The following is a 72089-nucleotide window of genomic DNA, read 5'->3' as shown; positions in this document are numbered from 1 at the left end:
TTTCTGAAATCCACCAGAGTGATTTTTCTAAAGCATAGGTTTGACTATGTCACTCCCCTGCTCAATAAACTTCAGTGGCACCTTATCACCTTCAGGACCAAATACAAAATTCTATAGCATTCAAAGCCCTTCATAACTGCCCCCTCTCCCACCTTTCCAGTCTTTTTACATGTTATATCCTCCCAGGCACTCTTTAGTCAAGTGACACTTCACTTGAGTCAAGTGGCATCACTGCTGAACAAGGCACTCCATTCCTCTGCTCTGGGCATTTTCTCTGGCTGTCCCCAATGTCTGCAGTGCTTTCATTACTCATCTCTGCCTCCTGGCTTCCCTGGCTTACTTCAAGTCTTAGCTAAAATCCTACCTTCTACAGGAAGACTTTCCCAGTCCCTCTCAATCCTAATGCCTTCCCTCTCTTAATTATTTCCTGTTTATCCTGTATATAGCTTGTTTGTACATATTTGTTTATATGTTGTCTCCTCCATTAGATTGAGTGTTCCTTGAGGACAAAGACTGTCTTGCCTTTCTTTGTATCCCCACTATTTAGCACAGTGCCTGGCAAATAATAGGCATTAATAAATGCTTGTTTACTGACTGACTGACATAGCAGTATCTAGAGAAAGCCAGGTTTCCATTAACAATAAGGACCATCTGTGCTATGATCCCAGCTCTGCCAAAAGCTCACTATGCCACCTTAAGCAAGTACTTGCCTCTCTCTGGGCCTCAGTTTCCCCAACTGTGAAATGAGGTTGGCCTAAATCAAGAGTTCTTAGCCTTTTTTTTTTGTTTCAAAGACCCTTTTAGCAATCTAATGAAGTCTATAGACCCCTTCTCATTTAAATGCCTAGAATAAAACATGCGTAGAGAACTCTAGAAAATCAACTAAAAAACCCACTGAAATAATAACTTCCAAATGAATTTTGTTATTGTTTTTTTCTAGCTCTATAAAATAATTCTTCAGTGGTTTGATAGTATGGCACTAAATAAGTAAATTAACTTCAATAGAATTGTCATTTTTATTATATTGAATCAGTCTATTCATGAGCAATTAGTATTTCTCCAAATGTTTAGACCTGCCTTTATTTGTGTGAAAAGTGTTTTGCAATTGTGTTCATATAATCCTTGGGTTTGTCTTGACAGATAGACTCCCAAGTATTTTATATTGTCTGCAATTATTTTAAATGGAATTATTCCTTAAATGTTTGGGAGAATTTAGTTGTAAACTTATCTGGTTCTGGGGATTTTTTCTTAGGGAGCTCATTGATGGCTTGCTCTCTTTTTTTCCGACATAGTTAATTTTTCTATTTCCTCTTCTGTTAATCTGAACGGTTTATAGTTTTGTAAATATTCATCCATTTCCTTTTAGATTTCCAGTTTTACTGGCATATAATTAAGCAAAATAACTCCTAATAATTGCTTTAATTTCATCTTCATTGGTGGTGTATTCATCCTTTTCATTTTTGATACAAGTAATTTTGTTTTCTTCTTTCCTTTCTTTAATCAAATTAACCAATGGTTTATCTATTTTATTGGGTTTTTTTTTTTCATAAAAACCAGCTCCTAGTTTTATTTATTAGTTCAATGGTTTATTTATTTTTTTATTCTCAATTAGCAATTTTCCTTTCTAATACTATAGTTTGGGAGGTGAGGAGACAAGAGGGCAAACAGTTGGAGGATTGGATTGAATTTGAGGTTGCGAATAGGTGGAATATAAGCTCCTTGAAAGCAGAGAATGGGGTCCTTTTTTTAGCTTTGTATCCAATGCAAGTATGGAAAAGCACCATGGCTACCTTTTAGAATGCTGCAGAAAGGAAGAATGAATGCCAGTATAGTGCCTTGCACTGAGGAATGAGTGTTAAGGGAGGTGCTATCTCAAAAACAGAGTGAGATTTTGAGGGTCTGGAAGTGCAAAGGAAGAAGAGAATTATATGGAGCGGAACCAAGAACTGGCAGCCCCTGGAGAACTAGTTAAAGAAGGGGGGTGGAATGTAAAAATAAGCTTTGGAAGAGAAGGGAGCTATTGAAGAGGGCCATCAGCTCTACAGGCATAAAGCAGAAGACCCAGGTTGGTGCCCCTAAAGTACTCACATACTCCGTGAGTATGACTTTGAGGAAAGTGCTGAGAAAAGGTTTGCTCTTTCTCCAACTCTCCCTCCAAGTGCCTATGTGTCCACAGACACACAGTATAATCTGCTGTTTTGTTTCCAGTAACCTGAATTTTGCCTCAAACAAAAAGAGGCCAGGGGTTAACTAGAGAAAGATATAAATGTAAATCTAGTCAGAGCGACCAACTTCTGCCTAAATCAGGAAATTCTTGACCTTTTTTGTGTGATGGACCCCTTTGGAAGTCAGGTGAAACCTATGGACTTCTTCTCAGAATGTTAAAAAAAAACCCACAGCTTAAGAAAATGCTAAATTTCAGTTAAAGGTTAGTGAAAATAAAAATGTAATTTTTCTTCCATCCAAGTTCATAGACACCCCCCATCCCCAAAAGTTTATCCATTCTAGATCCCGGGATAAGGACTCTTTGCCTAAATATTAGAATTTTTTTTTTTTGCTAACTGGGAGCTCTGAGTGATTACAACTGAACTCATAACTTTTTGTCTAAAAGTTCCCTAAAGCAGCAGAGGAGGGAATAATATGTACCTTAGGGGCTGTTTTATTGCACCTAGGCTTAAATAACTAGGTAGTATATTAATGGTAGCTAGGTGGCTTAGTGGATAGAGTGCCAGGCTTGGAATCAGGAAGACCTGAGTTCAAATGTGGCCTCAGATACTTACTAGTTGTGTGACCCTCACCAAGTCACCTAACCCTGTTTGCCTCAGTTTCCTCATCTGTAAAATAACCTGAAGAAGGAGATGGTAAACCACTCGAGTATTTTTGCCAAGAAAACCCCAAATGGAATCACAAAGAGTTGGATACAACTGAACAACAACAAATTATATTAACACATTTAAAAATAATTGAGTCCTTAAAAAAGTTAATTAATTATTTAGGAAAGCTTAGAACTTTAGTAGAGGTCCTGCACTTAGGAACTAGGCCTTGATAAATGGTTGTTGAATTGAAAACTGAATTGAATTGAGGTTGAATGTGATAGTGGAAAGAACAATGGACTCAGCCTGCAGATCTGAATGCTTTTCCTGGCCCTGCCGTTAACTGGTTGTATAACTGCAAAATTCACTTCACCTTGCTGGGCCTTAGTTTCCCTATCTGTAACGTGAGGGAGTTAGATTAGATAATCACTAAAGTTCCTTCATTCTCTAAAAACTCTATGACAGACCATCATCCACATGTGTACTGCTTTAGGTAAAATAAATGTTAAGGATCTGAACTCTCAAATCAAATAAATTAGAGGGTGATTCTTCCATTTTCAGAAAGATTTGCCAAAGAGTTTCTTTAAATGATGTGCAATATTAAAACTATAATGTGGTGAGATAAGGTGGTATAAAACTCAAATAGAAACAAAGGTCTCTACACTATTCATAAGGAAAACTTTGAAAACTCCATATTAACATTATCTATGTTTTATTATATTTTTATTTATTTTGTTAAATGTTTCCCAATTCCATTTTATTCTGGTTCTAGCCACACTCAGGGAGTATAGGCTACATGTTGGATGTCTCTGATGTGGTGGAAAGACTTGTGTGGAACTCAGGAGGTCTAGGCTCCAGTCCAGGCTCTGCAATTTACTATCCCCTTCCCCTTTCTTGGCCTTAATCTTCTCATATTAAGGGATTGGTCCTTGAAAGGCCAAGATCTAATCGCTGAAAAGGAGCCAACAAAGAGCTGTTAAGCTAACTGTAAAAGATGCTAGTGGTTTCTTTATGAGGTGCAAATTATTCTCTTGAATGAATCAGAAAGAAAACAACAGGATGAGTACAAGGATAACAGGCCTCCAGACTATCTTTGAAAGTCAGTTCAGATGGGAGGGCAGATTAAAGGGAGTGGTAATCAGAAGCAAAACTCTGGTGAGGAGGAACAGAGTGAAAGGAGAAAGGAAAGTATAAATGGGAAAAACAGAATGGAGAGAAATATACAGTTAGTAATCATAACTGTGAATGTGAATGGGATGAACTCTCCCATAAAATGGAAGCAGATAGCAGAGTGGATTAAAAACTAGAATCCTACAATATGTCATTTACAAGAAACATATTCTAAGCAGAGAGATATTGTATTGCCAAGGCAATATTCACAGTGGTTGCTGTTACTATGAATATGCTGGTATGGTTCTGAATTGCAAAAATGAGAGACTCTCCATATAGAAGACAGAAGCAAAACATTTATTCAGACACCAGAAAGCCAAATCCCAACACCAGTAAACTGAATTCATCATAGCAACAAAGAACTTAATACATGTTATCACTACAGAGAGCAACTCCATTCCAAAGCCATCCCACCGCCCTGCTGAGGTCTTCCCACAAACAAACACTCACAGCACTGCTAGCTTGCCTCCTCTTTCCCTTTCAACTCTAACTGCTCTGACTGCTCTGACCAACTTCCTTCCTGCTCCACCCTTTCCTGTTCCACCCGTTCAGAAAGCTCCTCCTACCACATGTGACTTAGGCTTCCTGTGACATAAGCAGATCACATGAGCCTATAAATGGATGGGGAAGATCTCCAAATTAAGCAAAAATATATTATCAATACAGATACACACAGAGTAAAGGTAAAAGGCTCGAGCAGAATATATTGTATTTCAGCTGAAGTAAAAAAAAAAAAAAAGCAGGGGTAGCAATCCTGATCTCAGACAAAGAAAAAGCAAAAATAGATCCAATGAAAAGAGATAAGGAAGGAAATTACATATTGCTAAAAGATATCATAGACAATGAAGTAATATGAATACTAAACCTATAGGCACCAAGTAGTATAGCATCCAAATTCTTAGAAGAGAAATTAAATGAGTTACAGGAAGAAATAGACAGCAAAACTATACTTATGGGGTACCTCAAACTCTCCTTCTCAGAACCAGATAAATCTAACCACAAAATAAGCAAGAAAGAAGTGAAGAAGGTGAATAGAATTTTAGAAAAATTACATATGATAGACCTCTAGAGAAAACGTAATGGGGATAGAAAAGAATATACCTTTTTCTCAGAGGTATATGGCACCTACACAAAAATTGACCATGTATTAGGGCATAAAAACCTTACAAACAAATGAAGAAAGGCAGAAATATTAAATACATCCTTTTCAGTTCATGATGTAATAAAAATTATGTGCAACAATAGGCCATGGAGGGATAAGCTAAAAACAAATTGGAGACTAAATAATCTAATCCTAAAGAATGGGTGGTTCAAACAACAAATCATAGAAACAATAATTTCATCAAAAAGAATGACAATAATGAGACAATGCACCAAAATTTATGGGATGCAGCCAAAGCAGTCCTTAGATGAAATTTCATATCTCTCAATACTTACATGAATAAAATAGAGAAAGAAGAGATTGATGAATTGGGCATGCATTAAAAAAGCTAGAAAAAGAACAAATTAAAATCCCCAGTTAAATACCAAATTAGAAATTCTGAAACTCAAAGGAGAGCTTGATAAAATTGAAATTAATAAAGCTACTGAACTAATAAATAAAAAATAAGAGGTGGTTTTATGAAAAAACAATAAAATAGATAAACCTTTGGTTAATTTGATTTTAAAAATAAGAAAGAAGAAAACCAAATTACCAGGATCAAAAATGAAAATGGCAAATTCACCACCAATGAAGAGGAAATTAAAGCAATAATTAGGAGCTATTTTGCCCAACTGTATGCCAATAAATCTGACAATCTAAAGGAAATAGATAAATATTTACAAAAATATAAATTGCCCAGATTAACAGAAGAGGAAATAAAATAATTAAACAACCCCATTTTAGAAAAAGAAATTGAACAAATCATCAATGAATTCCCTAAGAAAAAGTCTCCAGGGCCAGATGGATTTACAAGTGAATTCTACCAAACATTTAAAGAACAAATTTCAGTACTATATAAACTATTTGGAAAAACAGGTGAAGGAGTTCTGCCAAATTCCTTTTATGACACAAATATGGTCCTGATACCTAAACCAGGAAGAGCCAAAACAGACCAAGAAAATTATAGACCAATTTCCCTAATGAATATTGATGCAAAAATTTCAAATAAAATATTGGCAAAGAGATTACAGCAATTTATCACTAGGATAATACACTGAGACCAGGTGGCATTTATACCAGGGATGCAGGGCTGGTTCAATACCAGGAAAAGTATCAGCATAATTGACCATATCAATAACAAAACTAACAGAAATCATATGATTATCTCAATAGATGCAGAAAAAGCTTTTGACAAAATATAGCACCCATTGCTATTAAAAACACTACAGTGGGGGCGGAGCCAAGATGGCAGCAGGTAAGCAGGGACTAGAGTGAGCTCCGTACCCGAGTCCCTCCAAAAACCTATAAAAAATGGCTCTGAACCAATTCTAGAACGGCAGAACCCACAGAACAGCAGAGGGAAGCAGGGCTCCAGCCCAGGACAGGCTGGATGGTCTCTGGGTGAGGTCTATTCCGCATGGAGCTGGGAGCTGGGAGCTGGGAGCTGGGAACAGAGTGGAGCAGAGCCCAGCCTGAGCAGCGTGGACCATCCAGACCAGAAGCTGGGCGGAGGGGGCCCTAGCGCCCTGAATACGTGAGCTGCGGCAGTTACCAGACCCCTCGACCCACAAACACCAAAGACTGCGGAGAAAGTTAGTGGGAAAAGCTGCGGGAGTAGAAGGAGTTCGAGGTTCGGCTTCCAGCCCTGGGGGCAGCGGAGGTGGGGCAGCTACAGCTGTTGTTACTTCCGGCTCCAGGCCCACCTGGTGGGAGGAATTAAGTGGCGGATCAGAGCAGGAGTGCAACAGCTTGCTGAAGATCTAAGCCCAGTCTGGACTGGGGGTTCTTGGGGAAGGAGTAGTGCGGGTCTGACAGAGCTGGCACCTCCCCCCCCAAATGTGGAACATAGAACTCGTTAGTCTACAAGCAGTCATACCCCACTGAAAAACTCAAGGGTCAAGTTAGTTGGTAGGGAATATGGCCAGGCAGCAAAAACACGCCCAGATTCAGTCTCAGACTTTGGATTCTTTCTTTGGTGACAAAGAAGACCAAAACATACAGCCTAAAGAAGACAACAAAGTCATAGAGCCTACAACAAAAGCCTCCAAGAAAAACATGAACTGGCCCCAGGCCATAGAAGAACTCAAAAAGGATTTGGAAAAGCAAGTTAGAGAAGTAGAGGAAAAATTGGGAAGAGAAATGAGAAGGATGCTGAGAAAACCATGAAAAACAAGTCAATGACTTGCTAAAGGAGACCCAAAAAAATACTGAAAAATACACTGAAGAAAACAACACCTTAAAAAACAGACTAACTCAAATGGCAAAAGAGCTCCAAAAAGCCAATGAGGAGAAGAATGCCTTGAAAGGCAGAATTAGCCAAATGGAAAAGGAGGTCCAAAAGACCACTGAAGAAAATACTACTTTAAAAATTAGATGGGAGCAAGTGGAAGCTAGTGACTTTATGAGAAATCAGGATATTATAAAACAGAACCAAAGGAATGAAAAAATGGAAGACAATGTGAAATATCTCCTTGGAAAAACCACTGACCTGGAAAATAGATCCAGGAGAGAGAATTTAAAAATTATTGGACTACCTGAAAGCCATGATCAAAAAAAGAGCCTAGATACCATCTTTCAAGAAATTATCAAGGAAAACTGCCCTGATATTCTAGAGCCACAGGGCAAAATAGAAATTGAAAGAATCCATCGATCGCCTCCTCAAATAGATCCCAAAAAGAAATCTCCCAGGAATATTGTCGCCAAATTCCAGAGCTCCCAGATCAAGGAGAAAATACTGCAGGCAGCCAGAAAGAAACAATTTGAGTATTGTCGAAACCCAATCAGAATAACCCAAGATCTGGCAGCCTCTACATTAAGAGATCGAAGGGCTTGGAATATGATATTCCGGAGGTCAATGGAGCTAGGATTAAAACCTAGAATCACCTACCCAGCAAAATTGAGTATCATGTTCCAAGGTAAAATATGGATTTTCAGTAAAATAGAGGACTTTCAAGCTTTCTCAGTGAAAAGACCAGAGCTGAATAGAAAATTTGACTTTCAAACACAAGAATCAAGAGAAGCATGAAAAGGTAATCAAGAAACAGAAATTGCAAGGGACTTAATAAAGTTGAACTGTTTTGTTTACATTCCTACATGGAAAGATGATATGTATGATTCATGAGACCTCAGTATTAGGGTAGTTGAAGGGAATATGCATATATGTTTATGTATATATATAAGTGAATGTGTATGTATGTATATATCTATGTGTATATGTATGTATGTGTATATATATATGTGTGTTTTTATATATATATGTGTATATATATATACGTAAAAGAGAGAGAGCAGACACAGGGTGAGTTGAAGATGAAGGGAAGATATCTAAAAGAAATAAAATGAAATTAAGGGATGAGAGAGCAACACAGTGAGAGAGGGAGATAGGGAGAGATAGAATGGGGTGGATTATCTCGCATAAAGGTGGCAAGAGGAAGCAGTTTTGTGGGAGGAGGGGAGAGGGCTGGTGAGGGGGGAATGAGCGAACCTTGCTCTCATCAGATTTGGCCTGAGGGGGAATACTATACATACTCAGTTGGGTATCTTACCCCACAGGAAAGAAGAGGGAGGAAGATTAAAAAAAAAATAAAAGGGGGGGATGATGGAGGAGAGGGCAGATGGGGGTAGAGGTAATCAAAACAAACACTTTGGAAAGGGGACAGGGTCAAGGGAGAAAATTCAATAAAGCGGGATGGGTTGGGAAGGAGCAAAATGTAGTTAGCCTTTCACAACATGAGTATTGTGGAAGGGTTATACATAATGATACATGTGTGGCCTAGGTTGAATTGCTCGACTTCTTAGGGAGGGTGGGTGGGAAGGGAAGAGGGGAGAGAATTTGGTACTCAAAGTTTTAAAATCAGATGTTCAAAAACAAAAAAAGTTTTTGCATGCAACTAAAAAATAAGATACACCGGCAATGGGGCCTTGAAATTTATCTTGCCCTACAAGAAAGGAAGGGAAAAGGGGATGAGAGGGGAGGGGGGTGATAGAGGGGAGGGCTGACCAGGGAACAGGGCAACCAGAATATCAGCCATCTTGAAGTGGGGGGGAGGGTAGAAATGGGGAGAAAATTTGTAATTCAAACTGTTGTGAAAATCAATGCTGAAAACCAAATATGTTAAATAAATAAATTTAAATTAAAAAAAAAAACACTACAGTGCATAGGAATAAATGGCGTCTTCCTAGAATGATAAGTAGTATCTATCTAAAACCATCAGCAAGCATTATAAGTAATGAGAATAAGCTAGAAACATTCTCAGTAAGATCAGCAATGAAACAAGGATGCCCATTATCACCACTAGTATTCAATATTGTACTAGAAATGTTAGCATTAGCAATAAGAGAAGAAAAAGAAATTGAAGGAATTAGAATAGGCAGTGAGGAAACAAAACTATCACTCTTTGCAGATGGTATGATGATATACTTAGAGAATCCTAGAGAATCAACTAAAAAAATTATTTGAAACAATTAACCACTTCATCAAAATTGCAGGATACAAAATAAACCCACATAAATTATCAGCATTTCTATATATTACCAACAAAGCCCATCAGCAAGAGATAGAAAGAGAAATTCCATTTAAAACAACAATAGACAATACGAAATATTTGAGAGTCTACCTGCCAAGACAAATCCAGGAACTATATGAACACAATTACAAAACACTTTTCACACAAATAAAGTCAGATGCAAACAATTCTTCATGGGTAGGCCAAGCTAATATAATAAAAATGACAATTCTGCCTAAATTAATTTACTTACTCAATGCCATACCAATCAAAAATATCAAGGAAATTAATGAAAAAATGCAAAGGAAGGTGGCCTAGCCATACCAGATCTAAAACTATATTATAAAGTGGCAATCATCTAAACTATTGGATATTGGCTAAGAAATAGAGTGGTGGATCAGTGGAGGAGGTTAGGTACACAAGACACAGTAATAAATGACTATAGTAATCTACTATTTGATAAACCCAAAGACTCCAGCTTCTAGGATAAGAACTCACTATTTGACAAAATCTACTGGGCAAACTAGAAAACAGTATGACAGAAACTAGGCATAGACCAACATTTCACACCCTATACCAAGATCAAAATGGGTACATGATGTAGACATAAGGGATGATACCATAAGCAAATTAGGAGAGCAAAGAATAGTTTACCTGTCAGCTCTATGGAGAAAGGAAGAATTTATGACCAAATGAGATAAAGAACATTATAAAATGCAGAATGGATAATTTTGATTACATCAAATTTAAAAGGTTTTGCACAAATAAAACCAATACAACCAATATTAGAAAGAAAGCAGAAAGCTGGGAAACTATTTTTACAGCCAGTATTTCTGATAAAGGCTTCATTTCTCAAATATATAGAGAACTGAGTCAAATTTATAAGAGTGCAAGTCATTTGCCAATTGATAAATGGTCAAAGGATATGAACAGGCAGTTTTCAGAGGAAGAAATTAAAGCTATCTATAATCAGATGAAAAATGTTCTAAATCACTATTAATGAGAGAAATTACAATTAAAACAAACTCTGAAGTACCACCTCACGTCTATCAGATTGACTAATATGACGGAAAAGAAAAATAATAAATGTTGTAGAAGATGTGGGAAAATTGGAACACTAATGTGTTGGTGGAGTTGTGAACTGATCTAACCATTCTGGAGAGCAATTTGGAACTATGCTCAAAGGGCAACCAAACTGTGCATAACCCTTTGATCCAGCAATACCAGTACTAGTCTGTATCCCAAAGAGATCATAAAAAGGGAAAAGGACCCACATGTACAAAAATATTTAGCAGCTTTTTTTGTGGTGGCAAAGAATTGGAAATTGAGGGGATGCCCATCAGTTGTGGTATATGAATGTAATGGAATACTATTGTTTTATAAGAAATTATGAGCAGATAAAAATGTGCATACCTTTTGACCCTGCAATACCACTTCTAGGGCTGTATGCCAAATAGATCGTACAAATGGGAAAAGAACCCACATGTACAAAAATATTTATAGCAACTCTTTTTGTGGTGGCAAAGAACTAGAAACTGAGGGGATGCCCATTAATTGGGTAATGGATGAACAAGTTGTGGTATATGAACGTAATGGAATACTATTGTGCTATAAGAAATGATGAGCAGACAGACTTCATAATAACCTGGAGAGACTTACATGAACTGATGCTGAGTGAGGGGAAGAACATTATGCACAGTTATAGCCACATTCTGCAATGACTAACTTTGATAGACTTGGCTCTTCTCAGCAAAGCAAGGTTCTAAGACAACTCCAAAAGGCTCATGATGGAAAATGCTATCCACATCCAGAGAAAGAACTGTGGAATCTGAATGCAGATCGAAGCATACCATTTGCTCTCTCTTTTGTTTTGTTTCATTTTGTTTCTTCTTTCTCATGGTTCATTCCATTGGTTATAATTCTTCTTTGCAACACGACTAATGCAAAAATATGTTTAATGTGAATGTTTATGTAGAACCTATATCAGATTGCATGTCATCTTGGGGAGGGGAGGGGGAAATTTGGAACTCAAAAGCTTGTGGAACTGAATGTTGTAAACTAAAAATAAATAAATAAACTTTAAAAAAAAATAAAAGAAATTATGAGTAGGCAGATTTCAGAAGACCCTGGGAAGACTTACATGAACTGATGCTGAGTGAAGTGAGCAGAACCAGGAGAACATTATACTCAGCAACAGCAATATTGTATAATAATGATTAACTATGATAGACTTAGCTCTTCTCAGCAATACAGTCATCCAAGACAATTCCAAGACTCATGATGGAAATTTCTAACCACATCCAGAGAAAGAACCATAGAGTCTGAATGCAGATCAAAGCATACATTTTCACTTTTTTGTTGTTGTTTTTTGTTTTTTCTTTCTCATGGTTTTTCTCTTTTGTTCTGATTCTTCTTTCACAACATGACTAATGTGGAAATATGTTTAACATGATTGTACATGTATAACATATCATATTGCTTGCTGTCTTGGGGAGGAGTAAGGAGAGGGAAGGAGGGAGAAAAATTTGGAATTCAAAATTTTACAAAAATGAATGCTGGAAATTAGCTTTGCATGTAACTGGAAAAAATAAAATAATACTAAGGAAAAAATAAATACAAGTCTTATTTTTTAAAAAAGAAAAGAAAAAAGTCAGAGGAGCCCAAATGCTGACTGGAGGAGAAGCCACATGGGACAGCAGAAGTGCAGGAAGGGGCACCATAAAGAAAAGGACATGGGGAGAGGCTGCTTGGGCCACTGGGGTTAAAGTATGTATGTTGGGAAAGAAACTTTATTATTGAAATCCCTACTACAGACCCCACCCCCATGACTATAATAGTGTACCTTTTATTTCTCCTTAAGTTCTATCTGGGGAGCCTGAATCCTTTTCCTCCAGGTATGGTCTTGGGAGGGATTTTTTTCTTGCTGCCTTTTAAATGTCTATTTTGTCTTTATAAACAGTGGCAACCAACAGAAATTACTCATTAGAAATTGCTGGTACTTACTATTATTAGAGTTGGGAAGAAGCAACCAAGAAACAACCCCAAGGAAGAGACAAACTTAGATTTAATACAGATGTTTTTTCAGAAGCACTTTCTCTGCTGGGGGCTCAAAGCTAACAAAAAAGACAGAGACTTGTACATCTTTTAATATAACATGGAGAAGGTGGATTTATATCCAAAATAAGGAGCAAAAAGGTGGCTTAACTACTCTGATCACCATAAAAGGACTTATATAAACTCTAAGTCCCTTCCAATTCCAAACGTATGATGCTAGTTTTCTATCACTCATTCAAACTTTAGAAGTCACTTCATCTTTATGACTCTGGCTCCCCATATACAAAGCTTGGTTGAACTACATGACCTTGTAAGGCTATTCCTGTTCAAACATCTAGAGTTTGATACTATTAACAAAAGTCCCGTTTTTGTTCTTTATAGGAATATATTTGTTGTGTAAAGCAAGGCATACCTGTAGAGAAAGTGTTCTTGGTTGTCTTTATTTGAAAACAGAAGAAAAGCAGTGAGGTCCACAACACCTTTGGGTCCCTCTGTGTTCTTTCGGTCTCAGACTTCAACCCATTTCATGTTTCTATCTTCATCTGCACCTCCAGCCTCTCCCCACATAGCCCTCTCCATTTCACAGAACTCTGAAGGAAAAAGGTATTTTTTCATACCTGCTACTTCAACCATATCTTACCTCCTAGGACCACATTACCCCTGAATTTCATTTAGATTGTCACTGTCACTCTCAACTTCTCTACTCTGCTTCAGTTTACTCTTGTCTGGCCCTATCTCTTCCCCTCCTCAGGCCTTCTACTTCCTCTAGGTTTTTACCCAAACTGTCCCATATTCTGTATAGTGAAGCAGATTTGGAGGCAGAGAACATAGGTTCACATCCTATCTTTACTACTTAGGAGCTGTGTGACCTTGGTCAAATCATTTCTCTGACCATCCATTTCCTTATCTCCAAACTAGGAATTAGTGGAATAGTATCCACACCTACAATTATCTTCAACCATGTACACAATATGGTCACACCTCTGATCTCACCATCACTCACAAAATGTTTTGCTTTCATGATCAAAGAAGTGATTCCTTAATCTGATCATAACCACCTGTCTTTAATCTGTCCATGTGCCTCATTTCTCATATCTTTTCTTTCTTTTTTTTACATTTGCAAAAAATGTGTGATTTTATTTAATCAGGTTTCATATTCTAGATCAGGGGTGGGAAACCTGTGGCCTTGAGGCCACATATGGCCCTCTAGGTCAAGTGTGACCCTTTGACTGAATCCAAACTTCACAGAACAAATCCCCTTAATAAAAGGATTTGTTCAGTAAAACTTGGACTTAGCCAAAAGTCCATACCCAAGGACCTGGAAGGCCACATGTGGCCTTGAGGCTGCAGACTCCCCACCACATTCTAGATCGTTGAGGGATAGAGCATCACTTGGATCCTGTGTCCAATGGCCTTGGCAGGAAAATTGCTTCTGAACTTGGCTCCAACCATTCCAATATTTCCATGAGCCTCAGTAACTTTTCCCAGATCACTCTTGTCCTTTGTATCCATAAACACATGTCTTGCCTAAATAGAATTCAGTTTCATTCTACACATAGACTCCTTCAGTTTTCAGAAGAGTTGTGTGTTCCCTCTGGTTTTGTAGGCCTTGCTTGTAGCCAGCAAAAATGGCCTTGGACCCCAGCCTTCCAGACTTTTGCTGCTCTAGAACTCCTGTTTCCAGCAGGCCTCCCAGGCTCCAAGATGGAGGAAAGAGCTACACCTCTTTTCATGACCTCCAACTCTGCTACCCTTCAGACAATCCAGACTATCACCCCTGCTACACCTAGCACATAGTAGGCACTACCTAAATGCTTGTTCCCTTCCTCTTCCCCCTTCTAGGAGCTTGACTGAGAAAGGCAGGAGTGAGATGTAGAATGAGAGCTTCAGTGGATTATATGGTCCAGTGATTGTAGTAGCTATACGCTAGAGGAGATGGACAAGGATGGTTATAGGTTACAAGTAGAGGAACTGACCTTGGTGAAAAGTGCTACCTCTTCATCAGAGACTGGAGTAAAGCAGAAGAGAATAGAGGATGATATCAAGGGGTTTTGAGAAACAGAATAGGAGAGAGCGGACACAATTCTCCCTTCTCAATCAACCCTAATGTCAGCAATTCAGCTTTACCCTATCTTCTGCTCTTGGCTCCCTCAGTCTCATCAATACTGTTGCCTTGCCAGACCTCAACAGTGAGTGACAGTGAGGATGCTCACTGTCTTTTTCTGTATCTACTTGCATTCAGCTGAATTGTGCTGGAAGAAGTCACACAACTGTGCTCACTAGGTCCGTTAGAAATTTGTATTATAAAATGGCAACCAGGAAAGGCAGTGCTAGGTAATGAGTGCAGAACCGGTCTTGGTGTTAAGAAGACCTGGGTTCAGTTCCATTGTCTGATACATACTCATCATGTGATCCTGGGCAAGTCACCTCTTAGCTCCCCCAGGAAACTGCCCAAGACTACAAGTGCAGAGCAAGTGCTGATCTTAATGGGTAGAGGGAATCTCCCCACCTGGAGTCCCCTATTAATGAAATCAGACACCCAGTACGAAATCTCAACTGGATCTTTTCACAAGTAAATCCTTTCACTCTTCCCTAACTGACTTCTTATTGCGTTCTTGACAGCAATTGTCCTGAACTTTCTTTTTTCTCTTCCTGTCGTCCAGTCTTGTCAGTTGTGTACAACTCTTCATGACCCCATTTAGGGTTTTCTTGGTAAAGATACTGGAGTGGTTTACCATTCCTTCTCCAGCTCACTTTACAGATGAGGAAAGTGAGGCAAGCAAGATTAAGTGACTTGCCCAAGGTTACACAGCTAAGAAGTGCCTGAGTCTGGATTTAAACTCATGAAAATGAAGATTTCTCTCTTCAGGATTTCCTAGCTACTCTCCATTCTCCTCCTTCTCAGCAGACGAGCCTCCTATTTACCTGAGAAAACAGAGACTATTGCCTGGTAGTTTCCACTGTCCCCTGTTCTTATGTCTCAGAACCTTTTGATATCATCCTGCATTACTCCAGTCTCTGATGAAGAAGTGGCACTTTTCACCAAGGTCAATTCCTCTGCTTGTGTCCTCTAAACCATCCCCTCCCATCTCCTCTGGTTTATAGCTCCTGTTACAATCACTGGACCATACAATTCCCTGAAGCAATCATTCTGCACCTCTCTCCTGCCTTTCTCAGTCAAACTCCTAGGAGGGGAGGAGGGAAGAGAAAAAAGCATTTGTATAGTGCCTACTATGTGCCAGGCATTATGCTAATCACTTTACAAATATCTCATTTGATCTTCACAACTCTGAAAGGTAGGTACTGTTATTATCCCCATTGAGGAAATTAAAACAAACAGAGGTTAAGTGACTTGTTCAAGGTCACACAGCTACTAATGATAATCGTTAGCATTTATACAGCACTTACTGTGTGTCAAGCACTTATAAATATTTTCTCATTTGATCCTACTCTATTATTCTCATTTTACAGATGAGAAACTGAGGCAAACAAGGTTAAGAGATCTGCCCAGGGTCACATAGCTAGCAAAAATCTGAACTCAGGTCTTACTGACCTGAGGCCTGGTCCTCTATCCACTAGTACCACCTAGTTGCTTCTAGAAAAAGCTGTCTATACTCTTGGCTCCACTTCTTCTTTTCTCTTTCCTTATTCCTCTGCCATTTGGCTTCTGACTTCATCACGCAACAAAAACTGCTCTCTGTGAAGTTACCTAGTTCTGATGATCTTTCCTCAGTTGTCATCCTTCTTACCTCTTTGCTGTATTTAATATGGTTGACCTCACACCCTATTCCTACACATTCTCTCCTCTGAGTTTTTGAGACTTGATATACTCTCCTATATACTCTGATATCCAACCACTCCTTCTCACTCTCCTTTGCTAGTCCATCATTCATATAAGGCACCCTAACCATGGGTGTCCCTCAAGGTTCTGTCCTGGGCTCTTTTCTATTCTGTTCTGTATCTTCTTCATTTCCTCACTTGGTTACCAAATTCCCTCCCCATGGGTTCAATTATCATTTCTATAGAGATGACATACATATTTTGTATATTATATATGTGTGTATATGTATATATGTGTGTACATGCACACAAACACACATTTATATATGTATGTGTTATATATAAATATATATATGTATATATCACAGGATCATAAATTTAGAGTTGGAAGGGACCTGAGAAATCGTTCATTGCCAAGTTTTATTGACTCTTTGTATAACATCTCTTGCATCAGTTTCCTTCCCTCTATTCACCCAGCCACTGCTCTAATTTATGCCCTTGTCATCTGTCTCCTGGATTACTGCAATACCCCCAAATGTTCTCCTTGCTTCCTGTCTTATCCCACCCCACCCCACCCCATCCATCCTCCACACAACTGCCAGTGATGTTCCTAAAGCACAGGTCTGACTATGTCACACCTATGCTCAGAAAGTTCTACTGGTTTCCTCTTGCTATGTGGTCAAATATAAATTCCTCTGTTGGACATTTAAAGCTTTTCCCAATCTGACTCCTGCCTGCCTTTCCAGGCTTGTTGAAAACGATTATCTTTCATACACTCTATGTTCCAGCCAAACCAGCTTACTTGCTTCCCATAAATGACATTGCATCTCTAGCCTCCAAGCACTTGTACGCTCTATCCCTGGAATGCTCTCCTTTCTCACTTCTGTCTCCTAGAATCCTTTGCCTTTTTCAAAGCTCTGCTCATGGGCTGCTTCCTCCTTGAGGCCTTTCCTCACCCACCCTGGACTGGTCCCCTTCTGCCCAAATGATTTTGTATATAATTTGTATTTACTTATATAACAAAGACCTGGAGCATGCTCAGATTTGTCCTTCCTTATTTGTGAGTTATACAGAGCAGGCATGGAAATTCCCTGCCTTTCAGGAAAGGCCTCACGTAGGAGGCAGCATTTGAGCTAAGCTTTGAAGAAGACGCAGGGAACTTTGGGGGCCTGCCTTCTAGTCCTATGTGCGTGATGGGCTTGTACTGTGTGATGAGGAAAAAGCCTCTAATTGACTGCTGAGCCTGAAGAACTGACCGCTCAGGGCTGGAGGAACTTTGTGAATTTGTAAAAGGATGACCTGACTCTAAGAAACCTTCTATCCAGCTCTAAGAATGGCCATACTACCTTGGGCTGCCTCCCAAGCCAGGTGGAGGGAGGGGAAACTGCCCTGTGGTTCTTTCTCATCTAGCCGTGCTGGCTGTTAACACATGAACGCCTCTGTCCCTTTGTGTTTGATCTTTTCAAATCATAAGTGAATGAGTATCCAGAAAAGAAATTGTTCAGGTGATAACATTCATTGTGAGGATTCTCTTTTTTAAAAAATGTTTTTTGATCTATGCTTGTGATCTTTTAAACATTTTATTTAATTTTTATTCTGAATGTAGACATAATAAAATGGGTATTTTTATTTACATTGTATAGTAATAATAACAATAACTAAAATTTATATGGCACTTATTGTGTGTCATATGTTTTATACTTATTATCTCATTTAATCCTCACAACAACCCTGGGAAGTGGGTGCTATTATTATCTCTACTTTACAGATGAGGAAACCAAAACAAACAGAGATTAAATGTCTAAGGCCACATTTGAACTCAGGTCTTCCTGATGCTAAGGCTGGTACTCTATCCATTTCTATAGAGATGACATATATATATATATAGTATATTATATATGTGTGTATATATGTATACATGTGCGTACACACACAAACACACATTTATAGGTGTGTATAGATACATATGTATATGTATATATCACAAGGAATATATCTAGCCACCTATATGCCCAGTATAACAGAAGAGAATCATGTAGAAAACTGGAGCTCAGCCCGCTATAATATACAGCTTATGTTTTATAGATAGATACAGATATAGATGTAGATGTAGATGTAGATGTAGATGTAGATGTAGATATATAGATATATAGGTATAGATATAGATATAGATATAGATGTAGATGTAGATGTAGATACAGATATAGATGGTTGTTGATAATTTCTTCCTTTGAAAATGACTATTCATATTCTTTTACCATTTATCTATTGGGGAAAGACTCTTGTTTTTATACATTTGAATCTGTGCTTTATGCAACTCGAATATGAGAACTTTATCAGAGAAACTTGCTGCAAAGATTTTTTTCCCCACTTGTTTCATCTAATTTTAGCTGCATTGGTTTTGTTTGTGCAACAACTTTTAAATTTTATGTGACCGGAACTGTCTTTTTACCTTTTGTGATCTTCTTTATCCCTTGTTTGGTGATGAACTCTTCCCCTATCTGTAGATCTGAAAGATAATTTTATTCTTGTTCCTCGAATTTGTTTATAATGTCACCCTTTATGTCTATATCATATCAATTTGGAACTTAATACTTCATTTCTGCCAGATTGCTTTCCAGTTTTCCCACTAGGTTTTGTTGAATAGGGTCCTTAACCCAATCATTATAGTCTTTGAGTTTATTGAACACTATGCTACTGTGTTTATTTGCTTTTGGATGTTGTGTACCTAACCTGTTCTACTGAATGATCTCTCTATTTTTTAAACAGTAATAAATAGTTTTAATGATTACTTCTTTGTACTATAGTTCTTTTTTTGCTACTGCTAGAATCCTTCCCCTTTGCATATTTTTCTCATTACTTCTCTTGACATTTTTTTTTATTTTTTGTTATTCCATATAAATTTTATTTTTTCCTAGTTCTACAAAATAATCCTTTGAAAGGAAAGAAATAAGCATTTAATAAATGCCTACTGTGTGCCAGGTGCTTTGCAAATATTATTTCATTTTAGCTTTGCAACAACCCTGGAAGCCAGGTGCTATTGTTATCCCCACTTTACAGATGAGGAAACTGAGGCAGCCAGAGGTTATGTGAATTGCCAGGGTCACATAACTGGTAAGTGTCTGAGGTCAGATTGGAGCTTAGGTTTTTTTGATTCCAAGTCTAGCACTCAATCCACTGTGCCACTTAGCTACCTCTAGGTAATTTGATTAGTATGGCACTAAATAAGTTAATTAATTTAAGTAGTATTGCCATGGCATTCCCAGGAGTAATTAACATTTCTCCATTTATTTGTCTATCTTTTTTCTTTAATGAGCATTTTGTACTTATATTCCAGTAAACTCCCAAATATTTTATGTACTCTGTTGTTATTTTTAATAGAACTTCTCTTCCTATATCTTCTGGCTGGGGTTTGTTGGTAATATACAGAAATCTGGATGATATGTTCAGAATTATTCTATAACCTGCAACTTTACTAAAATAATTGTTTCAACTAATTTTTAATTGACTCTTTAGTGTTCTCTAGATAGATATCATCTGAAAAACTAAATAATTTTATTACTTTAATTTCTTTTTCTTGTCTTATTGCTATAGAAGGTATTTCTGGCATTATGTTAAATAGTGGTAGAGCTAATGGACAATTTATCTTTGGTCTTATTGGAAGGTCTTTAGCCTTTCTCCACTATATATAGTATTTGCTTTCACTATTAGGTGAATATCATATTCCAGAAAGGTCCATTTATCCCTGTGCTTTCTAGTGCTTTTTCTTTTTTAACAAAAATGAATGTTGAATTCTGTTTTAAAAAATCTTTTTCAGCATTTATTGATGTAATCATGTATGAGGGTTTGAGTTTTTATTATTTTTGTATTTTTCTATTAATATGTTCTATTGTGTTTGTAATTTTCATTATACAAATCAAACTTGGATTCTTGAAACAAATCTCTGAAGTGCATAATCTTTTGAATATATTGTTATAGCCTTTTTCTCACTAATATTGTAATGAATGTTTTTGTGTTGATATTCATCAAGGATATTGGCCTATAGATTTTGTTCTCTGCTTTGTCTCTCCCTGGTTTAGATATCAAAACTATATTTGTATCATAGAGTTTGGAAGGAAATCTTCTTTTCTTATTTTTGCAATTTATATAATATTAGAATTAATTGTTCCCATTCACTAATCATCTGTTTCTTCTGAACTTCTATTCAAGCCTTTAACTTCTTTGTTTTTCTTTATTTAAGATATTTCTAGATCTAAAAGCGGTACCTTGAGGTCCTTTACTATTATAGTTTTACTTTTTTCTTTTATCTTTCCCTGTGATTTGATTGATTTTTCCTATAAATATTTATATGCTTCCATTCACTCTATACATATATAGTATATGGATATACATATTAACATGTGTATGTAGATACATATATAGATATACATACCACAAATATATGTTGTTATTATATACATAGACAATACATGTTAATTATATGTACACATGTGTGTATAGCTACACATAATATATAAAAACACATACATCTATAGTATATGTCTATATATGTGTATCTATAGAGTTATATAATATAGATATAGATGTATATACATTATTGATATTGGTTCATAATCTATAGACCTTTTAAGCATTATATAGTTTCTCTTCTACTAAATATAAATGTTTAAAAGAGATAATCTTTTAAACATTTATATTTTGTTGTTGCCTTATCTGAAAGAATAATGAGTATATATAATTAATATATACATATGTGTATATATGTATGTACATATATACATATATATCATACATACATATCTATGTATATAACAGGTACCTTCCTATACTTCTCTTAATTCTGTGTTTGTATTCCAATGATTCTGCTTTGTTCTGACCTTTTCATCAGGACTGATTAGAAGTCCTCTATTTAATTAAGCATCTATTTTTTCTCCTTGTAGAATTATACTGTTTTTCCAGAAATCTTATTCTTCGTTATAAGCCTTTATCTTTTGTCTTTTGGAATATTATATTCTCTTCCTTATAAGTGACAGCTGCCAAGTCTTGTGTGATACTAACTGTAGCTCCTTGGTACTTGAACTCTTTTTGACTACTTAGAGCGCTTTATCTTTGGATTTTGTTTTCTGGGAGTTTTTCATCTTGAGATGTCTTTCACCCAGTGACTGCTGCTAGTTATACTTTCTATTTTTACTTTGGCCTCTGGTTCTAATTTATCTGAGTAGTTTGCACTTAAAATTTCTGGAAATATGGTTTCCAGGCTTCTTGCTCTAGAGTGATCTTCAGATAGTTCAATGATTCTAAGATTATCTCTCCTTGACCTGTTTTCTAGATCAGTTGTTTTTTGGGTAGTATATACCTTACATTTTCTTCTTTTTTTTAGGCTTTTGATTTTACTTTTCTATTTCTTATTATCTCATGGAGTCATTGCTTTCTGTTCTGTCCCTTCTAAATTTCAGAAAGGTAAATTCTTTTTGTTTTGGAGGGGGGAAAGCAGGGCAATTGGGGTTAAGTGACTTGCCCAAGGTCACATAACTAGGAACTGTGAAAAGTGTCTGAGGCTGGATTTGAACTAGGTCCTCCTGACCACAGGGCCGGGCCGGTGCTCTACTGACTGCGCAACCTAGCTGCCCCAAGAAAGGTAAATTCTTATGTAATGTTCTAAGCTATTAATTTTCCTTACCACTCTTTCCTCCCTGGCTATTGTTTTCTTTAATGTTTCACTTGTTACTTCTTCTTTCATCTCTTCTAGTTACCCATGTACTTCTCATGGCCAGGTCATTCTTTTCTCTGAGACTTTATTTGGAGTTGTAGATTTAGTCTTCTCTTTTGGAACTGTCTCTTGGGCTTTTCTCAGTTCAAGATATTTCTTCTCTCTCCTCATGTCTCTAGCCTAAGTTTCTGAATCAGGGCTTTGTGTTTGGGTCAGACTCTGCTCTCTTTCATGCTCTTAGATGGTGCAGGCAAGTCCTACTAAGTCCTAAATGTGATGCATAAAACTAGGCCCTATCTTCTGCAGGAATTACTGGATTTGGTTTCAGTCTCCATTAGTTCCTTCTTTATTTCCTTCATATCTGGATTTGGTTCTGTCCCTTGCTGTGAGCTTAACAGATCCCAGAAAGATGTTGTTGGTGCTGGTACTCTTGAGAGATCCTAGGTGCTGTGCTTCCTAGGTTCTGCCTTGAACCTTTCTCCTGCTGTGACTCAAGAATGGGCTACCTGGGCACTGAGAAGCCTTGTGCTGACTTGTCCCTATTCCTACTGTGCCTTGGGCACGGCTGCCCAGGTACTGAGCTGCTTAAGGCTTGAACTTCCAGGATGTTGTGAACTGTACTGCCTGGGCACTTACCTGGTCCAGTCTCATTTGGGGCTGTCTGGTTGCTCAGAGCTGGGCCACCTGGTTGCTGTGCACTGTGCTGCCTGTGAGGTGCCGATCTGGCACTGTCCTCAGCTATGTCTTCTTTAAGGCCTACTGGTCATTGGGTGCTGAGCTACCTGGGCACAGTGCCTGGGCACTGATCTGGCCTCATCTCCTGCTGTTCCTCTGGCCGACTGCCTATGTGCTGAGCTATTTGGGAGCTGGCCTCATCTTATTTCTTGAGCTGGGTCCTTGCTTTGGTTTATGATTGCCCAGACCAGTTTCTGCTCTGAAGCTCTGTAGGATTGACAGGATTTTTTTTGTTGCTGTTCTGCTATTTTTTTTGGTTTTTTGTTTTATTTTTGCCGTACTCCTAGATGGAGGAGCTTATAAATGTTTCTCTTTGGTTTTCTTTATCATTTTTCCTTCTGGTATATTTCTAGGTCCTAACACACAGCTATCCTCCTACTGACACTGTGTCTGGAGGTCTGTGTCTGTGGTGTCAATGCCAGTGTTCACTAGAATAGTAGTGGCCTACAGCCATGGAAGGGCAGCTAGGTGACACAGTAGATAGAATTCTAGGCCTGAGTCAGGAAGATCTGAATTCAAATTCGACCTCAGACACATACTAGCTGCGTGACCCTGGGCAAGTCACTTAACCCTGTTTGCCTCAGTTTCCTCATCTGTAAAATGAGCTGGAGAAGAAAATGGCAAACCACTCTAGTGTCTTTGCCAAGAAATCCCCATAAATGGGGTCATGAAGAGTTGGACACAACTGAAGTGAATGAACAATGACAGCTGTGGAAGTGTCTGTATCAGGAGAGGATTGATACGCTGAGGACAGACAGATGTGGAGTTACCTGAGCATGACAGCAGCTTCAGGAAACAAGACCCCTGGTGAAGGAGAGAAATTCCAGCTATGGACTCAAGAAGGGCTTAGATCCTGGAAATCCAGCTGAGCAGCCCCGCCAGAAGAGAACTGCACACAAGGGCAATTTCCTAAAGATTCAGTGAAAGGAGACAAGGACTTCTGGAACCAGGATCTGGGAGATATTCTGTTGTACAGAATCTGTCCTTGGCATGTGGCTTACTAACACTAGACTTGAAGCCACCCTCCCCTGGATATTGTATTTGTGGGAGAATGTGCCGCAGGTTTGGGGGGAAGTGTTTTATATGAAGTATTCTTACAGGACCATCTCAGCAAATGCTGTTTCTAAAAGTTAATGAAGGCTATTGGCTTATTATTAATGGAGAGCACTCTGGCCAAGGGTTAGTAGCTACAAGAAAGAAGCATAACCCCTCTGGACTTCCCTTAGAACCCTGAGAGAAAGAGTAGTAGTTACTCACTTCCCCTTGGGACCCAACTTCCCAATGTGAGTTCCATTTTGGGCAATCCCAGAGAGGGTATTCCATCTGAAGTGTCCCTACCTTCTCCACCTCACCTCCAGAAAATGTTAAGCTCCCAGATGCAAGAAGCTTTTGTTGTCTTTTGTATCCCTGGTGTTTAGCACAGTTCTTGGCACTTGGAACTTAGTAGGTGATTAATAAAAACTTGTTGGATGATTGATTGGTGGGTCGATTACCTGCAGGATCTATCTCATAGGGTTGTGACAAAAGCATTTTTGAACTCTTAAAACACTATATAAATGAAACTTACATTCTGCTTTTTACAATTGTAGCTCAAGCCTTCCTCTTACAGGAAGTCTTCCCAGATTCATACTCCTCTATTCTCCAAATGATGAGTGCTATTTCCGATCCTGTCCCACTTCCCAATCCATTCTCACCACAACTATTTTTATGTATTTCTATTGATGTTCTAAATGTCGACTTATTCTCCTTAATTAAACCATGAGCTCCTTAAAGGCCAAGAACCATGCCCCATCTTGACTCTGTGCACTAGTGCACAGTTACGTTCCCTGTGACATTCAATAAAAAGTTGATGATTATTGGATAAGTGAGGTTAGACTACAAGAAGGACTTCCTAACCATCACTAGGAACACTAGAATGGGGTGGGGGCGTTAAGCAAGTAGTTGTCTCTACTTTCCTCAAGAGCTCTAGGAGGAGGAGAAACCTTCCATAAGTGTCTTGAATTGAACTGAATGTGACATCTCAAGAGCACGGCCAACCTTAAGAGGCTGTTTTTTTCTCCTCTAGGAAATGGGGCCAGGTCCATGCAAATGTGGCCTTGTGAGGAGTTTGATTTCCTTTGCCCAAGCCCCTGGCACAGTGGTGCCAACTTGAGCTGCCCCTTGGCAAGACAGATAGGGACAGGTGAGCAGCTCCAGGCTCAGATGACAGGGTTGTGGCCAGGAGGCATGGATGATGAGTGGGGCTTTAATAGCCTCCCTGATGCCAATCTTGGGCTGAAAACCTGATATTTCCACTTAGAACAACAAGAAACATGAAGAAGGTGGGGCACTGGTATGGGGAATGAAGTGGGGAGGGGATGTATCTGGAGTGCCCCCTGCAGATCACATCCATAGGTGCCAGGATGGAGGCAAAAGACAATTCACTCCGATGTTTAATGAAATGCCTATTGTGTGAAGGCCTTTGGCTATGTTCTGGGGAAGGACATACCCTGCCCTCAAGGATCTTAGAATTCCCTTGACAGAATTGGTTATAATACAGAATAGAATATGCTAGGTACATAACCCACGACAAATCATGTATCATGGGAGACAATCTTGTCTAAACCCTCATTTGACAGATGAGGAAGCAAAGGATCAATGACTTGCCCAAGGGCAAACAGCTAGTAAGTTTGGCATTTAAACTCATTCCACCACCTCTCCTCTTCAGAAAAGGAAATCCTAACCATATCCATGGCTCATTCCTTGGTAGCCCTGTACAGTGACTATAATACTTCAAGGACCTCTCATTTCATCCATGTAGATATTCTCCCGATTGATACAGATTGCAATCCTTCCATAACTTGGTGAATAGTCTTCGAGACATATTATGATTGAAAAATTTATCTCTTTATCATCTCTCTATGAATTCAAATCAGGCCTCTCACACTTACTATCTGTGTGACCCTGGGCAAGTCATTTAACTGCTCTGTGCCTCAGTTCCCCCATCTGAAAAATGGGGCTAATAATAGCACCGACCTTATAGGATCAAATGAGTTAATATATGTAAAGGGCCTTTCAAACCTTAAAATACCATGTAAATGTTGCTGATGATGACGATGACGAACCTCCCTGAATCTAGCCCACACCTAGACCATAGGATAGGACCTGCCACCTCTTCCATTCTGCTAATAGAGGCTTCAAGAAGCCAAGAGTTAGATCATCCATGCTACGGTGAGGAATCAAAAAGGGGCATTACTGGAGAAGCAATAATGGTGAATAACGACAAGGGTCTCCATGGCATCTTGCGCTGGCATAGTTTCTTCTGACTCTTCAGCAGCGTGGCTGTGGAACTATTCAGGGAAAATACAAGCTCTGCTGGGCCCTACCAAACAGGAGAGACACTGTGAGAATGTCCACTTCTCATCAAAGGAGGGAAAGGGGGAAGGACACTGACATTCATTAAGCACCTACTAAGCACCAGGCACAGCGCTAAGAGCTTCATGATGATCATCCCATTAGACCCTCTTAACAACCCTGGGAGGTAGATGCTAATATTATTCCCATTCTACATATATGGAAACTGAGGAGGACCAACTTAACTAAATTCAATAGGTTGACCCCGAGGGGGTTAATTTGGGGGGGAGGGGACACATAGAAATTCATTAAACACATAGAAGGGTAATAATAATAACAAGCATTTATCCAGTCCCTGCTATGTGCCAGGCGCTGTGCTAAGTGTTTTGCAGATTTTATCTCATTTGATTCTCACAACCCTTGGAGCTGGGTGCTATTATAAACCCCATTTTACAGATGAAGAAACTGAGACAATCAAGTTAAGTCACTGACCAAAATCACAAACTAATATGTATCTGAGATCATTTTTGAACTCACCTATTTTCTGACTTATAGTTGAAGGTACTACCCACACAGATGGAATCATGAGGGTTTTTTTAAAGCATTGCAGTGAATATTTCTACAGCATTATGCATTTTTAAATGTTTTCAGATTATTTCAAGGTGATACAATTGTCCAGTGAATTAGGTGATATCTCCATTTGATAGATAAAGAAACTGACGCACAAAGAATTTAAGATTATTTATATGACTCACTCTAGATCTCGCAGCTTATTAATGATAAAGCTAAGACCAGAACCCCGGGCCCCTAACTTTCTGCCTGCCAATACTTCCTCAAAACCTGTCCCACTCCTCTTGGTCACCCTCTAGCTCCCTCTCTCAGTCTCCCCTGAGCACTCTTCAGGGTAAAGTCGGATTAATGCGACCTGAAGAATCTCATGGTTGGTTGGATTCAGTCAGGGAATAGCTCACTTCGTCTGTGTCCTTGTAAGGTAAGATACCCCACCTTCCCCTGTTGGGGGATATCTCTGGCATCCTTAGGAAGCCCAGCCTTACTCCTATCTCCAAACCTATTAGACCCCTCAGTTTCACAAAAGGAAGACGAGTTTCTGTAGAATGAGCTGACTTCCTTGGTGGTAGAGGAGGGAGGTCTGGTGCAAGGAGTGGAGAGGCGGGTGGTAAATATTAGCTAAAAATAACCATAGTGTGTTGATCAGCCTCTAGTGGTACCCAGGATTGGGGAAAGTAGGGGGAGGGCGGAAGCCGTCGCCTAGGAGGCCACCAGACTGGTTACCGTGGAAACAGGCAGGAGCAGGGGAGCCTGGGAAGTTAGGATGACACAGATAGCGAGTCCTGGTCGGAGCTGCCGCTAAATTTAGGAAAAACAGTGGTGTCCTCGACTTCCAATCTCCTGGGGGGGCCGCCCTGGGGGGGAGGTGTCAGGGGCATGGACGCCACCCCCTGGGGGGCCCTGCTGCTATCTCCTCTGCTCCCCATGCACTGTGAGTTGAGTTGTGGAGGGGGGATTCAGGGTCTGGGGGCCCCAATTTCTGTGGCAGTAGGGAGGATGGGATGAGGGATGGGGGGGTCTGGATCCCTCAAATTCTCTTCAGACCACCTTGTGGATGGTTACTTCCCCAATACTCATATACTCCACTCCCTGTGGTGGTTTTGGGAGAGGGAAGTGATACTAAGGGGGACTGAAAGACTGAGGACCTTTGGGAATGGGGAAGAAGGGAACCCACAGAGGATAAGGTGGGGTGGGGGGTAGGGAGGAATGCAAGGAGAGGCTGGGCAGATCCTGGGATGGAAAGTGTCATTTGGGATCTTTCCACCCCCTACAAGGGAAAGGGCAGTCCCCTCTTCATTCTAACTGTGAGAAAAGGGTTAGGATGGGATAAGAATGGGAGGAGGGTCAGTCCTAGTTCTAGAATAATGGGTGAGGGGAGAGGGTTACTAAAGAGGGAGCTGAATGCTTGGACTTCCTTCGTAATCCTGAGCAGGAGGGTCATCTAGCAGACAAGATGAGAGAAAGGACGCCTGGGACCCTAGTGAGGCTGGACCATTTTGAGGGGTGCCAGGGGCTTGTGGGCCAGATGGGTTGTTTTTCGAGTGACCTAGGGCCTCTGAGTTGGCAAATGCTTAGAAATCACTCTAGGAGGACAGCTCCAGCCGCAGTGGAGGAAAAAGGAGGTCAGTGATGGGAGGAGGGGGGAGAGGGAAGGAATTGTTTGTTACCATCCTGTTCAAAGTTGGGGTAATACTATACTCTGTGATTAGAATTGTGTTCCCTGAGCTTTCCTGGAGAATCTATCTAGGGATGGTCTGCCCCCTAAGCTCTGAAACCTTTTTCTCTTACAGTGAATATGGCTGCAGTAACTCTAGGGCCTGGAGTTACAAATCTAGGCAATTTGTCTGCAGGTCCTGGCCACACTTTAAAGCCAACAGTGACCTTCTGTTAGTCCCTCTTCCCCCAACTCCTCTTCCTACTCCATAATATCCCTCCTTCCTAGTATGGCCAACTTATTTCATTCTGCTTTCTATATTCTCCAATTATCAACCTAAGCTGGGGACTCCAGGTTGATTTGGGGATGAAGTCCCGGCAAATTTCAGGTGCTGATTGCTGGGAGAGGTCTTTCATGATGGGGAAAAGGAAAGGAGGGAGTAGCAGGACTAATAAGGGCAAGCTTCCTGGAAAAGGCCAAAATTAGGGAAGGAGAAAAGGTGAGTCAGTCAATGTGAGATAGGAAGCTATGTCAAGTGCTAGGAGAGATGAAGAAGAAGGGACTAAAGCGTTTGGGATGTGTGCTAGAGCTTCATTTAGTCTGATTTAATATATTTTTTCTAATGGAGAAACTGAGGCACATTGGCACACAGAACCTACCAACAACTCTCATGAAGGTACAAGTCCAGCCTTCTCTAACCTTGGTTCTATTGCCTCTGTCCTCTTTCTTCCTGGGACCCCCTTGGCCTGAGGGAGGGCACTTCTCTCTTCCTTGTCTTTCAATGACTTATGAGAACAGAACCAAAAGGAAACTGGGCTGACCTTGTGGCAGAGAGGATGGTGGTTAGACCTCAGTTAAAATTTCTAGGTGGGGCTTCCTAAAGCAGAAAGCCTCCACTCACCTTCCAAACCCAGAGTTCCTTTTTTGCCTCCCTAAAGATGCAAAATAGTATTGGTGGAAAAAGCAATGGATTTAAAATCAGAAGATGAGTTTGAGCCTGAACTAGCTATGATTGCAGAGAAGCCACCTCACCTCTCTGACCTTCAGTTTCATCATCTGTAAAAGAAGGATAAAAAATTTGTACCACATTCCCTGCAGGCTTATTGTAAGGAAAGAACTTTGTAAACCATAAAAGTGCCAAATAAATAAGAGCTATTATTATCTCTTTGTGGGGGTAGAGAAGAATGGAGGAACTGAGGTGAGAAGGATAGAAAGGGGAAAGACTCATTTTTAGTTATTTCCAGAGTAAAAGGAAAGGAGAACTGGGAAGGCAGCGATGAAGCGCTCCATGGAGGCGTGTGTTATGGGTTCTGGACAGGGTAAAATAGCAGGTGAGTAATTCACAGCAGAGAGAGAATAGGGAAGTGAATAGTAAAGTGAAGTGCAGAGATCTCTGGGCTAGGATGCAGGGGCTCTGAATTCCTGTGAGACTAAAGAACGTTCCAATAAATCTAATCCAAAGCCACAAACATTCATTTTAAATAATAATAACTGACATGTATACAGCACCTGAGGGTTCCCCAGGTGCATTTGATCCCTCAGGACAACTCCACAGGTAACTGTAGCACTGGTGCTCCATCCTCACTTTATCTGCTATGTGCAGGGCAGTATTCGAGGTGTTGGGAACACTAAGACAGAAACACCAACAGTCTTGGTCCTCAAGGATTCCACTCTTAGAGCTGAAAGGGATTTTGGACGTCATCTAGTCAGACCCATCACTTGACAGATGAGGAGCCTGAGGCCCAGAGAGGTGAAGTCAGTGTCACCTTGCCCAAGGTGACAGAGGTAATAGTGGGCTGGGCGGGATCGGAAGCCAGGTCCCCTAATTCTAAGTCCCAATTCATTCGGCCTTTCCAGGCAGGGCCACTGGGGAGGTGAAAGTGGAGTGGGGGTGGAGTGGAGGTGGAGGTGGAAGGGGGCTCACTCGGCTTCCATCTCCCAGGACCTTGCTCTAACCCCGCACTGTCCCCTCCATCTCCGCAGCCTCCGAAGGGCGTCGCTGCTGACATGGCTCAGGAAAACTCGGCCTTCTCCCCTGGGCCCGAGGAGCCCCCCGGGGGTCTCCCCCGCGCCCTGGCGGCGCGCGCCGATCCCCGAGAGCCCCCGGAGAGGCCGCCCCGACGGGGCCGCCAGCGCTATGTGGAGAAGGACGGCAAGTGCAACGTGCAGCAGGGCAACGTGCGGGAGACGTACCGCTACCTGACGGACATCTTCACCACGCTCGTGGACCTGCAGTGGCGACTCAGTCTGCTCTTTTTCGTGCTCGCCTATGCGCTCACCTGGCTCTTTTTCGGCGCCATCTGGTGGCTGATCGCCTACGGCCGCGGGGACCTGGAGCACCTAGAGGACACGACGTGGACGCCGTGCGTGAACAACCTCAACGGCTTCGTGGCCGCCTTCCTATTCTCCATCGAAACCGAGACCACCATCGGCTACGGGCACCGCGTCATCACGGACCAGTGCCCCGAGGGCATCGCGCTGCTGCTGCTGCAGGCCATCCTGGGGTCCATGGTCAACGCCTTCATGGTGGGCTGCATGTTCGTCAAGATCTCGCAGCCCAACAAGCGCGCCGCCACGCTCGTCTTCTCCTCGCACGCCGTGGTGTCTCTGCGCGACGGGCGCCTGTGCCTCATGTTCCGCGTGGGCGACCTGCGCTCGTCTCACATCGTGGAAGCCTCCATCCGCGCCAAGCTCATCCGTTCGCGCCAGACGCTCGAGGGCGAGTTCATTCCCCTGCACCAGACTGACCTCAGCGTCGGCTTCGACACGGGCGACGATCGCCTCTTTCTCGTCTCGCCCCTGGTCATCAGCCACGAGATAGATGCCTCCAGCCCCTTCTGGGAGGCGTCACGGCGTGCCCTCGAGAGGGACGACTTCGAGATCGTGGTGATCCTTGAGGGCATGGTGGAGGCCACTGGTGCGGGGACTGGGGCGTGGAAGAAAGGGCCGGGGTTGGGGGGTGGCATGGGAGAAGTGAGGAGTATCAGGGAAAGTGGGAAAGGGGGGCAGCACCCCTGGTGGGAAGGAGAGGGCAGCGGCATACTTAGAGGGGATAATAGGCATTCTTATGGGTGCATTGAAAGGACAGCTTGGACAGTGAGGTCAAGGAGCGGGTAATGCCCTCTGGCAGACAGACAGAAGTTTGGCGGGCAAGGAGGCAAGAGGCCGTAGACCTAAGGGATCGATGGAAAATTGTTCCAAGGTAGACAAAGAAATGGGGAGAGCTTCCCTAAAGGCTGAGGAACGGAGCAGAAGATGGGGATTGGTGTAAAACAGCTCGTGTGGGAGGTTTGAGGGATGGGGAGGGAGACACAAAATCTTAGAGTTGGAAGGGACCTGGGAGGTTATGTTATACATGAACAGGAATCTTCTCTACAGCAAACCTAGTGGGGAAAACAAGCAAACAAACCTCACCACCTCCTGAGGCAGCCCATTTCACTTTTGGGCAGCTCAGATGGTTAGGAAATTTTGCTTTGTTTGGACCTGCAATCTATCTCTTTGCCCCTTCGACCTTTTGTTCCTAGTCTTGGCCCCTGGAATCAAGCAGAAATATCTAATCCTTCTCCGGTATAACCCCTCAGATACTTGAAGAAAGCTATCACATCTTTCTAAGTCTTCTTTTCTCCAAGCTAAACATTCCCAGATCCTAGGAACACTTAATCTCCAGTCTCATTACCACCCTTTAGACACTTTCAAGCTTATCAATGTCCTTCCTAAATTATGGCAGCCAGAATTAAACACAATATCCCAAATGCAGTGCGACCAGGTCAGAGTACAGCAGAATTATCATCTTTGTTATGTATTCTGTGTCTCTCAACACTGCCTAAGAATGCATTGGCTTTTTTAGTGCAGACAACAGACAGATATCTGGGAGATGGGGGAGTATAAAGGTAGGGGAATGCATGAACAAAGTCACACAACAGAAAAAAAGATTGGGGTGCTGGAAGTTGGGGAATGTTAAGTTGGATCACCCTGAGTTTGGGAGGTTTGGGGAGAATTACAGCCAGGTAGCTGGAGGAGGAAAGAAACGGATGACCAGAGAGCTAGGACAGAGACAGAAGCTGAGAAGGCGAATGAGTATGGGAATGAGAGAAGGGTAATTAAGTGATCTGGGGTGTAGTAGAAGGACAGGGATAAGGGAACAGGAGCTTGGGGTGGGGCATAAGTGACTGGGAACCAGAATATGGGGGAGATAAGGCAATGTAAGTATTAGTTGTTGGAGCAATGAAATGCATTGCTTCTGTGTCAGTACTTTTAAATGGTCCTCTCTAAGAGCCACCCCCCCATTCTAACTCTTTTTCCCAGTCTCCCAGAGAGTGGGGGCTGTTGGAAAAGAGCTTAAGGTCAGCAGAGAATGGTACTCAGTCATTGTAGAACTGTGGGCTGAGACACTCCTACCCCCAAGACAGGGGACTCAAATTGCTGTGGCATGGTCTCAGAGCTCCTGCTGCCCCCTGGTGGTCCCTCCCTGACAAACAGCTGTCTAAGAATCAATGGCCTCAGTACTGGTTTTTAACCCTTTCTCCCAGGATTTCCAGTAGTCCCAATCCCGTTCCTTTACTTTCTCCCCATCATCCCTAGTATTCCTCTGTGTCACCACTCCAGTCTTTTCCTTTCTCTTCCTAGTGCTTCCTAAACCACTGCTCCATCTGCCCTCTTCCTCATCATCATTTCCCGATACCTCTCCCCCCACTGCCCCAACCCAATTCCAATAGTACTTCATATTCTGGCATCCATCATGGGAAAAATAAAATCTTATTATACCCAAAGGTGTCTCAGGCAATGGGTTCACAGTGTTGAGAGGGAAACTAGTCTTCTGGGGCAGATCTATAAGGGAGAAAGGTCCAGCTTTCCTGACCTTACTCATTAATACCCACGTATTATGGTCAGTTCCGTGCATCATACTTTAAAAAGGATATTGGCAAAGTAAAGTATGCCCAAAGGAGTATAATGAGATTGATGAGGTTTTAAAACCTTATTACAGGAGGAATAATTGAAGAAATGGGGCTTGTTTGATGTGGAAATGACTAAAGATATCTAAGAACTGACTTCAAATCTATGTATGACTGCGGAAGAGAATAGACTCATTCTCTGCTGTTCCAGAAGGCAGAACTAGCCAGAGTAAACAGGTAGGAAATATAGGGAATCATATCTTGACTCAACAAGCTATGGATTGGCCAACAATTAGAGCTGTCCAACAATCGAACAGGTTGTTTCTCAAAGGATTGTAAGCCTCATCATTAGTAATGTATAAGCAGAGATTAAATGTTTCATCTCTTAGTGCTGAGGAAGACCTTGAAAAGCTAATCACTGCATCATAGGAACTAAAAATTGTAAAGGATTTCAAAGGCTATCTCATCTAACACATACTTGACTGAGAATTCCTGTAACAATATCCTTTGCAAATAGTTATTCAGCTTTTATGAGACTTCCAGTAATGGAGAATCCAATTAACCAATTAAAAAGCGTTTATTAAACATCTACCATAAGAGAGGCAACATGGCATAGTGGGTAGATAACAAGCCTTGGAGTCAGGAAGACCTTGCTTCAAGTCCCATCAGCTGTGTGACTGTGGGCAAGTCACTCAGCCTCTCAGTGTTCTAAGCAACTCTTTAAGACTATCATTGGCTGGCTATTTCCAAATCATGCTTCCTGTGTTCTGTCCATCTTCCTTATCCCCTTCTTATTAGTACCTGAACTCTGCTGCTGGGACTCAACTGTAATAGGTGAGCTTTTGCCTTATCTTGCCTAGAACCATGCCTCTACTTCATTTTTCAGTCATTTTTAAACCATGCCACAACTCACATGCCCTTTCCCCTTTTTTTCTCCCCTTGATGTGTTGTCTTTCCCCATTAGAATGTAACCTCCTTAAATTTATTCTCTCTCATCCTATAGTGCAAAACTGGTTCATTGGGTGGAAAGTTACAAATAAACAAGCTTAGGAATGATGTAAGGAAAAAATTCCCAACAATTGGATCTATTAAAAAATGAAATGGTCTACCTCATTGGTCAGTGGATACCCCTTTATTTGAAATCTTCGAGCAAAGGTTGGATGACCACTTGTGGGTTATGCTGTATAGGGAATTCCTATTCAGGGAGAAGTAGAACTAAATGGACCCTGAGATTCCTTCCAACCCTGAAATTCTTTGATTATATTGTGAAGTTCAACAGATTTAGGAACATGGAGGCAGTGATGGAAGAACAGAAGGATTTAAACAGAAAAGGGGATTTCAGAGTTCTGGATCATGAAGGTTTTGAGTGATTGTGAATCTGGTGTATGACCACTGCCGTGGGTAGCTGAGGTAGAGGAAAGATATAGTCCATGGGATTTGAGGAGGCTGATGAACAGGAGGCCAGACTGTTCAAGGAGGTATCAACTTAAATACTGAAGTCCCCAGTTATGAGGTTGGGAGTAGGGGAGGAGTGTTAGGGTAGAAAAGAATGCCTACAAACTATCCTTTTAGTAAAGTGTTCTAGGATTTTGCCAATAATAGAAAGTCAAGTTATTCATTTTACCTTTTTTTGAAAAGCAAGACCTTTGCTCTTCTCCAGCCCTGCAGCACCTCTCCCCTTCTCCAACATCTTTCAAATATTTCAGCGGCACAGCAGGCCCATCTATCACTTGTGTCAGTATCCCCGATTATAAGGGCCAAGTCATCAGAGTCTATTGACTTGTTTTTCCTTTGTTTCAAGGAGGAACAGTGATAACATGGGGTAATGTCTTGACTTGCACATGAATTGCATTTAAGTGAGGCAGAGTTGCACAAAGTTGACTTGAACTCATTGGGGGCATCCAAATATCGTATTGTCAACTCCTCAACTATCTTGGTTTTCCATTTGCTCCTAATCATTGTTATTCTGTCTTTCTTAATCTGAGAATCACTCCCCTTGGAAGATTAAACAGAAACAATGTGAGTGGAGTAGTTCAGCCTTCTTGCTATCATCATTTCTAATACTTTCATCACCCAAAGCAATAGTGCCATCCTTTCTTTGACCTTCCTCACAACCCCTCCCCCACAATTTAGAGAAAATAGAAACAAGCAAAAAGTCCTTGAGAGACAAGATAACATAATAATTAGGATACCAGATTTGGTGTCAGGAATCTTCTGGTTCTTCCTTTACTCTACAACAGTTCATTTAAGTACATTTAAATAGTATTCCAGTTTGGTCAGCCATTCCTCAGTTGATGGGCATCCTCTTACCTTCCAGTTCTTTGCTTCTACAAAAACAAGAACTGCTATAAATATTTCTGTGCATACGGAGCCTTTTCCTCTTTCCTGATCTCTTTGTGGGGATAAGCCTCCTAGAGGTATTGCTGAGTCAAAGAGTATGTACAATTTAGTTACTTTGGGGGCATAGCTCCAAATTGCTTTTCAGAATGGCTGGACCAATTCACAGCTTCATCAACAGGGTATTAATGTGCCTGTTTTCCCTCAGGCCCTCCAACATGTGTCAACCTAATATGGGTGAGGTACAAGCCCAGCATTGCTTTAATTTGCATTTCTCTAATCATGATTTGAATTATGTTTTCATATGGCTGTTGATAGCTTGAATTTCTTCCTTTGAAAACTGCCTGTTTATATCCTTTGACCATTAATCAATGGTAATACATTGTCTTTAGTGGAATTTCCACTGATGAAATAATGTTTCTGATACTGAACCATTTGCCAGCGCCAAGGGCTTTCTGATGAGAATTTTCTTTTTCTCATCTTCAGTAACCGTGCCTGCTAAAAGAAGCAGGACTCCACTATCTGTAGAAGCAGTTGCCAGGATTCATTCCCAGAGGGATTGTTTCCCAGAATGATGGCCTCGGGGGGGGGGGGGGGTAGGCTGGTGGTTTGGAAGTTGCTCTTACTTCCTGTGCTCTTGGATTTCCTATGTGTTGGGGACAGTTGGTCAATAGTTGGTGAAAAAGGTGAGTCCCTTCTTCATAGTGATTGCTCCCCTCAATGATGACTGTAAAGCTCTGACTGGAAGTAAGGCCCGGGATCTGGAGGCACTACTATTCCCAAGGCTTTTGAGTTCAGGGGCCTGGGATATCTCCCTCAGGGTTTGAGGGAAGGTGATGGGTAGGGTGGTGACAATGTTTTGACTTGCCTGGCACATATTGCCTCCTATTTTTTCCTCAGGGTACCTTGCTGCTTCAGTAGGCTAGCTTGCCTACCTCATAGATGACAGTTGGTTGGGATGGCTGTCCTCTTTTCCACAAGAGCTATTTCCTCTTATAAGTTGAGCTGGAACAGAGCCATTGATCTGGGGGATGCTGCTATTCCCAGAGCTCTTGAACCTACCTGCCCATTGGTGGCAGATGGTGTTGGTAGTGGTAAGGAAGTGACTGTTCCTCTCAATAACAAAAGTTCCTAGGCTTTTAAAGCACATTCGTAAGATATTTTGTAAACCTTAGAGCATTATATTAATGTGAGCTATTGTTACTGTAATTACCTATGAGGTCTAATTGGCTTCCTTGAAATTAGTATCTCTGACCTCCTCTGATTATTGCCCATTCCTTGTACATTCTTTTGTATTTAGACGACTGAGGTCATAAGTTTTAAGACTCTCTCTCTTTTAGGATCATCTCTCCCATGAATGAATGCTAGTCGATCAGTCAAGCGACAAGCATTTACTAAGTGACTATGATGTGCCAGGTATTGTGTTAGGCACTCAGGATACAAAGATAATGATGAAAACAGTTCCTGCCCTCAAGGAGTTTACATTCTAATGAGGGAGACAACATGCACACATGTAAGTTTATACAAAATAAATACAAGGTTATTGAAGGGAGGGAGGAGCTGTAATGATGAAGAAAGGCTTCATGTAAAAGGTAGTACTTGATCTGAGCCTTGAAGGAAAACAGAAATTCTAAGGGTGGAAGAGGTTGAGGAAGGTGTTCAAGACAAGGGCCATGAACAATGCCAAGGACATGGAAACAGGAGAGAGAGGGTCAGGGTGAGGACTAGCAAGAACTCCAGTTTGGCTGGACTGCAGGGAGTAATATAAAATAAGGCTGAAAAGATGGTGTGGGGCCAGGTTGTAAAGAGCTTTAGATGCCCAGCAGAAAGAAAGGGAAAGAGCATTTATTAAGTGCTTATCATGTGCCAGCCACTGTGCCAAGCGCTTTACAATTATTTTCTCATTTGATCTTCCCAACAAGCCCGGGGGATGAATACTGTTATCATCCCCATTTTATAATTGAGGAAACTGAGGCAAACAGAGGTTAGGTGACTTGTCCAGGGTCACACAGCTACTATAGCTGTGCAGCGCAGCTGTGACTGCAGGCCCAGTGTTCTATCCGCTGTGCTACCTAGCTACTTTGATGTAGCTAGAGGATATTACACTTGATTAGAGGCAATAGGGAGCCAGTGAAATTTCTGGAGTAGGGGAGTGACATTGCCAGATCTAAGCTTTAGGACAGCCAGGTGGCACAGTGGATATAGAGCCAGACCTGGAATCAGGAAGACCCAAGTTCAAATCCAGCCTCAAGACACTTACTAGCTGTGTGACCGTGGCAATTCACTTAACCCTATCTGCCTCAGTTTCCTCTTGAGCTGGAGAAGGAAACGGCACACCACGCCAGTGTCTTTTCCAAAAAAAACCTCAAATGGATAACAAAGAGTCAGACAAGACTGAGTAACAATAACAAAGCTATCTAGGAAAATAACTTTGTCAACTGTGTTGAGGATGGATAAGAGAAGGGAGAGACTCAAGGCAGGGAGTCCAATTAAGAGGCAATTTAGTAGTCCAAGTGAGAAGTGATGCAATCCTGACCTAAAGTTGTGGCTGTGTGAATGGAAGGAGGGGCACAGATACAAGGAATTGTGGCTGTAATGGGATATGAGTTTTTTTTTCCTTTGTTGCGTCTGTTATAGATATAGATACAACACAGGTATCCAGGATACCAGGTTCTTAACATTTTCGTGGACGATTTTGTCCTTTTCCTTCCCTTTTCATTTCAAACCCCACTCAGTCACGTTCCCAAGACTCCAGGTGAATATGTTTTACTTGTAATACACCTTGTCAGGTATATTTTATCCCTGCCCAAGGACCAATTGTTCCTTTGTTTTAGGCAGTAGTCTCTTCTTTAACAACTAAGAAAGCTGAGGCAATGAGAAGTTAAGTGACTTGACTGCAGAGAATAAACCCCAGACTCCTCATCTCTGAAGTGAGATGAAGAATAGCAGATAAGATTGTTGTAGAAAAGATTCCTGCATTGGGAGAGCTAGTGGGCTAAAGGACTTAAAAGGCCACTTCCATGGGATTGCAGTAGCAAATGGACAAATCCCTGGACATCAGTTCTAGAGAGATGGGAAAGTATGGAGAGGTATGGGGTGGTTAGAAAGGTCAGTAGGGATGGCTTTCTGGAAAATGAGGATGCTGACCAAAATTTTGACCAAATTGAAGGAGTAGGAAAAGGATGGGTGAGGGTGTCCATAGTAAGGTGAGGAAGAGACAAGGGCTATGTTCACAGGGCTAGAATGAAGATACTGAGTGCATGTGGAAGTATCTCTCAGGTACCAAGAACAGTAGGGCCAAGGGGGCCTTGAGATGAAATAATGTGTTTGGGTATGATAGAGGGAAGGATGGATGAGGGGGAGCCCTTTCTTGACCCTTTCTGTTCTCCCCAATTCCCAGGGATGACGTGCCAAGCTAGGAGCTCATATCTGGTGGACGAGGTGCTGTGGGGTCACCGCTTCATGTCCGTACTGAGCCTGGAAGATGGCTTCTACGAGGTGGACTATGCCAGCTTCCATGAGACCTTCGAGGTGCCCACACCCTCCTGCAGTGCCCGAGAGTTGGCTGAGGCTGCTGCCCGGCTTGATGCTCATCTCTACTGGTCCATCCCCAGCCGGCTGGATGAGAAGGTGGAGGAGGAAGGGGCGGGAGAGGGGCCGGGCTGGGGGAATGAAGGGGACAAGGACAAGAACGGTCGCCTGCCCCCCCCAGAGAGTGAGTCCAAGGTGTAGCTCTAGCCAGAGGAGGTAGGATACACCCCTTCCCCACTACCTCCCAACCCCCAGTATCAGACAGATGGCCAGGATCAGGACAGACAGGTCCAATGGTAGCAGAGAGGCCCAGGCATAAAAGAGAAAAAGACCTAATTACTTACAAAGAGGTTCAAGTTCAATGGGCCCTTTAGAATCTCAAGTCTAGGATCCACTCTGGGAGGAGAGAGCTAGTGTAGGCATTAGGGGTGGGATTGAGAATCCATTTGCCATGGAGCTAGAGAGGATGAAATATGGGTTGTGGACCATTGCATTTATGTTTGTTATTAAATCTATTTAAAGATGGACACACATTTGAGTAGCATAGGGTCAGATCAGTATTTGAATGAGAAGGTAGAAGGAAAGAGATATGATCTAATGAATATATGACTAGATGGAGAATTGGCAGTTTTATGAGAGGATGGGTAGAGAAATGGATGGAGTGATAAGATTAGGATTAGATTGGATTAAGTTGTTGAGTGGTTTGAGGATAGAGGGAGTTGTATGGGAAGCTGAGAGGGTTGGTGGGTGGATGGATGGATGGATGGATGGATAGAAGGACAGAGACAGAGAGAAATACTTGGACATTAGTAGGCAGAGGTGAGTGGCAGAATGGATAGTAATGTTGATAAATGGAAAAATAGAAGGGAGGGAGAGAGGAATAAAAGAACTCTTCCTGCCCTAGCTGGTAAGGTAGACAGCTCTGAGTTGAGAGGAGAGGAAAGAGAATCTGTGCCCAAGGGGAAGAAAGAGTGAGCCATGGAGTAGCTAGCTCTTCAGATAGGCTTTTTAAAAAACTTCTATATTAAGAGAATTATAGATACAGATCTATTTAACTGTGGGGTGGGATGGAGTGGTAAGGGCTTGGGAGTGATCCCAGCACTAGCTCCAGTGCAATTGGGGGTCAGAAGAGGCTATTCCTGGAGAGGACAGAGAGCGTTTGAGTGGTTGTGATCATTCAGACAAGTGTTATGGAAGCCAGAACTGAAGAAGAGTCTTCTATCACTTTTGTCACTGTTGAGCAAGATGGGAAATGGAGGAAGAAGAGAATCAATCAATGCTGTTGACTGAGCACCAGCTGTGAACTGAGCACTGACCTGGGCATGATAGAGAGAGGCAATAGGATATGAGAAAAACTGGCCCCTGGCTTTGCCATCTATCTGGTAAGAAAGAATACACATGTGAAAAAACTGAATGGACAATATACCAATCCAGGAAAATCAGTATACCTGAGACTAAGGCCAAGAGCTGAGCAGTGCCAAATAATGAGCATACAAACTGGGAGAGCGCAGTGGTCTTGGAAGGCATCTTTGAGAGGAGTTCTGCTGCGTTTAAGGATCTGTGCTGGTGGGCAAAGAGAGGCTAGAGGGATTAATCTGGGTAGAAGGAATATAGCAAGTTCAGGAGGTAGGAAAGGGAGCAGACCATCTTGGCAGAACCAGGTGAAATAGAGTCCCTGAGCATGGTGGAGGGAAGAAGGCCTTAAGTATCAGGATTAAGAATTTGCATTCTGCAGAGTTGGTATCAGAGAACCATTGATGGTTTTCTGACAGTTCAATAAGCACTGATTAAATTCTTGCTATGTGCCAGGCACTAGGGTTACAAAGACAAAAATGAAACAGTCCCTGCCCTCATGGAGCTTATGTTCTCTTGGAGAGAGACAACACTTGTGCACAGAGAAGTAAATAAAAATATAAGGATAAGGACCAGACCAGTGATTTCACTGGAAAAGGGAACTTCTGGCTAGAGAAACTCCCTCTACAATTCCTTTTACGGTTGTGGTGCCTTCTCTGCAATTTATGATCTTAGCAAGATCTCTGAAAAGATTAAGTGACTTGCCTAAGGCCACTTAGTCAACATATGTCAGAGACGAGGCTTAACCTGTCTTCCTAGATTCAAAGCCGGTGCTCTATCCACTATGCTTATACATGGTAAAGATGCAGAAACTGGGAAGGAGTAGGGCGGAGAAAGAAGCGTAAGACAGGGTGGAGAATCATTGAAAGGCATTCTCTAGGATGTGGCACTTAAGTGGAGCCTTGTGGGGGAGCTAGAGATAACAAGAGGTAAGGATGAGGAAAGAGGACATTTCGGGAAGAAAGTGGGATCAGGGCAAGGAGTGGAGAGGGAGGGGAGGATCATGGAGGATCATGCCTTTGCAAAGACAGAGATGAGAGAGCAGGATATGCATTGCAAATGACAGGGGAGTGACATGGAATGATGCAAGTACACTTTAGGAGAATTTGTCTGATGGTAATTGTGGGATGGATTGAAAGCAAGAGAGACAGGGAGCAGGGACCTCAGGAGGCAATTAGGAAGCAACTGCAGTAACCCATCCATGAGGGGACTGAGAAAAAGGCATTTAAGTTGCGTTGTAAAGGTTTAAAGGTTGGATTCAAACTTAGGTTAATCCCCTGGGACTGATTCCTCTGAGGAGAGAGGACCTGAATTAGAGAGGTAGCCATGGCAAGGGAGCCAATCTCTTCTAGAAGGGTGACCAGGATGTAGTTAGTAATGGATCAAACGAGGAATGAAGCCGAGAAGAGATTCAAAGATGACTTTGACTGTGACCGTGGCCTGCTATCTGTCTGTGCTTCGTGGACTGGGAGCCCCCCCCAGAAATAATCTCCCTTCCATATCCTCTCATGCCCTGCCTGCCCTTCCCACCCTTCTGACCCAGTAATTAAAAGAGCAGAGGCCTCTGGGACCAGATCATGAGTGATAAGGGTGGGGGCAAACCTCAGATGGTAAGGTGTGATGAGAGGGAGGCAAACCTCTGGGACTGGTCTCCTCTAAAGGAAGCGAAAGAAAATATGGCCACTGGCCAGGAGCACCCACACCCTAGTCCTGCCTGCCCTCAAAAGGGAGGGAGGACATCTATGGCAGTACTGGCTTAGTGAGGGCCCTTTGCTTCACAACTGTGACTTCATACTCACTCCTGCTCTTTAATAAACTTACAGCCCCTCTGGGGGGAAGAACTCTAGCCCCGTGTCTGTCTGGTCTGTTCCAGGCGTGTGTGTGTGTGTGTGTGTGTGTGTGTGTGTGTGTGTGTGTGTGTACACAGGGGAGTGCATAGGGATGGAAATGAGACTCCCTGGGGGACTGAACAACAGGATTCTCAATGATGGCAGATGCTCAAGAGCCAAGCTTCTTTCAGGGAAGGAAATACAGTACATTTAGGGTCCTTTCCAAAGATATTATTACTACTAATAGTAACAGATGATAATTCTATGGTGCTTAAGGTTTGTATCACATCTTACATTTTTTGTTGATCCTTACAACAAACTACATGATGTAGGTACTATGGGTGTTTTTATTCCCATTTCACAAATGAGGAAATTGAGACTCTGAGAACCGAAATGATTTTACCATGATCACACAGCTAATAAGTGTGAGAGGCAGCATGCTTATTTGCCAAATATGCAGGAGACATAAAATTGGGAGGCAAGTTTCATGATATCTGTATCTGGATGATAGAGTCAGGCTCCCCAAAGATCCCAGCAGACTAGTATGATGGAGTCATACTTCAATACTGCAAAGACCCACGACATCATCTGCCTGAGCAGACCCTCTGCCAGTGTAGATCACAGCTCGTTTATATCTGAATGGATGGATTTGAAGACTATTCCACACTCATAGATAACTTCTGTAACCTTGTGGTTAGCCCAGTAATGGCTTTCCTGTCACTTGGCTAGGCTGGTCCTCAGACAGCGGATGTCATTAGGCAGCCAGGTGGTGCAGTGGAGAGAACACCAGGCCTGGAGTCAGGACAGACCTGTATTCAAGTCCAACCTCAGACGCTCACTAGCTTTGTGAATCTCTGCTTGCTTCAGTTTCTTCATTTGCAAAATGAGGATAATAATAGAACTTAACCTCCCAGAGCTGTTGTAAGGATCTAATGAGATAATAATTGTAAAGTGCTTAGCATAGTTCTTGGCATACAGTAAGTGCTACATAAATGTTAGCTATTATTATCCTCTGTCATGAGGACTATATTGAAAGCCTTTTCAGTCTGGTCAAGACTTGACAGTACTTTCCCTCCCTGGACATTGCCTTCAAGAACTGACTTACCTGTATACATACCACCATGAAGCACTTTGGGAGGTGGGGGAAGGATCTAATCAGATGGAATTCAGTTGGGATAAATGTAAATTCCTACATTTGACTTCAAACATTTTTTGAGAGGATGGGGGAAATCCAGTTCCTGTGAAAAGATGTGTAGGTTTCAGTGGGTTGCAAGTTCAATGTATCAGTAGCATATCATGGCGGCCAAAAACAAAAATGCATTCCTATACTGCATTGAATAGTGTAGTGTTCAGAACAAGGGAGATGATAATACACTGCCCTCCATTCTGGTCAAGTCCCATCTGCATTCCAAGATCTATATGCATTCCTTTCTGGGCACCATATTTTAGGAAAGACATTAACAAACCAGAGTGCCTCCAGAGGATAACTAGGATGATGAGGAAACTGGAGACTGTGCCACGTAAGGACTATTCAAAGGAAATGGGATGCTTATTGGCCAGAGGAAAAGTTAGAGGAGACATGATGACTGTTCTCAGGTGTTTGAAGAATTGTCGCGTAGAAGAATAGACATTTTGTGCTTAGCCCCAACAGGCATGACTAAGAACAATGAGTAAACATCTCAGAGAGATACAATGTAAAGGAAATACAATATAAAAGAAAACTTCCTAACAATTCAAGTTGTCCAAAAATGGAACTGTTCTGCCTTAGGAGGTAGCTAGTTCCCTGCAGCTGGAGATCTCCAAGCAGAGGCTGGATGACCACTTGTTGGGGATGTTGTAGAAGGATTCTGGTTCAGATTAAAATCACAGGATTCTGAACTGGAAGGGGCCTTTGAGGTCATCTGGTCCAAATCTACCTTTGCTCTGCTTGGCACCAGAGTGCAGATGTAGAACCAGTGGGTGGAAAGCTTCATAAGTCAAGCTACTTGAGAGTAAGGCATTTGTATCCTCCACGCTTAGCAGGGTGCCTGGCACATAGTAAGTGCTTAATAAATGCTTATTGCTTGATATAGAAAAACAAGAGGAGAGTAGGTGAGATGGGCTTCAGGAAATTGCTTAACTCCTTTAATGACCATAAACTTCTGCTAGAAACAAAAGCCCATTTTTCTAATACCGATATTCTACCAGTTTCATGGGTTAATCAATATATCAAGATCATTCAAGATTACTTGGAAGATGCCACAACAGAAATAACCCAGTTTAATAACCCTCTGACAACAAATATAAGTCAAAGCATAAACCAGAGAGACAGACTGTGTGCTTGCCAAAGGTGTTTGCCACTATGATGGAGGAGATACAATGCAAAGTTTAGGTCAAGGAGGGATTCCACATAGATGGTGAAGTCTTCCAGATGCTTCTGTTTGTGTATGACATTATTCTGATTGCATCAAGCCCAAGGATAATACAGAGCCTAATGACAGAGATCTGCAAGCACTCAAAGGAGTTTGGCATGTCTAGCCATACAAGGAAGACCAAGTGGATGAAGGATGTCCGTTGTCCATATGTCAATATGAATTTGGATAGATATCCTATAGAGCAGGGGTTTTTAACTTTTTTCTATGATGGCAGTCTGGTAAAGCCTACAGATCCCTTCTTAGAATAATGTTCTTAAATTTAAATTAAGTATTAGTTTTCATTTTAAATACATAGGATACGCCAGATTACAAAGAAAACCAATTATATTGAATTGTCTTCAGGAAATTGCAGAGCTCTTTTACTGACCCCAGACTTCCCAAGAAAGTAAAGGTCCTTTTTTTCACCAGTGACATTTTATTGGTGTTGCTATAGGAAGCAAGACATGAAACATAGATGGTGTCACCCAAAGAGCAATGGAGAGCATGGTAGATGTGAACACATTGCAATGAATAAACAATGAGGAACTGTGAGCAGGAATAAAAGACATCATCCAAGGATTATATGACAGGAAGAGAAGATGGGCTAGTCATGTGGCAAGAGGAAGAGATGGCCTATGGATAGCCCATGTGTTACCCCTGTGTCTTCACTTCAGAAGAAAGCAAAGAAGGTTCCCAGTACATTGGGCAGATCCCCACTGGCAAATGAGTGGGAGGACATGACATGGATAGGAGTCTCAGAGAATGGGCAGATATGGATGGATTGTGATCTGTGTTGTTGGAGGGAAAATCCTCATGGATGAGATTACAGGTATCTTTTAAGTACCAGAAAAAAATCCTCACAGCTGTCCAAAAGTGGAATGGCTTCCCCTCATAAGATGTGATATTGCCATTACTGAAGAGCTTCAAAAGGCAGATTAATGACTGCTTGTAAGCAATATCATGGAAGAAATTCCTACTCAGATTTAGGGGTACATGTCTGTAGTCACTCCCAACTCAAAGATTCTGTGGTTCTTAGTTCAGTCTTTGAAACTGAGAACTATGGTTGTGGAAAGGGCAGCAGATTGGAAACTGGGAGTGCAGTCCTGTTTCTGATACTAACTAGTTTTGTGACCTTGAACAAGTTATTTAACTTGTCTGTGCTTTAGTTTCCTGCTCTCTAATAAGAGGTGATCTCTTCCAGCTGTGACATTCAATTCTGTGATCAGGGAAGTGAGTGAAAACTCACTCCAAAAAAGCAGAGATTCAGGAGACCCTCTGTGCTGCCTGGGAACAGGAAAATCCATTTAGAATGAGCTGTGAGGTGGGGCCATCTGTGAAATTTCCTCAAGAGCTGGAGGCAGAGCTAAGTGTGTGTCTGGATACACAGAGCAGGAGTGGAAATACTCACACTCATACCCACTGTAGATTCTAGGTCTCTTTTTTCTATCCTTCAAGTTACTGTCAGTGACTTCTTTTTTACTGTTATCACAGGCAGAATGAAGTTCATGAAGGAGGTTGGATAGAGGGCCCTGCATCTGGTCCAGGGTTCAAGAAATGGGAAATATGGGGTGGAGAAGGCAGAACTGGGGACTGTATAAAAGTAGGGGAGCTGCCTCAAGGATTTTCTGTCCCCAAAGGCTGAATGAAGTGGTCAGTAGAATTGGGGCAGCTCCTTGATCTTGATTTGTGTTTGGAGCCCAGTTAAAGTTCACCTGAGCAATGGTAGCTCATACAACTGATGTGACCAAAGGGTCCCCTCTTGGGAGAGTGCAGGGGACTGAGGTCAGATGGTATGTGTGTTGAAAAGGGGCCTGAATCACCCGGAGAGGGATCTCAAAGAATTTAAAGACCATCAGCCTCAATGGAAAACATAAGGCTTTTCTACAACATCTCTAATAAATGTACATACAACTTCCACTTTCACACCTCTATTGTGGAGGAAATCATAACTTCCTGAGGCAACTCATGCTGGGTGTTTTATTCAGCTTTTTAATTTATTTTTTATTTTTAAAAATAGATTTAACATTTTATTTTCCCCAATTACGTGTAAAAACAATTTTTAACATTTGGGTTTTTTTTTATTTTGAGTTCCAGATTTTCTCCCTTCCTCCTTTCCTACTTCCCCCACCCGCTCCCTTTGAGAGGGCAAGCAATTTGATATAGGTTATACAAGTGTAGTCATGCAAAGATTTCCATATCATTCATGTTATATAAGAAAACACAGTCCAAAAAAATAAAGAAAAAAAATTTTTAAATTGTGCGTCGCTCTGCATTCAGATTCTATCAGTTCTTTCCCTGGAGATGGTGAGCATTTTTCATCATTAAGTCATTTCACAACTGATCATTGTACGGTGTTGCTGCTACTGTGTACAATGTTCTCCTGGTTCTGCTCATTTAACTTTGCATCAGTTCATGTAAGCCTTTCCATGTTTGAGAACATCCTGCTTGTCATTTCTTGTAACACGATAGTATTTCATCACAAGCATATATATACCACTTGTTCAGCCATTCCCCAAGTGATGGGTATCTCCTTGGTTTCCAATTCTTTGCCACCACTAAAAGAGCTACTAAAAATATTTGTGTACATAATAGGTCCTTTTCCTTTGTGTTTTTTTTTATCTCTTTGGGATATGGACCTAGTAGTGGTATTTGTGGGTCAAAGGGTATATACATAGTTGTATAGTCCTTTGGGCATAGTTCCAAAATTGCTTTCCAGAAGAGTTGAATTAGTTCACAACTTCATCAACAATCCGTTAGTGTCTCAAATTTCCCACCTTTCCTCCAACATTTATCATTTTCCTTTTCTGTCATATTAGCCAATGTGATAGGTGTGGGGACATACCTCAGAATTGTTTTAATTTACATTTCTCTAATCAGTAGTGACTTAGAGCATTTTTTTCCATGTGACTATAGATAGCTTTAATTACTTCACCTGAAAACTAACCATTTGTCAATAGAAGAATGGCTCTTATTTTTAGACATTTGACTCTGTTTTCTATGTGTTTGAGAAATGAGGCTTTTATCAGAAAAACTTGCTGTAAAACTTTTTTCACAGTTATGATTACTGTGTATTTCCCTCCATCTTATTTTCCCTATTTATGCTACTGTCTCTCTTTTCACCATGTCTGTCCTCAAAAGTGTTTTACCTCTGACTACCTCCTTCCCCAATCTGCCCTCCCTTCTATCAGCCTCCCCCACTCCTTCTCTTATCTCTTCTCCCTCCTATTTCCCTGTAGGACAATATAGATTTCTGTACCCACTGAGTGTATGTTATTCCCTCTTTGAGCCAATTCTGATGAGAGTAAGGTTCAAATGTTTGCCCCTACCTCCGCCTCTTCCCCTCACTGTACAAGCTTTTTTATGTGAGATAATTTACCCCATTCTACCCCTCAGTTTCCCCTTCTCCCGGTGCATTCCTCTTTCTCACCCCTTATTTTTATTTTTTTAGATACCATCCCCTCATATTCCTATCTACATATATATTCCTTCTCATGGCCTTAATAGTGAGAAAATTCTTAGAAGTTACAAGTATTATCTTCCTTTGTAGGGATGTAAACAGTTTAACCTAATTGAATTCCTTATGATTTCTCTTTTACTACTCACACTTCTCTTGATTCTTGTATTTGAAAGTCAAATTTTAATTCAGCTCTAGTCTTTTCATCAAGGATGCTTGAAAGTCCTACATTTCATTGAGTTTTCATTGAGTGTTTTGTGCCCCTGAAGGATTATAACTCAGTTTTGCTGGAAAGGTGATTCTTGGTTGTAACCCTAGCTTCTTTGCTCTCCAGAATATCGTATTCCACAGCCTCCAATCCTTTAATGTAGCTGCTAAATCTTGTGTTATCCTGACTGTGACTCCACGATATTTGAAGTATTTCTTTCTGATTGCTTGCAATATTTTCTCCCTGACCTGGAAGCTTTGGAATTTGGCTATGATATTCCTGGGAATTTTCATTTTGGGATCTCTTTCAGGAGGTAATTGGCATATTCTTTCAATTCCTATTTTACCCTCTGGTTCTAGAATATCAGGGCCAACTTATGCTGTTTTGAATAAATGCAGTTATTAGAAAGAATGTTCTTACATTGAACATATATGTCTCCCTGAAACTTCCACCCATTGACTGTAATTTTGCCTCCTAGGTCTAATTCTAACAGTAGCTCATATTTCTGTCTTTGCTTTATGGTTTGCAAAATGCTCATTTGCTCCTTGTGATAGCCCTGTGGGGAAGTGCTAGAGAAGTTATTATCCTCATTTATAAAAAAGCAGAGGTTTAGAGAAGTCAATAAACTTCTCCGTGATCACACTGCTAATATGTTTGAGGTAGAATCTGAATACAGGTCTCTGCTCACTCCGAGTCCAAACACTCTTTCCACCACACTGGCTTATTACAGCAACCTAAACATTCTTTCAAATGACAACCTTTCAGATACTGGAGAACCGCAACCCTGGCCTTCTCAAGCCTTTTCTCCAGGATAAGTAATGCCAGTTCCCTCAACCCATCCTTTATGCTACAATGTTGGGTCCTCACTACTCTCCATCCACCTTAGGGCATCCTTGATTTTGTCAGTCAATGCCTGTCATCCAATGTGGCACAATAAATTAGCCACAACACTCCAGATGGGTCTAATCCAGGCAGAGTACAATGGAACTAACACCTCCCTCTTCTGGACACTGGCTCTCAAGGCAGCCTAATTTTTTTTTTTAGCTACATCATCACAATGCTGACTATACTAAACTCACAGTCCCCTGGAATTTCCAGATCTTTCCCACATGAATTGCCCCATCTACCCCATTCCTAATCTTGTACAGTTGACCTTTTTTGAACCTGAAAGTGGGATTTTATATTTGTCGTTATTAAAATTCATTTTGTTACTGTCAACCCATTTCAGTCTGTAGAGATTTTGCGGTCTTTGATTCTGGCCAACCAAGATATTTGCTTCCATCCAGCTTTGTGTCATGCCAAAATTGTACCTAGATATAAGCCACTGATAAGAATATTGAACAGAATAAGGCCAAACAGAGAACTCTACTGGACAGCTCCCTCCAGGCTGATACTGATCCATTATTTATAGGCTTATCAGTCTTTACTATCTCCCTTCTATGGTCCCCCTCTACATACACATTAACACTAATTCTTCTAGCTCCTTAGGAACAGAAAGACAAAGGATATGCCTAGTATCCAATTTTATTTAAAAAAAACTTTATTCACATTTTAGAAAAAAAACAGTTTTGGGGTAAGGGGTAAGGGCATGTCCATGGAAAGGGGAAAGGTCAGAAGAGAGAGAGCCAGGATTTGGGGGGGCAGTGGAGAGGAGGGCACTGATCTCCACTTGAGGCAAGTAGAAGGATTGGGGCCGTGCCTGCGGCTTTGGAAAACCTCCCAGCCTGGCAGAGCAGAGGGGGAAATCCTGGTCCCCCCAAAATAAATAAAAAGGGCAGAAGACAGAAGGGCCAGATTGGGAGTATAGGGTAGAGGACGTTTAGACAACTGATGTTGGGCTGGGAGCTGGGCTGGAAGACAGCTTGTACCTATAGAAACAAAAGAAAAGAGTTGGGGGAGGGTGTAAAAGGTGAGCTCCAGCTTCTTCTCCCACCTGAACTCTTCATGGTACGCAGCCTGATACCCCAAAGGAAAACAGCCTTGGATGGACATGGGGGATCCTGGGGCAAGGACATAGGGTAGAACTAAGGCATCCAATGTCATAGCCTCTCTTCCAGTGGGAAAAAGTCAGGAGGGTAAGGAGTAGCTATTATTTCCGGGGGTCCCAGGACCTCACCATGGTGGGGTTAGGGTTCACCGCTTTCTCAGTCTTTTCATGAAGCAACAAGTGACAGTGCTAAGGATGGTGATGCCTGTGACCAGGGCAGCCCCTGTACCCACCAGCAGGGGCACAAACAGAGTATCCAGGGCTGAAGAGGGAGAAAAGAAAGAGAATCTGTCAGTGACATTCTTGTCCCTTCCTCCCACTTTGTGTAGCTTTGGTCTCCCCCAAATCTACTCCAATTCCCAATAAGCCCTCTACCTACACCAGCCTCTGCTCCCACAGCTCGTGGTGGGGGTGGGGGTGTGTGATTTAAAGGGCTCAAAAATAGCTCATTTCTAGAAATCCTCTAATGTTTAACAAAGTGTTTTCCTCACAATAGCCCTATAAGGTAAGGGCAGGAGACAAAGCTGAATGTGGTGGGGGGGTCACAGTATAAAGGCTGTTGAGAGAGGTTACTCACGAAGGGTGTAGGGGTAGACGGTGATGGGCTCAGAGCGGGCACTGCCTGCTTGGTACCAGCTGTAGTCAGCATGCTGCACCCAGGCGCTGGGGGCACAGTGGTATACTCCCTCGTCCTGTGGCCCCAGCTCGTGTAGTCTCAGACGGTGGCTTCGGGGCCCAACTTGCTCCACGCTGACAGCCCCTCCACCTGGCCGGATCCCCAGCTCTGCCACACCATCCCGGCCCATGCCACCAACCAGCTGGGGAGGGGATGGAACCAGGCCTGGCTCCCCTAACCGCTCCACCCACCAGCTGGTGGCCAGCCGTAGTCCTGGGGGGCCCCCCGTCACAGAGATGTTGCAGAACAGGGAGGCTGTCTCTCCCCGGTACACCGTGCCCCCTGCCAGCCATGCCACAGCTTCCAGTACCACACCTGTGAGGCATAGGAGCATGAGGTCAAGGGTTGCTGGCCCAGGAAATGCCTCGAGGATTTGAGGGAGGGGCAGGAAATTATGGAATATTAACCTTTCCCTGCTCTATCCATTATCCTTCATAAACCAGTTTTGGACAAGGAGGGAATCACTTTGGCAGAAGAATAGACAGTGGAGACAAAGGTATTATTTGGACAGAGGAAGAAGGAAGGGTTTCCCTGAAAATCTCTGGGAGGGTGATCCATGCTCTGTCTCAGGGCATCCTCCAGATGACTCCCCCTCTTTAGGAGCCCTCTTCCTGCTGATGTAGATTTTATCCCCTTGGTCCCTCTACACCCTCTTACCTTCTTCACTCACGTGCACAGGGAGTGGCCGAGAACGAACACTGGCAGCCTCCCGAAGCCGGGCCCCAGGTCCCCGAACATAGGCCCGTGCCAGGCAACGGTATGTGCCCGCATCACTAGGCCTTGCTGCCTCCAGCCGTAGACGGTAGGTAATAGGCGCCACCTTTTCCATGGATATATGTCGGTCCTCATAGCCTGGGCCCAGGCTGCCTATGCCCTCTGTGTCCAACTGGGCTACTAGGTGTCCAGGTCCAGGGGCCCCTGCAGGTGCCATCTCCCAGCCCACAGAGTAGGCAGCATGGGGCCCTGGTGGGGGTAGTGCCCCCGATACATTACACAGCAGCTCTAGGGACTCTCCGGGGCCTACCCGCAGCTCCCCAGGGCCCACAACTACGGCCAACTGGCTGGCTGAAACATACAATGGGTTGAGGGTGGGGAGTCAGAGAAGAAAGAGGTGATTACTAAGTAGTTAGGGCATAGGATTCTTCCACCTCACAATCATGACTTGAGTTTCTCACCCGAAACAATATCCTTAAGACAGATTACACCCCCATCCTCCCTCTTGGGACCTTTTCTGTGGTAAGGAGGAAAGGCAAAATAGAACAGACTACATCGGACAACCCTGCCTCCATTCTTAAGCCATGTGCCTCATGCCTGACCACTGCCAATTCCAGCTATCCAAGTAGGGGAAGGCCCAGAAGCAGGCAACTGGGATGTTGATGCCAACCCACCCTGCCTTCCCCCAGGAAATGTGTCTCGAGAACCAGCCTGGGCTCATCTTGCTCACTCTAGCACCTGAAACACAGTGGGCACCTATCCCTGCCCCAGTTCCTGCCATGTCCACTTTAATACCGAGCCAGAGGGCTATGCTGGTTGCTAGGAACACTCACCAAGGGTCTGCACATCCACATGGGCCAGCACTGCCCGCTTCTCCCCAATCTGGGCCCAGCTGCCATCAGGGTCTTGGATCCATTCAGCAGCAGTGCAGTGGTAGGTGCCAGCATCCTCCAGCTGGGCACCCCCCAGCACTAGCCGGTAGCGGTCAGCACCCTCTTTGCTCAGCCGCAATTCACCTGCAGTCAGTCGCTCAGCATAGGGTGCCCCAGCCTCCACTGCCAGGTCAGATCGAAGCCCGGCCACCTCTTGTAGGGTTGCCCTCCCCACAGGTGCCTCAGGCACTGCCCGCCCAAAGGACACTGCCAAGTGCGTGTGTTCCTGGGTGCTCGTCCGAGCCACACAGCCAAGGGCCAATTCCTGGCCCTCTGGCACTACCAGGCGTGGAGGTGAGGATGAGCCCTGTCGGCCTCGGGGCCCTGGAGGGGCAGCAGACACCTGCAACACGTCTGGAAGGACTAAGAGAGAATAGTTAGAATGAGGATTGTGGTTGTGCACATCAGGAAGCTGAGATCTTAGGTTGCTTATACACACATACATGTACACATATGCATGTGTATGTACGTACGTATGTACGTTCTATTTCCCCAAACAGATAGGAAAAATCTTAAAAAGGTAGGCAAAGTTCCCTCTTCTCCAACCAATCTAGGCAGAGCTCTCCAAGTTGCAGAGAAAGGACTCCTTGGGGCTTCCCCAACCAGAACAAAAAAGGGAAAAGATGATCAAAGTGACTTCTTTTGAAAGGAAGTGTGGTATTGTGGAAAGAATACTGGCCTAGGAGACAGTGGGCCTGGGTTCTAGCCTTAGCTCTGCTGGGGCTTGCTTCCTCAAGGATATATAGTTGCACTCAATCTTTAAGGTCCCTTCCATATCAGCGATTCTTTGATAGAGAGACCGCTCCATCCTCCCATGCCCCAGCAGCCCTGATACCTCTCAGTTCCACCTTGCCACTGTAGCTGCCTAGGTATCGGGCATCGGTAGATGGTGTATAGCACTCATAGACACCAGCATCTTGGGTCTGTAGGCGTGAGATCCGAAGCATCACAGCATCATTCTGGAGCCGCTGAACCTGAATATCACCCGATGCCACCCGGGGTCCAAATACAGCATAAGGGAAGCGGCTGTCCCGTGTGCTGATTATCTGCAATGCTGACTCGGGCACCTCGGGTCGGTAGAGAAACCACTCAAAGTCTTGCTGAGAGGGACCCTCGTAGTTGGTAACATTGCAGGAGATGGAGATGGCAGTCCCTGCCACTCGGTACAGGGGTCCCTTAGGCATCACCACCTCCCGGGCACCACACACACCTGCAGTGAACATTAGACATGTCAAGGATGACAGGGCCCCTGATCTGAAAGGCCATTCACCAGCAGGGGACCTAGAGGGATATTGGGAGAGAGGGCATCTGGGTCTTAAGCATAAGTGAAAGTGGTAGGGCAGAAGAGACTTATTCCCTGCTTCACTCTTCCTAGATCTCTGTTTTGTTTACCATCACCATGCCCCCTTCAGAGATGGCATTGTGAGGGTGGGAGAGGGTCTCCCCAATTGTGAGATCCCCAGGGTGGGAATGGGCATTTCCTATCACGTATTCCACTGACACCAGCATGCCCCTCTACCCTTAAAGGATGGGAAACAAGGGAAGGTCTCGTTCAGAAGGGTCCATTGTCTCAGCTCCTCATACTAGTAGGGGCTGTGCCACCTGGGGCCATGGAACAATGGAGCCAGTAGCCCCGAGCTGGGCAGGGCCTGGACGCAGATGGAGTCATTCCTCCTCCGGGGACAATGCGCCATCCCCCACTACTACCCTCTCCAGCTGTGGACGGTGAGCTCACTGATTTCTCCACCTCCATAGACGGATACCCCTGCAGCTGAGGCCATCATTGCCAAAGCCTGCCCCCAGGACAGCCATCATGCTATCGTCCCCTCCCACAGAATCTTGACATCTCTTCCCAGACCCTCTGCCAGCTTCCCCAACTTATCTTACTGCTGTTGGCCCCGTCTGTCTCCCAAGGGCCTAAACAATAGAGCCTGACTTGCATGGTGATTTGCATCTAATTTACATATTCATTTCATGTCAGGCTTCATGTCAACTCTCTCCTTTCCCTCTCTGGAAAGTTCTCATAGACTGAGCACCTCCCCCCATGGGAGAAGGGATCCCCACAGATTGCCCAACCCCCCCAAGACACTCCTTGTTGAGCTCTGCTTTGGGTCAGCTCCGTCCCCTTATTTTTTCCACAGTGCCTTCTGTCCCAGGGTAGCCTCACTTTCCAATATTTCTCTAATTTGCCTTCCCAGGTTCCCAAGGGAGTGTCCCTGGGGATTAGGGTTGGAAGGAAACACAGAGACTGATAAAATCTCAGGGTGAACTGTCACACCCTGATGCCCCTGACCAGAAAAACCTGGGCTCTTATACCCTCAGTCCTCTAGTATCCAGTTCCCTTCAGCCTGGAAATTCTGAAGCCACTTCCTATTCACCACATTCTAACAGGGACCAGGAACCGACGAGGAGACTTGGGAATCTTCGGGTCTCAGTTCCCATTAACCATCTCTAACATTCTCTAAAGCTCACAGCTTCTTCTTCCTGACTTGATCACCTAAGGGTCGAAAGAGGATTGGATGAGGGACTAGGGGTACAATGCATCAGTGCCAGGCACATAGTAAATGCTGAATAGATTCTTGTCGATTGGTTGACAATAGATGCAATAATCATATCTCAGCCTTTACAGTTAAATCAGTCTACATGCATTTTCTCACTGTATACTTACAGAGGGAGAGGTTCACCTAAGTATTATCGTCCTCATTTTGTAGGGCTTAGAGAATTGAAGTAATTTGCCTGAGGCTAGTAAAGCTTAATTCTCTGGACACTTTATACCACTGTTTCCAGTCCATTTCAACTCAATGTTAACGGTTCTATATGCATGGGCAAGTCATCCCACCACTCTAGGACTCAATTTCCTCGTCTGTAGAATATAAAATTTGGATGAGATTATTTCTCAAGTTCCTTGGGGTTCTAGAATTTTATGAGTCTGTGAGTCAGAAGGGCCCAGCCTCCAGCTGGTTTCATAACCAAGGAGACAACAAAGAGACCAAACCACTACCAAGTTACCCAACTGCACCAGATCTGGCCTTCTGTTTGTAAGAGGGGTTCTTCCCACCCCCAGACTCCTACACCTATATGTTGATGCTCCAAGATCCCCATGGGAAAGCACCGCTCAACTTTGGAATTGACCACTACAAGGTCTACCCCAGCCTACTTCCTGTCCCTCCTCCTACACTTATCCTCTCTTCCCCTCCCCCTCCCCCAAAACCCTTAGGACTCCTGCCTAAATATCATACTGCCAATTGGGAAAAGCAGGCTATGTGCTAAGCAACCATTTCCTGTGGGTCCCTACTTCCCCAACTGCCCAGCCCCAGGGACAGGTGGGAAGAAAAAAAGCCATCCTCTTCCAACCACCATGACCCAGGAGTCTCCTCAGCCGAGCTAAGGGTAAGGCAGAGGAGTTTGGGGACATCATGAAGCATCAGCAGATCTCTGGCCTAAAAATAGGTGACTAGGACAATTATTATGATACTCTACCAATTCAGACTCAAATATTAAAATAAATTCTGGAAAATTAAATGGGGCATCAGTTTTCCTAAGGTTAGAATACAATACAATCCTTCTACTATCTTACTTCCATCAAGTTCCTTACCTTCTCCAGGAAGCCCTCAGGAAGGCCAAATAAACCTTAACGAGCTATTGACTGGCATCTTATCGTTACTGTACATGTTCCCACAGCAGCCTTTCAAACCTGCTTGGGCACAGGAAGGCACAAGGCCCAAATTTCCTGTCTGCACTGGGTAGCTCCCCTACTCACTGCAATGCCAGGGGCAAACAGTGCTCAGAGATTTTAGGATTAAAGACTCCACAGAGACCAGGTTGATGTTATCATAGACTGACTTCCCCACATCCATCCTTGCCAACACATTTTGAACCCCAGACTTGGTAAGATTGGAGGATGGGGTGGATCAGAGCAAGGCTTTGTGTTACTAAGAAAGTCCCCACAACTGCCCATGGCCTAGCCACTTAACTGCAACTGTTAATGGAATGGACAAATGGTCCAGGAAGGGAAATAAGAGTAAGAAACCTATAATAGTGAGGACAGCAGGAGAGGGAGGGAGATGAGAGAGCTGGCTAGAGAAGGGGTTAAAAGCCTGAGGAAAATTCGGAGAGAATAAGAAGACTTGGGTTAGAGGAGGAGGGCAGAAAGAGGAGAATGGGGAGCTGGAAAGGAGGGGTCTGGAGATCTGGGACAGTAAAGGGAACAGACAGAAGGAACCCAGAGTTGACCAAAAAAGGGGGAGGGGGCAAGAGGGGTCACTGCCCCTGAGGAAACAATCTTCTAGTGAAGTCAAGGGGGCAATTAGGGGAGACTTCAAAGATTCTGGGCAGAGTCAGCCCCTTGGCCTCCTGCCAGCTCTGGGGCAATTACGAGGGCGGGCACTGCCTACGCCTAGGCCAGGCACAGAAAGCTGCAGTGCTCCTAGGGTCTGGCTATACTGGTGCAGAGAAGCGCACCCAGGGTGGGGGGAGAGAGTTTGGGCATGGCATCCCAGAGATCGGCCATGGCGTTACAGTTTGGTGGCGTAGCCCCTTCAGTAGCTCCTCACCCTGTCCTCTACCAAACAGCTGGAGAGGAGGAGCCTGGAGCTGGGAAACCCCTTTTCCTCCCATTAAAGCCTCTTCCTAATCGGCTCAGCTGGAGGCCACAGAAGCCAGCTGGGCACAGTCCTGCGCCCCTGGGTCTGGAGGAGCTCCGGGGGCAGTCAGTGCGGGGTCAGAGGCCCGAGGCAGCAGGGGCTGAAACGAAACTCCCATTCCCGCCGGCCCGGGCTGAGGATGCCCTGGTCCCCGCCAAGGTTGCCCGCCCGAAACAGAAGCAGGGAAAGGGGAAGGGGCAAGGTTCAGGTGGAAGGGGGATGAGCCGGGCCGGCAGGACGTAGAGTAGGAAAGGCACGGGGAGATCTGTGGCTCCTCTTTCTTACCAAGCATTAGCAGCAGCAGCAGCCACGGAGTGCGCCCGGGGGCTCCCATGCTGCGCGCTGCAGAATCCGGGGAGGATCCGGGGGGCGGCTCGGGCTCTGGGGGACCAAGGGCTCGGGGGGCGCATGCCCGACTGGAGGGAGTGAGGTGCACCAAGCCGGAGCGGCCGCGTCCCCTCCTTCCTCTTCCTCCTCCTCCCCCTCCTCCTTCTCCTCCTCCCGCTTTCCCTCTCCCTCCCTTCGGGTTTCTGGGCCCGGCCGGCCCCGCCTCCTCCCCGCAGGGCTCCGCCCAGGCCCCGCCTCTGCCCGGCCTCTCCCCCTCCCCTTCTCCGGGCCAATGGTTGGCACGTCTCTCCAATCCTGAATCTCCGTGCCATGTCCCGGGTCCCTGCTTCTCGCCCCAACCCCCTCCAGCTTGTCCCAAGGTCTTCGCTGGCCCCCCCAACTTTAGGAGAGGGTTGGACCCCTTGAGAGGGGAGGAAGAAACCCAGAGCAAGTGGCGTCAGCGAGGGTTTGGGGGCCAGTTTGAGTCCAGCTGTTTCCTGTTGTGCCTTGGGGCCTTCGCAGTTGGCTGGGAGAACCTGGGGGCGGGGAGGAAGGTTGGGGTAAGTGAATGCAAAGGCTCAGAAAGAAGGTTCAAATCTCACTCAAAGCTTCCTGGAAGAAGGAAAGCCCCTGCTTTTGCTCTCCATTGCTGCTAGGAAAAGAAAGAGAGAGGAAACTTTTGCAACAGAAGAATTTAGTCTACGTTGAAGACCTGCGGCGGGGTTGGGAGGAGAAGGGTGCTGCCTGAAGGCCTGGGCTAGGTGAGAGGATCTAGAAACCTCGGTTCCTTCCTGATTCATAGAAGCACAAGATTTAGAAGTTGAAAAGAGGGACCTGAGATAGACATCATCTAATTCAACCCCTCATTTTGCTGCAAAGGCAACTGAGGCCCAGAGCTGGGCAATGACATGTTCAAGGTCCCCTACTTAACAAGGAGCAGAGCTAGGATTCAAACCGATGTCCTCTGACTCTAGATTCAGTGTTGCAGAATCCCTGGTTTCCTTGCAGACTCATCTCAAGTGCCCCCTTCTCCATGAAGCTTTTCCTGGTCCAGTCCCCCAACCCCACCCCATCCGGAGTCCCTAGACTCCTTCTCCCCAAATTACCTTGTATTCCTTTTACATGCATTCTGAATATATCAGTGTGTACATTTTGTCACCTTCATTAGAATGTAATCTTGAGAATAGAAATTGTTTTTGTTTGTTTTTGTACCCCCAGTACTTAAAACAGTGCTTAGTAATTTTAGTCATATATAAATATATAATATATAACTATATGGTATACATAATATATAAATATATAATATAAATATATAAAATATAGTAGGCACATAGTAAAAGATCAATGAATGTTGATTCATTGGTTCCTTGTTTTCCCTCACCAGTAGTAGCCTGGCCCCTTATCATTAGCTTCTACAGGAGGCACATAGGCAGCCCACTCCTGCTCTAAGGTTCTGGAGCTGCAGAAATCTTGCAGACAAAAAAGATGTGACTCTACAAGAGGAGGCAGATCATAAGAACTGGGAGCAAGCAAAATAAAGGGAGAACTTCATCTCTGTCTCTTTGAGAAAGGTATCCTTAGTGGCTGAGAACAGAGGGCCTTAGAGAAGGAGCTTGAGACCTCAGAACAGGGAAGGAAAACTTGCTTATCTATCCCCTCCGGTCCTTTTCTCCTTCGAGCATCTCCAGGACCCAGCCAGGGTTGAGGGGACAAAAAGAACAGAGTTCTCATTTTTAACTAACATTCCGGCATTAAATTTGAGAAATTAATGCAGTACTTTTAAGGATCCTAAGCTTCATTCTGCTGCAAAAGCCCGTCTTTTTTAAAATCAATATTCTCCTGGTGAGTTATTATATAAAGAATGTTGAATTAAATTGAATTATGTGATGGTGACTAGTGAAACATCATCTTAGAAAAGCCAAAATGGTGACTCCAAATGTCAGTGGAAACAGACATAGTTTGTAAAAGTGTATAGGCTATAGCACATTACCAACAATGACTTTTTAATGAAAAAGTAGCATAATGTTGATACCAGGGACTCTCTCTTACAGGATAATCCAAACAACGTGGCCTACTTGGGGTTTCCATACATGGCAATCCCCTTCTCACCTCCATATCTTTGCTGTACCCCATGTCTGGTATGCTCTTCCATATCACTTCTGCCTCTTGGAGTTTCTAGCTCCCTTCAGGGCTCGACTCTTACCCAAGGTTTTTTTTTTTTTTTTTTTTTCCTGATCCTCCCAGTTGTTAGAGCTCTCTCATCCCCTGGGGAAAAAAATAGTTTGTATTTAGTTGTTTATGTACATGCTATTTCCCCTTCCCTCCCCCAGTAGAATGTAAGCTTCTTAAGAGTAGGGATTATTTCTTTTTATCTTTGTACCCCCAGACCAAGCACAATACCCGGCTTATAGTAGGCCCTTCAAACACACCTGTTTAATTGAATTGAATTAGGATCCGAAAAAAAGGTAGGCTGATCATGTAATGAGAATGAGAGATCACAGAGCAAAAGACCAAGTTCTGCACTGATCTGAAATAATATTAAAAGAACCAGAGACAGCATGATATGATGGATGGCAAACCAGTCCTGTATTAGTAAGACCTGGCTTTATGTCCTACCTCTGACACACATAGGCTTTGTGCCTCTGAGCAGTCACTTAACCTCACAGTGGCCCCAGACAACTTTCTAAGACTGGGGCCCTTAACCTTTTTAATGGTAGTCTGGTGAAGCCTATGGACGCCTTCTCAAGTCAAGCCAACAAGTATTTATAATGCGCCAGACACTGTGAATAATGTTTTTAAACACGTAAAGTAAAAGTCATAGGATTAAATATGTGAAATAAAAGTCAAATAAAACCAATTATATTGAAATACAATCATCAGTAACAATGGCCCACTATAACTTAGCTACTCTGATCAATACAATGATGCAAGACAATTTCAAAGGACTCATGATGAAAAAAGTTGTCCCCTTCCAGAGAGAGAATCTGAGCACAGATTAAAGCATATTGTTTTTCACTTTAGTTTTCTTGCTTTTTTTTCCTGTAGCATGGCTAATATAGAAATATGTTCTGCATGACTTCACATGTATAATAGGTATCATATTGCTTGCCTTCTCAATGGGTGGGGGGAGGCTGGAGGGAAGGAGAAAATTTGGAATTCAAAAAAATTTTTTAAGTGAATATTTAAAAAAATACTGTCATCAAACTATTTTTTAAAGCAAGTTCACAGAATACTCCCCACCACCACCACCAAGTTAAGAATTCTTGTGCTGTTTTGCAAAGCAATCTGCATTGGTAATGGGCGTTGCAACAACAGAGAGTTCTCTATGCCAGTGGAATCACCAGTCTGGTTCTTCCGCTGCCCCTCCAAAAAATGGAAGGTCTCTGTTATGTTGAGTGGATCTTCTGTGTGGGATTTATGGAAAGACATGAACAAGAATGACAAAAAAAAAATCAGGAATGGGTCGTGATATGCTTCCTCCCTCCTTTAGGGGATAGAGGACTTAACCTTATCTGTCCCCTGACTCCTTTTCTTCTCCCCCTCAAAAAGCCAGATATCCAACCTGAGACTCATGGCTTAGGGACAGAGGCATGGGGGTGGTGGTGGGATGGGGAGAAGCTAGGGGCTGGACAGAGAGTCTATTTAGGTTTCCCCAAAGAAAGGTGCACTCTTTCTCCTCTATCCCCAGTTTGTGAGTTCTAAAGACTATCAGCAGGGGGCGCCCATAGTTCAGTCCTGGCACAGCCCACCAGACACTTATGTAACTTAAGAAAAACAGGAGGTTGGGGGGGGGGGGGGCGCGGAACAAGGAGGGAGCATGCTAGCTTACACACCGAGACCATATGTCTCTTACACACAGAGATACACACCCTGTGTCAGGAGATCCATTACACATACAGACAGAACACACAATATACACAGGGTAACATCACACTCAAGCACTTCATAGGAATATTAGAAACCCAGAAACCAAGAGACACCTTCGAAAGCAAGGTGGGGTAGAAGAAAAAGACTTGTATTTGGGATCAAAAGTCATAGGTTCGGATCCTGACCCTGCTACCTACTAGCTCAGTGCCTTCGGATAAATCACGATCTCCCTAGTCATTGGTGTCTCCTGTTAAAAAAAAAAAAAACAAAACGGGAGGCGGGTTGACCAGATGATCTCTAAAGTCCTTTCTAGCAATAAAACCCCACGATTCTATAAAACAGGGCCTGGGAATAGCCCCAAGCATCTAGCATCCAGCATCCAGCACCTGGACCACTGCTAGTTAGTTAGGTAAGACCACGCCCTGCAGGGGTGGATGAGCAGAAGGCAGCCCTGGAGGAGTGCCAACCCAGACTCTGGGTGACTATGGCATGGGTTAGCAACTGAGCCCGTCACTGAGATATAGACACAGATGTGTGGGGTGGGGTGGGTGGGTGTTGGGCACAGCAGTGCATGCAGAAGCTACAGAAGCCCTTTCAGTTTCTGTGTTTGCTGCCCATCACCAACCTGCCACCCACTCCCCATCTGCGGCTTGCTGTCAGCACACTCTTTGCACAGGGGCTGAGGCATCCGAGCATCACATGTACCCAGAGGCAGAGTCACGTGTCACTCACCCACCCACTGATGATATACCCAAGGATATAACAGACACACACCAGGATATACAAAAACAAATGCAGATACACTGACAAATATATGCCCACAGTCACAGGCTCAGACCCACTGAGAGACACCCACAGCAGCTAATATACATAGATAGCTCAATAGATATGATTTCATCAGTGTGTATACTCCCACTACCCACACAGATAGAAATAATAGGGAGCATTTAGATAGCGCTCTTCTCACAGGCATTTTCCTCCATGGATGCTTAGAACAAACCTGGGAGCTAGGTAGTGTTATTATCTGTTTTACAGATTAAGCAATTGAGATCCAGAGAGCTTGGGACTTGCCCAAGGGCAGCAGCTAGGAAATGGTATTAAATCTAAGTCTTCTAACTCCAAACACAGTGTTTGTTCCACTATATAACTGCATAGAACCTCCAAACTTTAGGCATAGGGTTTTGGGGTACTCAGGCCGCTAAACCCCTTGCCTGGTAGCCATATTTTTGGTAATGGGCTTCTCAGGATTTACCTAAGCTAGTCCTTAGACTAGCTATCTTTGGGCCTTTCTTTTGCTGACTTTGGGCAACTAGGTGGCTGGACAGAGTACTAGGCCTGGAGTCAGAATATCTGGTCTCAGATACTTACTAGGTGTGTGACCCTGGACAAGTTGCTTACCTTCTATCTGCCTCAGTTTCCTTAACTGTAAAATGAGGATAACAATAGCACCTATCTACAGGGTCAAATGAGATAATATTTGTAAAGCAGATAGCATGGCATCTGGCACATAGTAGGCATTTAATAAATGCATGTTTCTGTTCTTGAAGCTTTTCCTTCTTGGCAGGACCTGCCACAGCTAGTGCTTTGCTGGCACATAGCCTTCAAGAACTCTGAGTCTTCTCCATGCCTTGTAATCTCCTTGAGAATAGAGATTGTTTCATTCTTTGCATTTCAATCCCCAGCATGCAGAACAATGCCTGGCATCCAGTAGATACCCAATGTAATGAGTCCCAAAGCCCTCTAGTATGGAACTCTCTCCTCCTTGGTGGAGATCAATGCCCCACACCTGTGTGAGGTGTGGGGTAGAGTGGGTGAGAACAGGATAGAGGAGAGCCATAGGCTCTCCACTCTCTTGGGGTTTGGGGCGCTTCTAGCTTCTAGAGAGAAGGTGGATGATGCCAACCCCATTTCAGGTTGCTAAAATGAAAATAAGACTCTTGGAAGAAGCCGACATGAGAGGAATCAGCAATTGCCTTCCCCTGCCTATCCCCAGCCTGCTACATTAGCCACTACAAAGAATTTCCCTTTTGGGTGAGATCTGAGACTCTCTTGGTTGAGTTATCCTGTTCCCAGTGGGAAAGCTTCTTTTCTCTGTAGTGTCTGGTATATTTCTCTCTCTCTGTCTCCCTCTCTTTCTCTCCCTCTTTCCCTCTTTCTCTCTCTCTTCTCTCTCTCTCTCTCTCATTTATATACATATAAACATATGTAGGTATATACATATGTATGCCTGTATATATACTTTCTCTGATTTTTGTTTTATTATCAACTTGCATAAATGGATTCATTTGCTATGTGTGTTCATTGTGGAACTAGTATTTGGTGGAAAAAGAGCCAAGACTTGGATATAAAGCTTGGGTCCTCCTTTCCCCCTGATAAATGAACATTAATCAGAAGTTTAGCTTGAACCTGAAAACCACATCCCCCAGACTAAAAATTGTTAAGGAGCAAATAGAAATAACTCTAGCACAGTACTCCTCTCTGAAAAGCAGTCACCAAACTTCTGGGTCCCAACCTCTTGCCTTTTTCCTCCTGGCAAGAATTAGTCTTCCTTGGAGAAGGGGAGGACAGGGGGGAGAAGAAGTTAAAGATGTCTATTCTGCCTTCCTGTGAGCCACCCAATGGACACCCACATAATATATGTGGGGAATAGTCTTAATTACATTAATAAATGCATGTTGATTGATTGCTGTCATGGTGGCTCATGGGAAAAGTACTTTAGAAAAGAACAGATAGTTTATATATATATGTATATATATTATACATATATACACACATATACATAACATTGTATATACTCCTGGCACCAAGGTATTTATGGAAATGGATACACAGAAAGTCACCATAACCACCAAAATATGTATAGCAGTGCTTTTTTGATATAGCAAAGAACTAGAAACAAAGTAAATGCCCCTCAGTTGGGGAACTGTTAAACAAATTGTGATACATGAATGTAATGGAATGTGCTATGAGAAATGTTGAATACTATGAACATAGAGAAGCTTGGAAAAACTTAAAGTGATGCAGAATGGAATAAGCAGAGCCAAGAAAACAATTTACGCAACTACTACAACAACATATATGCAAAGAACAACCACCACAAAATAATCAAAAGGAGATGTTGCAAAATTTCAAAGAATAAGCATAGCCTCCAAGAAGAGATATAAGAAGACATCTCATTTTTCTCTTCCCCTTCTCCCACTCCTTTGAAGAGACATAGAGATGTGGGGTCCGTGGGTAGGGAACATTGTATATATTTCAGGGGTTTTTTATGGTTTGGTTGGTTTTGCTGATTGTTTTTTCCTCTTCTTTTTTTTCCTTTAAAATATTCACTGTTATATGGGACAGCTCTCTGAGAAGGGAAGGGGCAGGAATACTGGGGAAATTTAGGTGATATTAAAAAACATTCAATAAAAATTTATTTTAAAAAAGAAATAGATACATATAGTCATAAGTCATGTTCTTGTGCACATTTGACTCTTTCTTACAAATACGTGTAAATTTAGTATCATGACGCTGTGGTGGGAACCAAGATGATAGACTTTAGAACATCCAGTGATGGAATAAGTTTATGAGACCTTTGCCCTCTGCAGTCCTAAAGAGCTATGCTTTGACAGCATTCTAAATAGGGACAGTGGCTCTATGGAGTCATGGAAATAGGCAGACACAGTGAGGCCACATTTCATACACACAAACATCACATACTCGTAATATGTACAACTTCTCTCTTTATCCCCATCTGGCTCTGATGTAATCCATTACAGGGAGCTGGATAGATATCCTCTTTGACTGGATTTCCCATATTACCCTGGCTAGGATTCCCCCCCCACATTATTCTCTACCAATACCCCTCTTCATTCCTAAATCCTCCATTAGGGGAATCAAAAAGACAGTTTCAAGAGAAGAAAGAGAGAGGGGAGGGAAATGGTATGTAGCTGCTGGGTTTTGCATTTTCCTCTTCTTGAGCCTTTGAAGGGGGCATTGCCCTTTGCCTGCCCTGGTTCATTCCTGCTGACGCCCACTCTGGAATGTCACTTATGGATCCCTCTCTCAGCTGGAATCCCCCCTCATCCCTCCCTCCTCTAGTAAAGTTCTTTGCTCTGTTGAGCATGGCTCTGACCCTTTCCTACCCCCTACCCTCAGTTCTCCAAACCTTTGCCAGATGAGAAGGATCAAGGGAACATAGAGTTTACAGCTACAATGAACTTTAAGGATCATCTACTCAAACCCCCTCATTTTACAGATGAGGGAACTAAGGCCTAGAGTGGGAAGGTGACTCCCCAACTGAGGTACCTGTAGGGAACTAATGGGAGAGACAAGAGAACCCCTAAGGGGATATGGAATTTGGGACAGTATGTCTCCTACACTCTTACCCTTTTTGTGATTTCAACAGAAAAACTCCTGAATAATGTCAACTCAGCAACTCTGCAGGAATTTATAGTCTTAAGGAGTTGCCCAAGGCCCTGGGAGGTTAAATAATCTTCCCTAGGGTCATATAACTATTACCTGTCAGAGGAAGGACTTGAAACCAGACTTTCGTCCACTCTTCCACACTCTTTCCTTAACCCCACTATTTTAATCAACATGAATTTAGGTTAAAAAGAACATAAAGGGCTTTTAGAGGAAAAAGAGGTTGCTTACGGGTTGCTTCTCTCCGTCACTGGAGTCTGGACCTGGATTGCTTACCCAACACTGGCTGACCTCTGGCTCCTCCCCAAGCTGTCACACAGCTCTGGCATAAAATACAAGTACAGATTGATGTTCAAGAAGTGCTTGGGAGACCAGGAAAAAAGAGGGTGTCCAGAAAAAGGATCCATTTACAAAACATAATTTGGGGGCCTGGAATCAAAACTTCTGCCACTACACGCCCATAGACACACACAACATAGGCACATCCACATCTGCCCACAGGTCAGCCCCTAACAAAGCTGCAAAATTCAGGACCTAGGGGGAAAAGAATTGCCTTTTGGGAACTTTGGGAGGGTACTGGGTATCCATTCAATTATTTCTTTTTCTTACTAGCTGTGTGACCTTGGGCAAGTCACTTAACCCCAATTGCCCTGTCTTCCCCCCTGCAAAAACAAAAACAAAACCCAATTATTTCCTTTTCTGGGGAAGAGAGAAGGAGAATGAAGTATTAAGAAGTTACTATGCACAAAGCCCTGTGGAGAAACACTGGGGACACAAATAAGAAAGCAAGACAACCCCTTCTGTCAAGGAGCTCACATTCTAATGGGAGAGAAAACATTCACAGAATGTTTCAGCTGCAAGTCAATGGCAAAGTCCTATGATCCTTAGGGTGCAGTGGCAAAAGAGATGCTTAATGTCTCTTCTTTAGTGTTATTTGCACTGATAAAATCACATAAGATTTTGATGTTGAACCATTTGATATTGTCAAGGACTTTAGTGGCAAGGATTTTTGGAAGGAGTCTTCAGTAGCTGTGACAGTAGCTCCTGCAGGATGCCAGCCTGCATCTCTACAGAGGTTGCCTCCCAAGGTGATGTCTGAGGGCACTGGGTGGGAAGCATTGCTTTTCTCAAGGCTTTTGTGTTCAAGGTGCTGAGCTGTGCCCGTAAGGGTCCAAGGGGAGATAGTGGTCATGGCCTGACTTGCCTGCCACATATCTCTTACTCAAGGTGCCCTACTACTTCCACTAGGCTAGTTTTCCTGCCTGGTGTATTGAGTTTGGTTAGCAGTTCTTAGGGGGCTGGCTCCCCTTTCCATTGAAGTAACTTCTTCAGGTGATAGCTACATGGGCTGGGCTAGAAGAAGGAATGGTTGTCTAAGTGGTGCTGCCATTCCCAGGCTCCTGTGCCTGTTGATGGTGATTAGTTAGCGATTGTTCTTGGTGGTGACAAGGAAGACGGACCCCCTCCCCAAAATGATTTCTTCCCTTAGTGCTGGCTGTGGGGGGCAAGGCTAAAAGCACATCGGGTGGGCTGAGGACCCTGCTGTTCCTAAGGCTCTGTGATTGAGGACCCTTGGCTGTTTCCAGAAGAGTTGGAGAAGAGATGGTGGTCAAGGCGGTGATGGAGTTTTGACTTACCTGGCACATGCTGCCTCCTCTCTTACCCTCAGGTGCCTTATTGTTTCAGTATGTGATAGGTCATTTTCTGCTTTCCTTTCCCTATTTGGGCAGGGGGTGTGGGGAGAAGAGACAATTTCTAGTTAGATAAGTGGTGAGATAAGAACTTGGGTGAAATCACCTAAAGCCTTCTGGGTACCAACAGGCTTCCTGATTGGCTGAGAGCAATCCCAACATTATAAATCAATGAAAGAGCTTGTTATAGTGAACCCATATGGGCCAAGCCCAAATGGCAGGTGGGGCCAGGTCACCCAAAGTATTTGGGGTTTTTTTTTGGAGGGGAGAAGGTGGTCATAAGGGAGCAATATACTTAGTATATGTTTCAACCTAGAAAGGATCAGGGGACCAATCTGGGCCTGCCAAACTCTAAAGATTAAAGTAACTACTTTAGACACCATGTAATCTAGACTAGAATCATGTGTATGCATTTTTTAAATTGTATTTACTACAGGTCTTAGGACAGTGAATAAAGTGCTGGGTCAAGTCAGGAGGACCTGAGTTCAAATCTAGCCTCAGACACTTACTAGTTTGTGTGACCTTGGGTACGTCACTTAACCCTATATTGGCCTCAGTTTCCTCATCTGTAAAAGGAGCAGGAGAAGGAAATGGCAAACCACGCCAGTATCTCCGCCAAAAAAAGATGAGGTCACAAAGAGCAGGATGTAACTGAAATGACTGAACAACAAAAATACTAGTCTTACTGTTTCTGGATACTTCTTTCCTTTTATGAGTAAGTCATAGTCTTGTAGTTTGTTGCATGCGGTGACAAAAAGAAACAAAAAGGGAGTGTGTGATTGAATGAAGCATCTAGTTACAGTAGCAGTAGCAGAATGTGGGGCTTGGATGTGACAGATCCCTGAGACCAGTGAACCCAGGAACGCGTCCAAGCCTGGGGAACCAAGCCACGTGTCAAAGCCCGGGGAACCAAGGAACACGTCCAAGTCCGTACGGTCCCAAGACCTCTGACCCAGGTATACCTGGCTCATGAAGTATGATCAAAGAAGGAGCCATCACTGATCCCCAAACAGAGAGTTCCCACTGCCCAGCTCTGTGCCTGTAGCTTCTTGTTCTCGGCAGCACAGCCCAATGCATAAAACATTCCCCAGGAAACAGCTGGAACATGGAAACACACATAGACTCACAGTGAAAATTATCCCGGTAACCAGATTTCCCCACACTGCACTGCTGTGCTCTTTCCAACAGCATCTCTTTTCCAACCACAGTCTGAGGACCACTTTAAAGAGTACCAGATCTGCAGCCTTCATATACTGCCTACAGCCACCTCCAGAGTGGGAGAGTGGTTGGTGTCCTTATTAGGGCTACTGGCACTGATTCCTGCCTTCCTCTCCAACTGCTGTGCTGCCTTCTTGATTGGAGAAAACAAAGCAGGAACAGGGAGTTCCGCCACTCCAGCCAAGTGTAAAAGATCTGGGATGTTGGGAAAGCCACAAGACAACAGCATAGTTAGGTGGATTCTGAACTGGAAGAATGTCATAATGGTATGGACCCAGAGAGAGGTCTCAAGTGGAGTGCCCCAGGGATCTGTCCTTGGCCCTGTGCTGTCTATCATTTTTATCAGTGACTTAAATTGATAAATTTGGCTAGCATACAGGTCAGAAGTGTAGACGGCTAAAAAAAATATGAGAAGGAAAACAAACACACTGAATGACAAAGTTAGGATCAAAAGAAATTTCAACAAGATAGAATGTTTGAAAGAACCTAAGAAGATGAGATAAATGTAAAGACTTATACATAGTCTTTTTGTTATCATTCAGTCGTTTTCAGTCACGCCTGACTCTTCTTGACCCCATTTGGGTTTTCTTGGCAAAGACACTGGAGTGGTTTGCCGTTTTCTTCTCTAGCTCATTTTACAGAGGAGGAAACTCAGGCAAACAAGGTTAAGTGACTTGCCCAGGGTCACACAACTAGTAAGTATCCGAGACCAGATTTGAACTTGGCTCTAGGCCTGGCACTGCACTATCTAGCTGCTACTTAGTGTACTCCACCAATATAAGATGGGAGGCAAGTGTCTAGACAGCAGTTCATCTGAAAAAGATCTGGATGGTTTAGTGGAAATCTCTGTCCTAGGCCCTCTTTATCCTCTATACTATCTCCCTTGCTCATCTCATCGGCTTTCATGGATTCAATTATCATCACTAAGCAGAAGCTTTCCAGATCTTATATAGTGAATCCTAATCCTAGACTCTCACTTGAATTCTAGGTGTGCATCACCAATGTGCTCACTGGACATCTTGAACTAGATGCCCTGCAGACATTTAAAACTTACTTTGTCTAAAACCAAACTCATTATCTTTCCTTGAAAACCCTCTTCCTTCTGAATTTCACAATTATATTCAAAGAAGCCAGCATCTTCCCACTAACCTAGGTTGCCAGCCTTGGTGTCATCATTAACTCCTCACTCAACCTCACATGTCTGATTTATCACCAAATTTTGTTATTTCTGTCAGCCTCACAATGTCTCTTATAGATGTCCCCTTCTCTCCACACACACAGCCACCACCCTGGTTCAGGCTCTCATCACCTCCTCTCATCTGGACCATTGAGACAGTTTTCTAATCATTCTCTCTGCCTCAAGTCTCTCTGCATGCCCATCTATCCTCTATTCAGAAACTAAAATTATTTTCCCAAAGTAGAGGAAAATCTGACCTTCTCACTGCCCAATTTAATTAACTCCAGTTGCTTCCTATTATTTCTAGAATAAAAAATAATGTCCTCTGTGTCACATTTAAAACTCTTCACTAGGTGGCTGGCCCCCTCCCATCTTTTGGGTAGGTTTATGCTTTCCTTTCCTTTGATATACTGACCTACTCTCTATTCCTCTCTCATAACACTCCATTGCTACCTCTAAGAATCCCTGAATTCCTTCAAGATTCAACTCAAATGATACCCTTTGCAGGGAGGCCTTTCCCAGGCCCCCTGAGCTGCTAGAGGCTTACCCTGTAAGGTTGCTTTTCATATACTCTCTATATCTTATATGTACCAACTTATTTACATGTTGACCCCCCCCCTTTAGAATATAAGTTCCTTGAGGGCAGGGCCTATCTTTACCTTCCTTTGTAAACCCCACCCCCACCCCCCACTTAGCACAGTATCTGGCACATAAGAAGCAATAATATAATAATATATAATAATATAATAAGAAGCAATAATTAATAAATACTGGCTGAATAAGTGAATGACATGGCTGCCAAAAAAAAGCTAATAACATCTTGGGTTGAATTATGATGCACATGGTGTCCAGAACAAAGGAATCTATAATACTTTGCCTTAAAGATAACATCTGGAATATTGTGTTTAGTCAGGAGCCACATTAGAAAAGACCCTGCTGAAATGGAGAGTGTTTGAAGGAGGGTGGCCAGTATGGTGAAGAGCCCCATGATCATGGCGTCCAAATATGTGTTGAAGGAACTGGAGATGTTTGGCATGAAAGAGAGAAGATCATGGGGGGAAATGATAGCTGTTTTCAAATATGGAAGGCTGCAATATGGAAGAGAGATTAATTTGGGGTTTTGTTTTGTTTTGGTTTGGTTTTGGCTTGGCCCCAAAAAGCAGAACTAGGAATAACAATCCATGGAGAGGCAGATTTAAGTTCAATGTGAAGAAAAACTTCCTAACAATCTGAGCTGTCTACAAGCAGAATGCGCTGCCATGGGAGGAAATGGGAACCTCTAGCCTGGAGGGCTTCAAGCAAAAGTTAGGTAAACATTTTTAACAGTGTTATAGAGGAGATGCTTGTTTTAGCATAAGCTGGATTCAGGGATTGTTGAGGTCCTTTTAAGTCATACTGATGGAAGGGGAATGATCTTGGGAACTCTTCTCTACCCAAAGTCTTATCTCCTTAGAGTCCCCACCCAGAGTTTCTTCTTGAATATCTCAGAATCGTGTCTAATTTTCTAATGATGGGAAGTAAAAGGGCCTCACTTCCTGTGCAAGTGCTCAGGGTAACATTGCATTCAGGGACGTGACAACCTTCATTTCATCCTCATGGGAAGTGTAAAACAACATAACAGTAATTCAATAAAGGATCTATATAATGCTCTTTTAACTTCATTGAGTCACAGAGTCAGAGCCAACACTCTTTCCATTACATTCAGTCCCTTTCTATCTATCTCTGTTTCCTCATCTGTGGAATGGGAAAAACCGGCCTTATTTTCTATGGGAGTCAGGCTAGGAGGCAGATCCCAGCCATCAGTTATTCTAGGTTGAAGCTGCTTAATCTGTTAAGCAAACACATCAGGAGCTGAGGATGTAGAAGAGAGAAAATGGGAGGATCTTGTTGGAAAACTAGGGGGAATTAGGGCTAAGATATATGCAATGTTTTTACATTAAATAAATCAGATATAAATGCAATCTTCCCCTTGAAACCTCCTTGGATTA

The 72089-nt window shown here is 43.1% G+C and overlaps 2 protein-coding genes across 3 annotated transcripts; one reads left to right on the top strand and one right to left on the bottom strand.

Moving 5' to 3' along the window:
* The first annotated feature begins 30454 nt into the window (after positions 1-30454).
* On the top strand, positions 30455-42424 carry KCNJ9 (potassium inwardly rectifying channel subfamily J member 9). Of its 2 annotated transcripts, XM_036753351.1 has the most exons (3): positions 30473-30513; positions 30577-31382; positions 39095-39994. In XM_036753351.1, the coding sequence occupies exons 1-3, from the start codon at positions 30473-30475 to the stop codon at positions 39424-39426; spliced, it is 1179 nt and encodes a 392-aa protein (XP_036609246.1). In that variant the 3' UTR covers positions 39427-39994. The 2 variants fall into 2 exon arrangements, with proteins under 2 accessions (XP_036609245.1, XP_036609246.1); XM_036753350.1 differs by having other exon boundaries at positions 30455-31382; positions 39095-42424.
* Positions 42425-49979: 7555 nt separating this feature from the next.
* On the bottom strand, positions 49980-57946 carry IGSF8 (immunoglobulin superfamily member 8). Its single transcript, XM_036753323.1, has 7 exons — positions 57700-57946; positions 53607-53981; positions 52673-53134; positions 51783-52190; positions 51027-51440; positions 50579-50711; positions 49980-50330 (listed from the first exon to the last, which is right to left on the bottom strand). Exons 1-6 carry the CDS (start codon positions 57746-57748, stop codon positions 50596-50598), a joined length of 1824 nt encoding a protein of 607 aa, XP_036609218.1. The 5' UTR covers positions 57749-57946; the 3' UTR covers positions 49980-50330; positions 50579-50595.
* Positions 57947-72089: the final 14143 nt, after the last annotated feature.

This window comes from Trichosurus vulpecula, chromosome 4 (genome assembly GCF_011100635.1).
Source record: "Trichosurus vulpecula isolate mTriVul1 chromosome 4, mTriVul1.pri, whole genome shotgun sequence".
Taxonomy (NCBI): Eukaryota; Metazoa; Chordata; class Mammalia; order Diprotodontia; family Phalangeridae; genus Trichosurus; species Trichosurus vulpecula.
Note: the sequence above shows the minus strand (reverse complement) of the source record. Positions and strands in the feature narration are given on the sequence as shown.

Coding starts and splice junctions, on each gene's coding strand:
- KCNJ9 (XM_036753350.1), top strand. CDS start 30,473: ATGGCTCAGGAAAACTCGGCCTTCTCCCCTGGGCCCGAGGAGCCCCCC. Junction 31,383..39,094: donor GGGCATGGTGGAGGCCACTG/GTGCGGGGACTG, acceptor CCCAATTCCCAG/GGATGACGTGCCAAGCTAGG.
- IGSF8 (XM_036753323.1), bottom strand. CDS start 57,748: ATGGGAGCCCCCGGGCGCACTCCGTGGCTGCTGCTGCTGCTAATGCTT. Junction 52,191..52,672: donor TGTGGATGTGCAGACCCTTG/GTGAGTGTTCCT, acceptor TGTATGTTTCAG/CCAGCCAGTTGGCCGTAGTT. Junction 50,712..51,026: donor CGTCTACCCCTACACCCTTC/GTGAGTAACCTC, acceptor CTCCCTCTTCAG/CCCTGGATACTCTGTTTGTG.